This window comes from Gymnodraco acuticeps, unplaced genomic scaffold (assembly GCF_902827175.1).
Source record: "Gymnodraco acuticeps unplaced genomic scaffold, fGymAcu1.1, whole genome shotgun sequence".
NCBI lineage: Eukaryota > Metazoa > Chordata > Actinopteri > Perciformes > Bathydraconidae > Gymnodraco > Gymnodraco acuticeps.
The window spans coordinates 153-71648 of record NW_022991009.1 but is presented as its reverse complement, the minus strand read 5'-3'; the positions used below and the strand labels follow the sequence as shown (position 1 = coordinate 71648).

The 71496-nt window shown below is 44.8% G+C and overlaps 2 protein-coding genes across 3 annotated transcripts; one reads left to right on the top strand and one right to left on the bottom strand.

Annotated features, from left to right (window-relative positions):
* Window positions 1-16996: 16996 nt before the first annotated feature.
* On the top strand, window positions 16997-33509 carry rad51c (RAD51 paralog C). Of its 2 annotated transcripts, XM_034236188.1 has the most exons (5): window positions 16997-17033; window positions 17364-17481; window positions 20323-20599; window positions 32473-32689; window positions 32762-33509. In XM_034236188.1, exons 1-5 carry the CDS (start codon window positions 17004-17006, stop codon window positions 33437-33439), a joined length of 1320 nt encoding a protein of 439 aa, XP_034092079.1. In that variant the 5' UTR covers window positions 16997-17003; the 3' UTR covers window positions 33440-33509. The 2 variants fall into 2 exon arrangements, with proteins under 2 accessions (XP_034092079.1, XP_034092078.1); XM_034236187.1 differs by having other exon boundaries at window positions 32473-33509.
* A 14964-nt stretch (window positions 33510-48473) lies between these two features.
* srpk3 (SRSF protein kinase 3) lies at window positions 48474-68931 on the bottom strand. The gene is made up of 15 exons (XM_034236193.1): window positions 68166-68931; window positions 65254-65362; window positions 65070-65157; window positions 64718-64805; window positions 64505-64611; window positions 64180-64345; window positions 59221-59246; window positions 58234-58326; window positions 57279-57330; window positions 56978-57196; window positions 56531-56628; window positions 56268-56375; window positions 56045-56114; window positions 50165-50257; window positions 48474-49900 (listed from the first exon to the last, which is right to left on the bottom strand). The coding sequence occupies exons 1-15, from the start codon at window positions 68365-68367 to the stop codon at window positions 49713-49715; spliced, it is 1707 nt and encodes a 568-aa protein (XP_034092084.1). The 5' UTR covers window positions 68368-68931; the 3' UTR covers window positions 48474-49712.
* Between the last annotated feature and the right edge of the window lie 2565 nt (window positions 68932-71496).

Sequence of the window (71496 nt, the reverse complement as noted above, 5' to 3'; positions counted from 1 at the left end):
AATCATCAAACCGTGGGGTCTTAATTCATTACGTGTTGATTTCCATCACAGGGGGGAATACTTCAGGAAAGTCGACGGAGGGGGGGGGGCTAGTGGAATACTTCAGGAAAGTCGACGGGGGGGGGGGGGGCTAGTGGAATACTTCAGGAAAGTCGACGGGGGGGGGGGGGGGGCTAGTGGAATACTTCAGGAAAGTCGACGGGGGGGGGGGGCTAGTGGAGTACTTCAGGAAAGTCGACGGGGGGGGCTAGTGGAGTACTTCAGGAAAGTCGACGGGGGGGGGGGGCTAGTGGAGTACTTCAGGAAAGTCGACGGGGGGGGGGGCTAGTGGAGTACTTCAGGAAAGTCGACGGGGGGGGGGCTAGTGGAGCACTTCAGGAAAGTCGACGGGGGGGGGGGGGGGGGGGGCTAGTGGAGTACTTCAGGAAAGTCGACGGGGGGCTAGTGGAGTACTTCAGGAAAGTCGACGGGGGGGGCTAGTGGAGTACTTCAGGAAAGTCGATGGGGGGGGGGGGGGCTAGTGGAGTACTTCAGGAAAGTCGACGGGGGGGCTAGTGGAGTACTTCAGGAAAGTCGACGGGGGGGGGCTAGTGGAGTACTTCAGGAAAGTCGACGGGGGGGGGGCTAGTGGAGTACTTCAGGAAAGTCGACGGGGGGGGGGGCTAGTGGAGTACTTCAGGAAAGTCGACGGGGGGGGGGGGCTAGTGGAGCACTTCAGGAAAGTCGACGGGGGGGGGGCTAGTGGAGTACTTCAGGAAAGTCGACGGGGGGGGGGGGGGGGGCTAGTGGAGTACCTCGGGAAAGTCAACGGGGGCGGGGGGCTAGTGGAGTACTTCGGGAAAGTCGACGGGGGGGGGGGGGGGGGGGGGGGGGCTAGTGGAGTACTTCAGGAAAGTCAACGGGGGCGGGGGGCTAGTGGAGTACTTCGGGAAAGTCGACGGGGGGGGGGGGGGGCTAGTGGAGTACTTCGGGAAAGTCAACGGGGGGGGGAATAGTGCAGTACTTCGTGACCACAGAGTGTGAACGTTGTGATCAGCTCTTTTAGCGCAGTTCTCCAGTGAAGGGGGGGGAGTCTCCCTCCGCAGCCGGTTGGCGTACTTTTGGTACAGTTCCGTTGTACAGACCGACGTTAACAGCAGCCCTGTCTGTGCACACGGAGACCGACTCTGTCGTCCGGTGATCTAACCGCCTTCTGGAAAAGCTTCACAAGTACCTCGGTATGCAAATGCACTTTGTGACACAAGTGACGGTACGCATTTCAGATTACGCACATAACCTGCGTACCAGTTATGTGTTACTTGTACTACAACAAAAGTACTCTCCGTCAGGACTTCCTGCAACAACACCACGCCCCGTTAACTTGATTATGATTGGCCAGAAGACATTATGAAAGATGTTCTATTGAGAAGACGATCACTACGTGACAAAAGTTTTCAAAACCGTTTCTGGTCTTAGGTATTTCCAGACAAGTGGCTACTGAAATCAATCTTACTAACTGCTGTCTGTGCAATTTACTCCGCACGAGTTGGCGGACTTTACTTAACTTTCTTTAACATCATTTTTCATGGTGGGGCTAAGCCATTTCTTGGTATGGGTGTAGCCTACCCCAGCCATACACTGGCGTTGCCACTGGTGGGATGTATGGGGCGGGCCATTCTGCACATGCGTTACATGCGTTAAATATTTGAACGCAATTAATTCAAAAAATTAATTACCGATCAGCCTGGAGTGTAAACACCAAGCTGACTAATCTACCGGCACAATGTTTCTCTGGTGTCGGAATGTCTCGCGATGTTGGTCAATTCTTAAAAAACAAAACACCATTTCATTTCGGGTTAAAATGAGTTGTTATCTACCTGGAGCTATCTGCAGCAGCTAGCATCTACCTGGAGCTAACTGCAGCAGCTATCATCTACCTGGAGCTATATGCAGCAGCTAGCATCTACCTGGAGCTATCAGCAGCAGCTCGCATCTACCTGGAGCTATCTGCAGCAGCTAGCATCTACCTGGAGCTATATGCAGCAGCTAGCATCTACCTGGAGCTAACTGCAGCAGCTAGCATCTACCTGGAGCTCTCAGCAGCAGCTAGCATCTACCTGGAGCTATCAGCAGCAGCTAGCATCTACCTGGAGCTAACTGCAGCAGCTAGCATCTACCTGGAGCTATCAGCAGCAGCTAGCATCTACCTGGAGCTATCAGCAGCAGCTAGCATCTACCTGGAGCTAACTGCGGCAGCTAGCATCTACCTGGAGCTAACTGCGACAGCTAGCATCAACCTGGAGCTATCTGCAGCAGCTAGCATCTACCTGGAGCTATCTGCAGCAGCTAGCATCTACCTGGAGCTATCTGCAGCAGCTAGCATCTACCTGGAGCTAACTGCAGCAGCTATCATCTACCTGGAGCTATATGCAGCAGCTAGCATCTACATGCAGCAGCTAGCATCTACCTGGAGCTATCAGCAGCAGCTCGCATCTACCTGGAGCTATCTGCAGCAGCTAGCATCTACCTGGAGCTATATGCAGCAGCTAGCATCTACCTGGAGCTAACTGCAGCAGCTAGCATCTACCTGGAGCTCTCAGCAGCAGCTAGCATCTACCTGGAGCTATCAGCAGCAGCTAGCATCTACCTGGAGCTAACTGCAGCAGCTAGCATCTACCTGGAGCTATCAGCAGCAGCTAGCATCTACCTGGAGCTATCAGCAGCAGCTAGCATCTACCTGGAGCTAACTGCGGCAGCTAGCATCTACCTGGAGCTATCAGCAGCAGCTAGCATCTACCTGGAGCTAACTGCGGCAGCTAGCATCTACCTGGAGCTAACTGCAGCAGCTAGCATCTACCTGGAGCTATCATCACCAGCTAGCATCTACCTGGAGCTATCAGCAGCAGCTAGCATCTACCTGGAGCTAACTGCAGCAGCTAGCATCTACCTGGAGCTATCAGCAGCAGCTAGCATCTACCTGGAGCTATCAGCAGCAGCTAGCATCTACCTGGAGCTAACTGCGGCAGCTAGCATCAACCTGGAGCTATCTGCAGCAGCTAGCATCTACCTGGAGCTATCTGCAGCAGCTAGCATCTACCTGGAGCTATCTGCAGCAGCTAGCATCTACCTGGAGCTATATGCAGCAGCTAGCATCTACCTGGAGCTATATGCAGCAGCTAGCATCTACCTGGAGCTATCTGCAGCAGCTAGCATCTACCTGGAGCTATCTGCAGCAGCTAGCATCTACCTGGAGCTAACTGCAGCAGCTATCATCTACCTGGAGCTATATGCAGCAGCTAGCATCTACCTGGAGCTATCAGCAGCAGCTCGCATCTACCTGGAGCTATCTGCAGCAGCTAGCATCTACCTGGAGCTATATGCAGCAGCGAGCATCTACCTGGAGCTAACTGCAGCAGCTAGCATCTACCTGGAGCTCTCAGCAGCAGCTAGCATCTACCTGGAGCTATCAGCAGCAGCTAGCATCTACCTGGAGCTAACTGCAGCAGCTAGCATCTACCTGGAGCTATCAGCAGCAGCTAGCATCTACCTGGAGCTATCAGCAGCAGCTAGCATCTACCTGGAGCTAACTGCGGCAGCTAGCATCTACCTGGAGCTAACTGCGGCAGCTAGCATCAACCTGGAGCTATCTGCAGCAGCTAGCATCTACCTGGAGCTATCTGCAGCAGCTAGCATCTACCTGGAGCTATCATCACCAGCAAGCATCTACCTGGAGCTATCAGCAGCAGCTAGCATCTACCTGGAGCTATCTGCAGCAGCTAGCATCTACCTAGAGCTAACTGCAGCAGCTAGCATCTACCTGGAGCTATCTGCAGCAGCTAGCATCTACCTGGAGCTATCTGCAGCAGCTAGCATCTACCTGGAGCTATCTGCAGCAGCTAGCATCTACCTGGAGCTATCTGCAGCAGCTAGCATCTACCTGGAGATATCAGCAGCAGCTAGCATCTACCTGGAGCTATATGCAGCAGCTAGCATCTACCTGGAGCTATCTGCAGCAGCTAGCATCTACCTGGAGCTAACTGCAGCAGCTAGCATCTACCTGGAGCTATATACAGCAGCTAGCATCTACCTGGAGCTATATGCAGCAGCTAGCATCTACCTGGAGCTATATGCAGCAGCTAGCATCTACCTGGAGCTATATGCATCAGCTAGCATCTACCTGGAGCTAACTGCAGCAGCTAGCATCTACCTGGAGCTATCATCACCAGCTAGCATCTACCTGGAGCTATCTGCAGCAGCTAGCATCTACCTGGAGCTATATGCAGCAGCTAGCATCTACCTGGAGCTATATGCAGCAGCTAGCATCTACCTGGAGCTATATGCAGCAGCTAGCATCTACCTGGAGCTATCATCACCAGCTAGCATCTACCTGGAGCTATCTGCAGCAGCTAGCATCTACCTGGAGCTATCTGCAGCAGCTAGCATCTACCTGGAGCTAACTGCAGCAGCTAGCATCTACCTGGAGCTATCTGCAGCAGCTAGCATCTACCTGGAGCTATCATCACCAGCTAGCATCTACCTGGAGCTATCTGCAGCAGCTAGCATCTACCTGGAGCTATCATCACCAGCTAGCATCTACCTGGAGCTATCAGCAGCAGCTAGCATCTACCTGGAGCTAACTGCAGCAGCTAGCATCTACCTGGAGCTATCTGCAGCAGCTAGCATCTACCTGGAGCTCTCACCAAGCAAAGAAGGAAAACCAGAGGAGGATCTGGTCTCTCTTGCTCAGGTCACAGAGTTACTAAATCAGCAGAAAGACATGTTTACTGCACTCTTACAGCAGCAACAGGAGAAGTGCAGAGGCTTTGTTCAAATGGTTAAGGATTCCACTAACACGAGGCTGGGTGCCATTACAAGGGAGGTTCAGGAAATCAGGTCTAGCATTCAATTGACTCAAAAGGATGCAGATGACATGAAAACTCTAAATGTGAAACAGTCACTGTAAGTCTATGCAAGGTGACATCTTGAGAAATAGTGACGGCCTATCAGCTGTCACTGACAACATGGAATATGCAGAAGGACAATCGAGAAGGAGCAACGTGGTTCTTGACGACATCGGTGAGGAGCCTGGGGAGACCTGAGGAGACCTGGGGAGACCTGAGGAGACCTGGGGAGACCTGAGGAGCCTGGGGAGACCTGAGGAGACCTGGGTAGACCTGAGGAGACCTGGGGAGACCTGAGGAGACCTGGGGACCTGGGGAGACCTGAGGGGACCTGGGGAGACCTTTTCACCAGGAGACTATGCTCCAGTTAAAACATTGAGTAAGTGCATTGAACAAATCAATGACTGGATGTGTCAGAACTTTCTCCAATTAAACAAAGATAAAACTGAGGTAATGGTTTTTGGAGCCAAGCAAGAACGTATAAAAGTTAGCGCTGAGCTTCAGTCTGCAATGTTCAAAACAACAGATAGAGCCAGAAATCTAGGAGTAGTCATGGACTCTGACCTGAGTTTCAACAGTCACATTAAAACAGTTACTAAATCAGCCTACTATCACCTAAAGAACATATCTAGGATTAAAAGACTAATGTCACAGCAGGATCTGGAAAAACTTGTCCATGCTTTTATCTTCAGTAGACTGGACTACTGCAATGGTGTCTTCACAGGTCTCACTAACACATCTATTAGGAAGCTGCAGCTGATTCAGAACGCCGCTGCTCGAGTCCTCACTGACACTAAGAAAGTGGATCACTCCTGTTCTGAAGTCTTTACACTGGCTTCCTGTGTGTCAAAGAATAGATTTCAAAATACTGCTGCTGGTTTATAAAGCACTGAATGGTTTAGGCCCAAAATACATTTCTGACCTCCTGCTAAATGATGAACCATCCAGATCTCTCAGGTCTTCAGGGACTGGTCAGCTTTCTGTCCCCAGAGTCAGAACTAAACATGGAGAAGCAGCGTTCAGTTATTATGCTCCAAATATCTGGAACAAACTCCCAGAAACCTGCAGGTCTGCTGCAACTCTGACTACTTTCAAATCCAGCAAGAAGACTTTTCTTTTTGTCGCTGCTTTTAATTTTAATTTAAACTGAGCCGTTGTGTTCATCAGTAAAGTGGAACTTCTGTGTGAACTATTCATATCTTAAACTGCACTGTAACTTTTTATTCATGTACTTTTATTCATGTAATTTTTCTTTTAAATGTTTCTTTTATTATCTTTTACTGTTTTTAAATGCCTTTGTCTGAATGTCTTTCATTTTTGTAAAGCACCTTGAATTGCCTTGTGTTGAAAGGTGCTATATAAATAAACTTGCCTTGCCTTGAGGAGACCTGAGGAAAAGGTGAAGGACATTCTTGTGGACAAGCTCCAGCTTCAACGAGGCATTGAGATTGAGCGAGCTCACCGCACTGGGAAGCCAGCCGCTAACAAGACCAGACCCAGACCCATAGTAGGGAAGTTCCTGAGGTTCAAGGACAGATCAGCGGTTTTGGAGAGACAAAAATCTAAGAGGGACGAACATCTAATGAAGATTACACTGATGCAGTCAGAATGAAAAGGAAAGAGCTACTCCCTAAATTGTGGGAAGTGCGGGAGAGGGGAGAGATTGAGGCATGGCAAGCTGATAACCCGCCTCCCACAGCCTAACGGCATCACTGGACTTTTAAGGTATATCTGATATGAACTCATTAGCCGCGTTCACACCGAGTACTTTTCACTCTTACTTTTCGCGTTTAGTTCCGTTAGTACCCCCAGATGTCGCATCCACACCAAAAAAAGAACTAAGTGCCGGGAACTTTTACCCCCATTTTTAGCGCCTGCTGAGAGCAGGTACTTTCCTGGGGGAAAAAAAGTGCCCCAGTTCTGATTGGCTGGGCGATTGCAAACCACGCCCCGTAAAACTCTGAAATGTTTTGTAGAGCCGCTATTTTATTATCCTCGCATTAGCATTATTATCATTAGCATTAGCCCAGCGCACCAATGGAGAGAGACTAACTTATGGCAACACAAAAGAAAACATGGGAGCGGTGGAGATGAGGAGGTGTCGGCGTTCTGGCGAGTTACTCTGAAGGCTTCAGTAGAAGCTGCTGGGAGTCCCAGCAGCTTCTACTGAAGCCTTCCCCAACTCCGGGGACTTCCGGCCGGGGACTCCGGGTGGCAGTATACGGTTTGCAGCCTGCCAGTAAACCCAAAGCAGAAGAAGAAGAAGAAGTGACGTCAGCGGCTTCATTTGCCTAATCCTCCCTCAGGGAAAAGTACTCTGGTGTGAACGCGATCTGCTCTTTAGTTCCATAGGGCAACGAAGTGCTGGGAACTAAGTACGGCAAAGTACTTGGTGTGAACGCGGCTATTATGACCACATGACAATAATGTCACATTCTGTTAATCTGCCAAAGAAGGGAATGTTACTTGCTCACTTGAATGTGTGTAGTTTGAGGAATAAGGTGCATGAACTCTTCCATTTGGTAGAATCAAATAATATGTGACCCGCTCTATCGAAATCAGTCGGAAGTCGCAACGGCTCATTTCAAAATAAACGTGGATTTGCGTAAAAAACAATTTTTTCGGGGTTCGGGTGTTTTGTTTGATTTTAAACAAACAAAGTCTTGGCTTTCAGAATATGAACCTTTTATTTCCAAAATCACACGATAAATACATGTTTGAAGCTTGTAAAGCAGGGGTCTGCAACAGGCGGACCGCGGTCCGGATCCGGACGCCGCCCTATACGGACCAGGACCTATAATTAATCAATGCATTAATAGGGGATTTCAATGAATGTTGACGGGCTGATTCTATTTTAAACGCCGCCGACAGGGGGCGAAAGAGACGAGTGAGCGATACAGGGAGAGAAACACAGAAGAGGAGATGAAAGCGCGGCAGAGAGAAGCGGAGAGGAAAGTGAGTGAAGAGAATAATTAGCGATACAGGGAGAAAAGCGGAGAGGAGTGTGAACAGGCGTGTTAGCGGCAGACAGGAAGAGACACATAATGACACATGGCGCTCTCCAAGAAGAGGAAAGTGGACAGTGAGAACAGAGCTTTTAACCCTGAGTGGACTCGTTCATGTTCATCCTGCCACTGGGAGCACAGAACCAGTGTGTCTCATTTGTTCAGAGACCGTGGCGCTCATTAAAAGTGCCACAACGCCACTATGAGACAAAACACAAAGTGTTTGACCAAACATTCCCTCTCAAGTCAGAACTGAGGTCACAAAAAATAAGCAGTCTCAGAGCCTGATATGATCAGACAGTCCACCAGGATCAAAATGAAAACTAAATATGGTTCCAGGGCAGGCTAACCGAGGCTAACCAATGAGCACCTGCATGTGTGTATGAGAATGGCCCTGACACCATTTCAGCCCAGATTTACAAACTCCTGGCAGGACAAGCTCCAGCTCAATTCTCGCACTGAATTAAAAAAAAAGCGAGTGATGGACTGCAATATAAGAGGGACAGAAAGAGAAACTTTAAAACTGTTCAATTGTTATGATGTATAAAGACTTGTTCTAGAATCGTCTGAAACTGTTAAGTCATGATGTGAAACGGTTAACAAAGAAAAAGGGAAACTCAAGCTGCTGCTACACTTTATTTTATTTATCTAAAATTAAGCAGTTTTAAGATGCACATATTTTCAAAAGCTATTTTATTTATTAAATGCAGCCCGAGAGGAACATTACACATATCCACAGTATTTACTGTATATCTGTAGAGTTCAATGTTAATTGACAATAAATAGTTGTTTTTGAATTGTGCTTTCTTTATTTGATTCGCAGTCAGTTGTTGATTACATGCAGATGTTGATAAAGCTACAGGCTACTTCAATATCACACTAATTCATAAAGCAAGTTAGACATTTTGATGTTCCGGACCTTTGCATGGGGAGATTTTCTCTAACTGGACCTCGTTGAATTTTAGTTGAATACCCCTGGTGTAAAGGGACGAAGACAGGCACCTCTCACTCGCAATCTGCTCTTCCGCAGCGCCGCCCCCCCTCCGGCTGACATTATGAATGAGTATAGTAATCATAGATAACACGGCAGGGTCCGTTACAGTTTGTTTTCATCTGGTTTCAAATCAACAAAGTCTTGGCTTTCAGAATATTAAACTTGTTTCGGCAAATTCAGATGATAAATACAACTTTGAAGCTTCGGCATAATGACAAGCAGAGAACGGAGTAACTTAACGTCACAGCAGGCATAACAACAGCCGGTGTTTCTCGTGAGGGTATTCCCCGGGAAACAAACACAATACACACAAACGCAAAATTACACAAACACACACACACGTATACACACACACTCGTGAGCTTCCCCTCCAACGAAAATATCTTCCCTCCGTAGTATTTTGATCATTTGCTAATAACCAATCAGATCGATGGATTCCAGAGAAGAGAAAACTTTGAAGGCCTTTTTCTCAAAATGATGACTCGGTGACAGTCATTATATAATGTGACATATTTTGCTTAATATTTGGAGAACAAAAACAATCCTTATATCATTAGAAAGCTAGGAATATCCTCCTTCCAACAGTGTATACAACTCAAAATGTGTCTTCGGGTCAATGCGACTGATTTCGATAGAGCAGATCACATATACACATACTGGCTATCTCAGAATCTCTGGACTCATCTGTTGATGATTCAGAGGTTGCAATGCAAGAATGGTGGCAGAGTTTTGATCTTTGTACAAAATAATTTTCCAGCTAAAGCACGATACGACCTAATGAAAAATGAAATAGAAGCTTTATGGTTACAAATACAATTGCCACATTTAAAACCAATATTAATTGGATGCTGTTATAGGCCACCGAGTGCCAATTCAAACTATCTGGTATTTGTGAAATGGTAGATAATACAGCTGAGTGTAATAGCGAAATATATTTCATGGGAGACCTGAATGCCTTCAATGAGAAATGCCCCATGTGGAACCAGATTGCATTAGCTGCCAAAATGTGTGATATGACTCAGGTAATAACATCACCAACCAGAAGGGCTACAAATAAACATGGGGCTATTACAACGACCTGCATGGACCACATCTATACTAACAGGCCAGAGCACTGCACTGAAGTGTTGTCACTCACAGTTGGCTTTAGTGATCATAACCTAGTTGCTAGAGTACGCTGTATAGGTAGGCCTGTCGCGATAATCGATAAATTGACTTATCGTACGATAAATAAAAATGGACTTGATAACTTTTCTGAGCTCGATAAATTGCCGTTTACATAAGGATGTGACCAGCATTTTAGCCAGGCGCGCTGTGGCTGCCGGCCACGTGCGCTGTGAGGGGCGGGGCTGACACACAGCCAGGTCAGGACACTCCGCATGCAGCAGCGTAGCAGCCAAATTAATAACATAGCGACAAGCGGGAGACAACGTGTGACTTACTCACGGGAATTTAAAGTATAACTACACATCTCGATTCTCCGGTGTGGCAGTATTTTGGATTCAGGCCAAATCAACGAGGCGAACCTACGGACTTGAATGAGCCGGGCGGTGTGACGCATTTGTTTAAATAAGGTAGCGACAAAAGCAGGCAATACCACGCATTTTAAACTGCACCTAAAACACAACCCCCCCCATTCCGTGTCCCAGCTGGTAGCAAACACGGCAGCTGGAGATGGAGAGCCCCCACCTTCCAGACAGTTTGCAATCAAAGATGCATTTGCCCGACAATGCAAACATGATGGTGTTCCTTGCTCGAAATCTTTGAAAAACAGATTTGGATATGGCCTGTTGAGGCATCTGGGTCTTTGTATGGACAGTGGCCTGTTGAGGCATCTGGGTCTTTGTGTGGACAGTGGCCTGTTGAGGCATCTGGGTCTTTGTGTGGACAGTGGCCTGTTGAGGCATCTGGGTCTTTGTATGGACAGTGGCTTGTTGAGGCATCTGGGTCTTTGTATGGACAGTGGCCTGTTGTTTTAAGGAGGTTTTTTTTTGCTTGTGAGACAATGTGTGCTCATATTGATTTATTTATATAAAATATATAGATATTTATATATATTGCCCGGTCAAAGTGTGCCCGGTCAAAGTGTGCCCGGTCAAAGTGTGCCCGGTCAAAGTGTGCACGGTCAAAGTGTGCCCGGTCAAAGTGTGCCCGGTCAAAGTGTGCACGGTCAAAGTGTGCCCGGTCAAAGTGTGCACCTTGGTTGAATGGCGAGATGAGGAGTGTAATGGTCCAACGAGATGATGCTAAACAAAGCGCAGACAGAACAGGTTCTCTCTGTGACGAACAACATTACTGTAAACTAAGAAATGCGGTTAGGGTTAGGCTAACCCTTAGTGCTGTAGCGACGCGTCGACAACGTCGACTTCAAAATATCGTCGACGACATATTTCCGCGTCGACGCGTCGCCACCATAGACTGTATATATGGTCGCCACACACACGTGGGTCACCCAAAGCAACAAGCAGTTCGCAATCGCACTTCTAACACAATGTAGACTGAAACGGCTACCACCTCCTCCTCACAGGATTGCGCACGAAGCCCTCAAACGAAAACATCTCGCCCTAGGTCTTCAAAAGCATGGGAATATTTTAAAGTTAGTCCAAAACGCAAAGATATTTATATATTTATATCTCACTGAGACTACTGCTTGACCGGAAGCAGCAGCTAGCTGTGGTGGCAACCATTAGCAGCTAGCATTTGCTCTCCGACTTTTACATAAAAATGGAATTATGGATTATAAATTCAATAATTTTTTTATACATAGACGTTAAAAACCTATGGATTAACCGATTCAGCCGCGTTTTTTCTCATTTTAATGCCATTGAACACGTATTTTGATCAGATTGACAGCTACGGCGGTGAGACGATCTCCCTAGAAGCTCTGTGAAGGTACGTGTTGTGATGACTCTATTTGCTTCCCCTGTCGCGAGTCCGGATCACTCAGTGATGATACTATGTACCTACATAATCTGTGGAGTCTCAGCTTTAATCGGATATCTTGTATGTGCAGCTACGATAAGTAATAAGGGTACTTTTGTCTTGAGTTCTGTGCCAATGCCCGTTAGCATTTTTCGCTCAGGGGTCATTTAGATAGCATTTTAGTTTGCTTCTTATGAGACTTGTGTTTTGTTTTGTGTTGATAAACATGGTTTGTATCGTGAGTTAGCTGAGATTATTTCCGTTAATCTGGTATAACACATTAATAGGTTCTTAAATATTAAGATCCCCTGAGACACAGTATCGTGAAAAAAAATGTGTTTACATTACGTTTTTTTTACATTACGTTTTTTATGAATTGAACAACAGAAAAATAATCGTTCGATTAGTCGACTAATCGATCAAATAATCGCCCGATTAATCGTTTTCAAAATAATCGTTTCCCCCCAGCACTACTAACCCTAACCCTAACCCTAACCAAATTGAATAAATGTAGAAAGAGGGAATACTACAGGAAATCAGTGATTCTACGAATGATGGAAAGTATTGAATAACATAATGGGGAGGAGCTCAAACGTGCATCCTTCCTTTATAGAAACCGAGGGTACATTCATTACCAAGCCAGCAGATATCCTTTTAATGATTATTTGACAAATAAAGTAGACAAGCTGAGGAATGCCATGGGTGCAGTCGAGGACACAGTGTCACGTCATTAAAGATCGTATCATGAGGGGAAAGCAGTGCACGTTTGAATTCCACAATGTTACAGAACAATGTGTTGAAAATATGCTTTTACATCAGCCCGATGATACATCTCCTGGGATCGACAGCTTGGATGGGAAACTGCTCAAAATGACGGCCAAATACATATCCAAGCCATTGAGTCATATTTTTAATAAAAGCTTAGAGCAAGGCGTGTGCCCCGAGATCTGGAAGGAAGCCAAGGTCATCCCGGATCAAAGAAAGACCTTTGCTGGTTCCAACAGTCGACCTATACGTCTCCTCCCAGAGTCAATTCATAGAACAAATAGAACACCCAAATTCAATACTACTTTTCAAGTAACAATCTGACAACGAAGTACCAACATGCCTATGGAGACGGTCACTCTACAGAACAGCACTTGCACAAATGACCGACGACTGGCTTAAGAATATGGATGATAGGAGGCTTGTAGGAGCTGTGATGTTAGACTTTAGCGCAGCTTTCGATGTGATCGATGACAGTCTGCTGCTGAACAAACTCAAATGCTATGGCTTTGGTTCTGTTGCTATGGCTTTGGTTCTGTTGCTATGGCTCTGTTGCTATGGCTCTGTTGCTCTGGCTCTGTTGCTATGGCTCTGTTGCTCTGGCTTTGGTTCTGTTGCTCTGGCTCTGTTGCTATGGCTCTGTTGCTCTGGCTTTGGTTCTGTTGCTATGGCTTTGGTTCTGTTGCTCTGGCTTTGGTTATGTTGCTATGGCTTTGGTTCTGTTGCTATGGCTTTGGTTCTGTTGCTATGGCTCTGTTGCTCTGGCTTTGGTTATGTTGCTATGGCTTTGGTTATGTTGCTCTGGCTTTGGTTCTGTTGCTATGGCTTTGGTTCTGTTGCTATGGCTTTGGTTCTGTTGCTCTGGCTCTGTTGCTCTGGCTTTGGTTATGTTGCTATGGCTTTGGTTCTGTTGCTCTGGCTTTGGTTCTGTTGCTCTGGCTTTGGTTCTGTTGCTATGGCTCTGTTGCTCTGGCTTGGGTTATGTTGCTATGGCTTTGGTTCTGTTGCTCTGGCTTTGGTTCTGTTGCTATGGCTCTGTTGCTCTGGCTTGGGTTATGTTGCTATGGCTTGGGTTCTGTTGCTATGGCTTTGGTTCTGTTGCTATGGCTTTGGTTCTGTAGCTATGGCTCTGTTGCTCTGGCTTTGGTTCTGTTGCTCTGGCTTTGGTTCTGTTGCTATGGCTTTGGTTATGTTGCTCTGGCTTTGGTTCTGTTGCTCTGGCTTTGGTTATGTTGCTATGGCTTTGGTTCTGTTGCTATGGCTTTGGTTATGTTGCTATGGCTTTGGTTCTGTTGCTATGGCTTTGGTTCTGTTGCTATGGCTTTGGTTCTGCTGCTATGGCTCTGTTGCTCTGGCTTTGGTTCTGTTGCTATGGCTTTGGTTCTGTTGCTATGGCTTTGGTTATGTTGCTCTGGCTTTGGTTCTGTTGCTATGGCTTTGGTTATGTTGCTATGGTTATGTTGCTATGGCTTTGGTTTTGTTGCTATGACTTTGGTTCTGTTGCTATGGCTTTGGTTCTGTTGCTATGGCTTTGGTTCTGTTGCTATGGCTTTGGTTCTATTGCTATGGCTTTGGTTCTGTTGCTCTGGCTTTGGTTCTGTTGCTACGGCTTTGGTTCTGTTGCTCTGGCTTTGGTTATGTTGCTATGGCTTTGGTTCTGTTGCTCTGGCTTTGGTTCTGTTGCTATAGCTTTGGTTCTGTTGCTCTGGCTTTGGTTCTGTTGCTATGGCTCTGTTGTTCTGGCTTTGGTTATGTTGCTATGGCTTTGGTTCTGTTGCTCTGGCTTTGGTTCTGTTGCTCTGGCTTTGGTTCTGTTGCTATGGCTCTGTTGCTCTGGCTTTGGTTATGTTGCTATGGCTTTGGTTCTGTTGCTATGGCTCTGTTTCTCTGGCTTGGGTTCTGTTGCTATGGCTTTGGTTCTGTTGCTATGGCTCTGTTGCTCTGGCTTTGGTTATGTTGCTCTGGCTTTGGTTCTGTTGCTATGGCTTTGGTTCTGTTGCTATGGCTTTGGTTCTGTTGCTCTGGTTTTGGTTATGTTGCTATGGCTTTGGTTCTGTTGCTATGGCTCTGTTGCTCTGGCTTTGGTTCTGTTGCTCTGGCTTTGGTTCTGTTGCTGTGGCTTTGGTTATGTTGCTATGGCTCTGTTGCTCTGGCTTTGGTTATGTTGCTATGGCTTTGGTTCTGTTGCTATGGCTCTGTTGCTCTGGCTTTGGTTCTGTTGCTATGGCTTTGGTTGTGTTGCTCTGGCTTTGGTTATGTTGCTCTGGCTTTGGTTCTGTTGCTATGGCTTTGGTTCTGTTGCTCTGGCTCTGTTGCTCTGGCTTTGGTTCTGTTGCTATGGCTTTGGTTCTGTTGCTATGGCTTTGGTTATGTTGCTCTGGCTTTGGTTCTGTTGCTCTGGCTTTGGTTCTGTTGCTATGGCTTTGGTTCTGTTGCTCTGGCTCTGTTGCTCTGGCTTTGGTTATGTTGCTCTGGCTTTGGTTCTATTGCTATGGCTTTGGTTCTGTTGCTATGGCTTTGGTTCTGTTGCTCTGGCTTTGGTTATATTGCTATGGCTTTGGTTCTGTTGCTATGGCTTTGGTTCTGTTGCTCTGGCTTTGGTTCTATTGCTATGGCTTTGGTTCTGTTGCTATGGCTTTGGTTCTGTTGCTATGTGTTGGATGGAGAGCTACCTGACTAGCAGAAGGCAGCAAGTCTTTTTCAATGGGAGCGTTTCTGAAAGTAAGGTGTTGCAGTGTGGGGTCCCACAGGGGAGTTCGCTTGGGCCTTTGTTGTATTCTATATTCACAAATGACCTTCCTTACGTATTAAATAAGTCCAGTGTAATAATGTATGCTGATGATTCCACAATGTACAGTATCAACATGCAGTGAGTTAAACTGTCTACTTAAAATAGAGATTAAAGCCATAGCAGACTGGGTCAACAATAACAAACTGGTACTCAACGTTGCAAAAACAAAAGCAATGGTGTTCGGATCCAGACAGATGTTAAGCAGCAATCCTCATTAGGGATGGGTACCGAGCCCCGGTATTAAACGGGCCCCGGGGCTGAATTATTAAAGACCGTGGTACCGTTAAACTCCGACGTTAGCGGTCTTTTTATCGGTACTGGAGACATCTAAAATATATGTATTATGTATTATTGCTACACAAACATTGTATTGCAGTTGTAGTGTCGCCAACTTCGTTTCTAATACGCAAAAAGACTTAAAAATGCTTCTATGATTATTTTTACTATTTTTGAGGGGGCGGGCAGTTTACACACACACGGCTGCTACATGCAATACATGCAACACACACACACACACACACACACACACACACACACACACACACACACACACACACACACACACACACACACACACACACACACACACACACACACACACACACACACACACCACACACACACACACACACACACACACACACACACACACACACACACACACACACACACACACACACACACACACACACACACACACACACACACACCACACACACACACACACACACACACACACACACACACACACACAAACCTGAAAAGCTCTAGCACGGAGCTTGAACCGGAGCTGCGTTGGTGTGAATGAGCTATAAAGGAACTCATTGCCTAACTACTACCTCGCTGACAGAGAGTCCAGAGCCTCTCTCAACAACAGATTGAAGGGCCATCTACTAATGACCATGTGCCCTGTGAACTGTGAACCCTCATTTAATGTGACCTCATGCTTCGTGCAGGTGGGGGTCTGCACTCATCCTTGGCTGAGATTGATATTGAAAGTGGATGAGATTGTTGATGATATTGGAAATGGTTGATGATGTTGTTAATGATGCAGGACTTATGTCTTGAATTTTGTTGTATTATTGTTGTATTGTTGTTGTCAGTGTCGGACCCCAGGAAGAGTAGCTTTTGTCAAGAGCAAAAGCTACTTGGGATCCTTAATAAACATAAACATTACTTCGTGACAGCAAGAAGTAACCCATTAGTGTAACTCCGTTACTTAATAAGCAGTGTTACAGTTGTAACGCGTAACACTGCTTATTAACTCTAAACTCACCTATATATTATATAAGCGTTATAATATAAACTCTAAACTCACCTTCGGAATAAGAAAATAACAAACGGCTCTTCTCACGTGCTCCTTGTGTCGCGTCTTGATGACGACACGCAGGGCGACGATCAGCTGCTCTGAACGGCCGGAAATGCCTTCAGAATAAAAGCATGTCAACTCTCCGCTGTTGTTGGAGTGACGTCACTACGTTTTTATTATTGTTTACTATCAGCTGTTGTTAGAGATACACTAAGTGTTTATTATTGTTTACTTACAGGTCACATAAACGCAAACAAATTCACAATAAGAGAAATCGATCAACTGAATACAACCTTTACTGTGAAACCGGAAGTAAGGCTCCTCAGAGGCGAAAGGCATGCTGGGAAACGCGAGTGGTGAAGAGCAGGTAGTACACAGTTTAAAGAGTATTTAATACTTTATACACAGTTTAAAGAGTATTTAATACTTTATACACAGTTTAAAGAGTATTTCATACTTTTTATTACATGGCTTAGTTAAATACTCGATTCGGATTGGTCAATTCAGAACACGTGACACGTTGTTAATCCAGAACAGACAGACCGTTGTTAAGGACGCTCACATCTGCAGAAAGAAGTTCGGTCGATTTTCATGCAGATCTAGATCCCTCGGCTTCGCGTCGGGCTCCTGATCGGCCTGTCTGATGTTCGTTCCCCCATAATGGCCTCTCTCTCTAACGTACACTCTGTATACTCAGATGAAAATGCAGATCTCCAGCTGTTCTCTCAGTCCAGCTGTGAAGAGCCGACTGACAGCAGCTGGGTTCCACTTCCTGTCTGAGCTGCGGGGGCTAAGCCCCTCCCACATCTGTGCAGGTACATATACAATCTATATATACTAATATACACTGATATATACTCTATATATACACTGTATATATCTATGTATTATACCATCCAGGAACAGGAGGGAGAAGAAGTACTCAGGTCTTGTGTGGGTATTGTCCACAGTGGTGACCATTGCATGTATGATATGTGTAATGTGTATTTGTAAAGCGCTTTGAGCATCGGGAAAAAGCGCTATAATAAATGTAAGGAATTATTAATGATTGTACTTGAGTAAAAGTAGAAGCACTCAGGTCTTGTACTTGAGTAAAAGTAGAAGCACACAGGTCTTGTACTTGAGTAAAAGTAGAAGCACTCAGATCTTGTACTTGAGTAAAAGTAGAAGCACTCAGATCTTGTACTTCAGTAAAAGTAGAAGTACTCAGGTCTTGTACTTGAGTAAAAGTAGAAGCACTCAGGTCTTGTACTTTAGTAAAAGTAGAAGCACTCAGGTCTTGTACTTTAGTAAAAGTAGAAGCACTCAGATATTGTACTTCAGTAAAAGTAGAAGTACTCAGGTCTTGTACTTGAGTAAAAGTAGAAGCACTCAGATCTTGTACTTGAGTAAAAGTAGAAGCACTCAGATCTTGTACTTCAGTAAAAGTAGAAGTACTCAGATCTTGTACTTGAGTAAAAGTAGAAGCACTCAGGTCTTGTACTTGAGTAAAAGTAGAAGCACTCAGATCTTGTACTTGAGTAAAAGTAGAAGTACTCAGATCTTGTACTTGAGTAAAAGTAGAAGTACTCAGATCTTGTACTTCAGTAAAAGTAGAAGTACTCAGATCTTGTACTTTAGTAAAAATAGAAGCAGTCAGGTCTTGTACTTGAGTAAAAGTAGAAGTACTCAGATCTTGTACTTGAGTAAAAGTAGAAGCACTCAGGTCTTGTACTTGAGTAAAAGTAGAAGTACTCAGGTCTTGTACTTGAGTAAAAGTAGAAGCACTCAGGTCTTGTACTTGAGTAAAAGTAGAAGCACTCAGATCTTGTACTTGAGTAAAAGTAGAAGTACTCAGATCTTGTACTTCAGTAAAAGTAGAAGTACTCAGATATTGTACTTCAGTAAAAGTAGAAGTACTCAGATCTTGTACTTGAGTAAAAGTAGAAGTACTCAGATCTTGTACTTGAGTAAAAGTAGAAGCACTCAGGTCTTGTACTTGAGTAAAAGTAGAAGTACTCAGATCTTGTACTTGAGTAAAAGTAGAAGTACTCAGATCTTGTACTTCAGTAAAAGTAGAAGTACTCAGATATTGTACTTCAGTAAAAGTAGAAGTACTCAGATCTTGTACTTGAGTAAAAGTAGAAGTACTCAGATCTTGTACTTGAGTAAAAGTAGAAGCACTCAGGTCTTGTACTTGAGTAAAAGTAGAAGTACTCAGATCTTGTACTTGAGTAAAAGTAGAAGTACTCAGATCTTGTACTTCAGTAAAAGTAGAAGTACTCAGATATTGTACTTCAGTAAAAGTAGAAGTACTCAGATCTTGTACTTGAGTAAAAGTAGAAGTACTCAGATCTTGTACTTTAGTAAAAGTAGAAGTAGTCAGGTCTTGTACTTGAGTAAAAGTAGAAGTACTCAGATCTTGTACTTGAGTAAAAGTAGAAGCACTCAGGTCTTGTACTTGAGTAAAAGTAGAAGTACTCAGGTCTTGTACTTGAGTAAAAGTAGAAGCACTCAGATCTTGTTCTTGAGTAAAAGTAGAAGCACTCAGGTCTTGTACTTGAGTAAAAGTAGAAGTACTCAGATCTTGTACTTCAGTAAAAGTAGAAGTACTCAGATCTTGTACTTGAGTAAAAGTAGAAGCACTCAGATCTTGTTCTTGAGTAAAAGTAGAAGCACTCAGGTCTTGTACTTGAGTAAAAGTAGAAGTACTCAGATCTTGTACTTCAGTAAAAGTAGAAGTACTCAGATATTGTACTTCAGTAGAAGTACTCAGATCTTGTACTTGAGTAAAAGTAGAAGTACTCAGATCTTGTTGTACTTGAGTAAAAGTAGAAGAGGGGGAGAGGGGGTGTGGAGCGGTGTGGAGGGGGTGTGGAGCGGTGTGGAGGGGGAGAGGAGGGGGTGTGGAGCAGTGTGGAGGGGGAGTGGGCTATCAAGCCCTCAAACAGCGAGTCTGCAGCGGTGCTGACTGAGACCGGTCTCTACCTGACCGGAGTCACGCTGTGTGTCCGTCAGGAAACACGCTGTTAACAAGTAGTTCCAGCAAACAGCCACTGATAAACTGCGATGTTAACAACCTCATGATAACCTCATATGTTTTTAACTGAGGATCAAACCTGTGTTTAGTCGAGAAAAAGGTAAATGTGTGCATTTTATTATAAAGTTGTGTATATTTACAGACCGTTGCAAAAACTAAGAAGCTTATAAACATGAGGTTTAAAACTAAAAGAGCTTTGAAATACAATGAAAGATGTTTGGAGTTTTATTTGAGTTATTCATTTAAACTTTTTGTCTAAGAGATGCTGATTTGAAACCGTTTATGAAACATAAGATGGTGGAATGAGCTCCCCATTGACATCAGGACAGCAGATAGCTTACACACCTTCCAGACTGAAAACTCATCTCTTTCGACTCCACTTCCAGCGATAGAATTACTAACAAAGCACTGATATACTAACAAAGCACTGATATACTAACAAAGGACTGGCTTATCTAAAGCCAGTTGAGTAGCACTTGAAATGTTTGGCTCTATGAAACCTGATGTATATGATTCTGTTTTCTTCAAGGTTGTATCTTGTTGGTCGAACGCACTTACTGTAAGTCTCTCTGGATAAAAGCCTCAGCTAAATGCAATGCAATGGAATGGAATGTCTAACTCAGTGTTTGTGGTGCAGAGGCCGGAGTCTCCCAGCAGGAGGCGCTGCAGGTGCTGCAGGCAGTGAGGGGAGGAGCTTCAAGGAGGGGAGGTGCTTCAGGGGGAGGGGGAGTGGGAGGAGCTTCAGTAGGACCTTTCCCCTCCCTCACTGCGCTGCAGCTGCTTCAGGAAGAACAGTCGCAGCGCAGCATCTTCAGCTTCTGCTCACAGCTGGACGCCACGCTGGGGGGGGGACTTCCTGTCGGGAAGACCACCGAGATCTGTGGAGCGCCGGGAACCGGGAAGACACAACTGTGGTGAGACACACACACACTCACACACTCACTGTAGTTAATGTAGTTCTGTAGTCTGCAGCTGGGTAATGTAGTTATGTAGGTAATGTAGTTCTGTAGGTAATGTAGTTCTGTAGGTAATGTAGATCTTCAGTCTGCAGCTGGGTAATGTAGTTCTATAGGTAATGTAGTTCTATAGGTAATGTAATTCTGTAGTCTGCAGCTGGGTAATGTAGTTCTGTAGGTAATGTAGTTCTTCAGTCTGCAGCTGGGTAATGTAGTTCTATAGGTATTGTAATTCTGTAGATAATGTAGTTCTATAGGTAATGTAGTTCTGTAGGTAATGTAGTTCTGTAGGTAATGTAGTTCTATAGGTAATGTAGTTCTTCAGTCTGCAGCTGGGTAATGTAGTTCTATAGGTAATGTAATTCTGTAGATAATGTAGTTCTATAATGTAGTTCTATAGGTAATGTAGTTCTGTAGGTAATGTAGTTCTTCAGTCTGCAGCTGGGTAATGTAGTTCTATAGGTAATGTAATTCTGTAGATAATGTAGTTCTATATATAATGTAGTTCTATAGGTAATGTAGTTATGTAGGTAATGTAGTTCTTCAGTCTGCAGCTGGGTAATGTAGTTATTTAGGTAATGTAGTTCTATAGGTAATGTAGTTCTATAGGTAATGTAGTTCTGTAGGTAATGTAGTTCTTTAGGTAATGTAGTTCTGTAGGTAATAGGCTTGTTTGAGACAAGCGAGACTTGCGCAATTTCGATCAACGTCTTGCTCGTGCGTTGCATGATGGTTAGTCATTTTGTCCGACTTGCTCTGGAGGCTCGCCTACATGAGACGTTGAAATCTCGCGGGACAAAGACGCCCGCAGCCTTGAGAGCGAGGCGCGGCGAGGCGGCGCAGTTCCTCTCCACGGGCTGCGGAAGCGAAATGCTTGATGGGAAACGACTCGCTGGTATCTCGAGCTGAGCGCTCATTGGTGGTTTTTACCACGTGCTGGTGATGAAACTCTCCAATTGGCTCGGCAAAAGTTTGTTGTTGTTTTGTGTCAGTTTTACGTCGCCACATCCATTCCCATTTTTCATCATTGTTCCACAATATTTATCATTAAATTAATATCCATATATTTTATACTATACTTGCACTGCTTACCGTTTTCATACTTTATATATCTTAGCATATTCATACACACTGTTCATACTGCTCTCAGGCTGCTGTGTATATCTAGTGTATTCATACCCCTCACTGTTTATTCATCATTCAACTCATTCTATATTTTATTCTGTAGATTGTGTACATTACTTTTCACTTTACTGCTTGTTGCTCCTGGTTAGAAGCTAAACTGCATTTCGTTGTCTCAGTAGCTGTAATATGTGCAGTAACAATAAAGTTGAATCTAATCTTGAGCAGGAACAAATGTATTTACTTAGTACATATCTGACATTAACGATTAAACACGTGTGCATTCTTTATAAATGCAAACCGAGTCAAGCCGACTCCGGAGGTGGCGGTATGCACCTTAAAGTTGTTTGCAATCCGCCAAAAAACCGAGAGAAGAAGAAAAAGACGAAGACGACTCCGAGCTGTCCAACTTCAGGCGAGCTTTTTGAGACCTCCCCCGGCTGCGATCGGCTACTCTCGTCTACTTTCAAGGCGAGCCGCAACGCGTCTCAAACAAGCCTAGCGTAGGTAATGTAGTTCTGTAGGTAATGTAGTTCTTCAGTCTGCAGCTGCGTAATGTAGTTCTGTAGGTAATGTAGTTCTTCAGTCTGCAGCTGCGTAATGTAGTTCTGTAGGTAATGTAGTTCTTCAGTCTGCAGCTGGGTAATGTAGTTCTGTAGGTAATGTAGTTCTGTAGGTAATGTAGTTCTGTAGGTAATGTAGTTCTGTAGGTAATGTAGTTCTGTAGGTAATGTAGTTCTTCAGTCTGCAGCTGCGTAATGTAGTTCTGTAGGTAATGTAGTTCTTCAGTCTGCAGCTGGGTAATGTAGTTCTGTAGGTAATGTAGTTCTGTAGGTAATGTAGTTCTTCAGTCTGCAGCTGCGTAATGTAGTTCTGTAGGTAATGTAGTTCTTCAGTCTGCAGCTGGGTAATGTAGTTCTGTAGGTAATGTAGTTCTGTAGGTAATGTATTTCTTCAGTCTGCAGCTGGGTAATGTAGTTCTGTAGGTAATGTAGTTCTGTAGGTAATGTAGTTCTTCAGTCTGCAGCTGGGTAATGTAGTTCGTTAGGTAATGTAGTTCTGTAGGTAATGTAGTTCTTTAGGTGATGTAGTTATGTAGGTAATGTAGTTATGTAGGTAATGTAGTTATTCAGTCTGCAGCTGGGTAATGTAGTTCTGTAGGTAATGTAGTTCTGTAGGTAATGTAGTTATGTAGGTAATGTAGTTATATAGGTAATGTAGTTCTGTAGGTAATGTAGTTCTGTAGGTAATATAGTTCTTTAGGTAATGTAGTTCTATAGGTAATGTAGTTCTGTAGGTAATGTAGTTCTGTAGGTAATGTAGTTCTTTAGGTAATGTAGTTCTATAGGTAATGTAGTTATATAGGTAATGTAGTTCTGTAGGTAATGTAGTTCTGTAGGTAATGTAGTTATGTAGGTAATGTAGTTATATAGGTAATGTAGTTCTGTAGGTAATGTAGTTCTTCAGTCTGCAGCTGGGTAATGTTATTCTGTAGGTACTGTAGTTCTTTAGGTAATGTAGATCTGTGGGTAATGTAGTTCTTCAGTCTGCAGCTGGGTAATGTAGTTCTGTAGGTAATGTAGTTCTTCAGTCTGCAGCTGGGTAATGTAGTTCTGTAGGTAATGTAGTTCTATAGGTAATGTAGTTCTGTAGGTAATGTAGTTCTTCAGTCTGCAGCTGGGTAATGTTACTAGGCTTGTTTGAGACGCGTTGCGGCTCGCCTCGAAAGTAGACGAGAATAGCCGATCGCAGCCGGGGGAGGTCTCAAAAAGCTCGCCTGAAGTCGGACAGCTCGGAGTCCATGCTCGGAGTCGGCTTCGTCTTCTTCTTCTTCTCTCGGTTTTTTGGCGGATTGCAAACAACTTTAAGGTGCATACTGCCACCTCCGGAGTCGGCTTGACTCGGTTTGCATTTATAACTGTGGGTTTTCTTCGGAAGTTTTTCCTTGTACGATGTGAGGGTCTAAGGACAGAGGGTGTCGTATTGTCATACTGATATTTTGTACAAACTGTAAAGTCCACTGAGACAAATGTAACATTTGTGATATTGGGCTATATAAATAAACATTGATTGATTGATTGATAAAGAATGCACACATGTGTTTAATCGTTAATGTCAGATATGTACTAAGTAAATACATTTGTTCCTGCTCCAGATTAGATTCAACTTTATTGTTATTGCACATATTACAGGTACTGAGACAACGAAATGCATGTTAGCTTCTAACCAGGTGCAACAAGCAGTAACGTGAAAAGTAATGTACACAATCTACAGAATAAAATATAGAATGAATTGAATGATGAATAAACAGTGAGGGGTATGAATACACTATATATACACAGCAGCCTGAGAGCAGTATGAACAGTGTGTATGAATATACTAAGATATATAAAGTATGAAAACGGTAAGCAGTGCAAGTATAGTATAAAATATATAGATATTAATTTCATGATGATAAACATTGTGGAACAATGATGAAAAATGGGAATGGATGTGGCGACGTAAAACAGACACAAAACAACAACAAACTTTTGCCAGCCAATTGGAGAGTTTCATCAGCAGCACGTGGTAAAAACCACCAATGAGCGCTCAGCTCGAGATACCAGCGAGCCGTTTCCCATCAAGCATTTCGCTTCCGCAGCCCGTGGAGAGCAACTGCGCCAACTCGCCTCGCCTCGCTCTCAAGGCTGCGGGCGTCTTTGTCCCGCGAAATTTCAAAGTCTCATGTGGGCGGGCCTCCAGAGCAAGTCGGACAAAATGACTAACCATCATGCAACGCACTAGCAAGACGTTGATCGCAACTGCGCAGGTCTGCGCAGGTCTTGCTTGTCTCAAACAAGCCTACTCTGTAGGTACTGTAGTTATTTAGGTAATGTAGATCTGTGGGTAATGTAGTTCTTCAGTCTGCAGCTGGGTAATGTAGTTCTGTAGGTAATGTAGTTATTCAGTGTGCAGCTGGGTAATGTAGGTAATGTAGTTCTGTAGGTAATGTAGTTCTGTAGGTAATGTAGTTCTTCAGTCTGCAGCTGGGTAATGTAGTTCTTTAGGTAATGTAGTTCTATAGGTAATGTAGTTCTATAGGTAATGTAGTTCTGTAGGTAATGTAGTTCTTCAGTCTGCAGCTGGGTAATGTAGTTATGTAGGTAATGTAGTTATTTAGGTAATGTAGTTCTTCAGTCTTCAGCTGGGTAATGTAGTTCTGTAGGTAATGTAGTTCTGTAGGTAATGTAGTTCTTCAGTCTGCAACTGGGTAATGTAGTTCTGTAGGTAATGTAGTTCTGTAGGTAATGTAGTTCTGTAGGTAATGTAGTTCTGTATGTAATGTAGTTCTATAGGTAATGTAGTTCTGTAGGTAATGTAGTTCTTCAGTCTGCAGCTGGGTAATGTAGTTCTTTAGGTAATGTAGTTCTATAGGTAATGTAGTTCTGTAGATAATGTAGTTCTTTAGCTAATGTAGTTCTTCAGTCTGCAATTCAATTCAATTCAAAACCTTTATTTAGAGGGCAGCGTGTGGTGCAGTGGGTTGTGAGTTGGTATTCGGATCAGGAGGTCACAGGTTCAAACCCCACTGCAGTCAGTATGTCGTTGTGTCCCTGGGCAAGACACTTCACCCCAAATTGCTCCTGTGGGGATTGTCCACAGTATTGAGTATGTAAGTCGCTTTGGATAAAAGCGTCTAACAAGTGACATGTAATGTAATGTAATGTAATTTATCCAGGTAAAATCCCATTGAGATCAATGATCTCTTTTTCAAGGGAGACCTGCAGCAGTAGGTTCCACAAGAAGACATAAAAACATAAAGAACAAAAGGACATCATACAGCAAAATGTACAGGGATTACAATTTACATATTTAACCACAAGTACAGGTACCAACAGCATCTGATTTTGTAGCATCCAACCGAGCTTTAAAAACATGTAGTGGTACTAGCTTGGTAATTTTCCATTATTTTTGCAGACTGTTCCATGTTAGTGGAGCTGCACATCTAAAAGCTTTCTTCCCTAAGACAGTCCTAGCACTTGGCACATTTAATAAAACCACAGCATGCGATCTCAGGCAATAAGTAATTTCAATTCGCAGAGAGATCAGGGAGCAGATATAAGATGGTAGTTTATCCAACATGGCTTTGTAAATGAAAAAGTACCAGTGACTGAGCCTCCGTACAGTAAGTGATGGCATAACCGCCTTGGTATACAGGGTACAGTGATGCGTAAGTGCTTTACAATTTGTCAAAAATCTCAGTGCACTGTGATACGCAGCATCTCACTTGCTCAGGTAATTGGCAGGTGCATTCATATACAACAAATCACCATAATCCAGCACAGGTCAAAAGGTCACAGAGCCTTTTCCTGGCCTCAAGCGAGAAACAGAACTTGTTCCTGTAGAAGAAACCTAGCCTAACCCTCAGCTTTTTAAGCAGCTTATTTACATGAAGTTTAAAAGTGAGACAGTCATCAAACCAGATACCCAAGTATTTGTAACAGGTAACCACTTCAAGTTGTATTCCTTGCGTAGTTACAATATCCAAAGCAGTCTCTGGTGTATTTTTAGCTTTAGCTTTCGAAAAGAGCATTACCTTGGTTTTATCCACATTTAAAAGAAGCTTTAGTTCAGAGAGCTGAGCCTGAATAATGTTAAAAACAGCCTGTAATTTAACACCAGCCTCCTGAATGGAGGGACCTGCACAGTACATAACGGTATCGTCCGCATAAAAATGTAAGGTTGCTCCTTCGACATTTTCACCTAAACTATTAATATAGATAGAGAATAATAGCGGACCTAAAACTGAACCTTGTGGTACACCATTAGTGATGTTTAACCACTCAGAAGACAGCCCATCAAAGTGAACACATAGGGACCTTTCAGAGAGGTAGTTCACAAACCACCCACTGCATGGCTGGATATGCCGATACTGAGCAGCCTCTGCTTTAAGATGCGATGATCGACGGTATCAAAAGCTTTGGATAGGTCAATAAATAGAGCTGCACAACTCTGCTTATTGTCTAAAATACTCGCCACATCATTCAGCACTTTCATTGTGGCAGTGATGGTGCTGTGTTGCTTTCTGAAGCCTGACTGATGTTTGGACAGGATGTCATTGTTACATAAAAACTCCTTTACTTGTTCACTCACTAGGCGTTCAAGAACCTTGGCCAGAACTGACAATTTAGAGATGGGTCTATAATTGTTTAATAAGGTGGCCTCCCCTCCTTTTAGTAGTAGCAGGACATAAGCTGACTTCCATACTTTTAGGATTTTGTTCGTGCTGAGGGAGAGGTTAAAAAGAGTAGTAAGAGGTGGAGCAATCAAATCTGCAGCTATCTTTAAAAAGAAAGGTTCTACGTTGTCCGGGCCGGCCGGCAGCTTTGTAATGTAGTTATGTAGGTAATGTAGTTATATAGGTAATGTAGTTCTATAGGTAATGTAGTTCTGTAGGTAATGTAGTTCTTCAGTCTGCAGCTGGGTAATGTAGTTCTTTAGGTAATGTAGTTCTGTAGGTAATGTAGTTCTTCAGTGTGCAGCTGGGTAATGTAGTTCTTTAGGTAATGTAGTTCTATAGGTAATGTAGTTCTGTAGGTAATGTAGTTCTGTATGTAATGTAGTTCTTCAGTCTGCAGCTGGGTAATGTAGTTATTTAGGTAATGTAGTTCTATAGGTAATGTAGTTCTGTAGGTAATGTAGGTAATGTAGTTCTGTAGGTAATGTAGTGCTTCAGTCTGCAGCTGGGTAATGTAGTTCTGTAGGTAATGTAGTTCTATAGGGAATGTAGTTCTTCAGTCTGCAGCTGGGTAATGTAGTTCTGTAGGTAATGTAGTTCTGTAGGTAATGTAATTATGTAGGTAATGTAGTTCTTCAGTCTGCAGCTGGGTAATGTAGTTCTGTAGGTAATGTAGTTCTTCAGTCTGCAGCTGGGTAATGTAGTTCGTTAGGTAATGTAGTTCGTTAGGTGACGTAGTTCTGTAGGTAATGTAGTTCTTTAGGTGATGTAGTTCTGTAGGTAATGTAGTTCTGTAGGGAATGTAGTGCTTCAGTCTGCAGCTGGGTAATGTAGTTCTGTAGGTAATGTAGTTCTATAGGTAATGTAGTTCTGTAGGTAATGTAGTTCTGTAGGTAATGTAGTTATGTAGGTAATGTAGTGCTTCAGGCTGCAGCTGGGTAATGTAGTTCTGTAGGTAATGTAGTTCTATAGGTAATGTAGTTCTTCAGTCTGCAGCTGGGTAATGTAGTTCTGTAGGTAATGTAGTTCTGTAGGTAATGTAATTATGTAGGTAATGTAGTTATTCAGTCTGCAGCTGGGTAATGTAGTTCTGTAGGTAATGTAGTTCTTCAGTCTGCAGCTGGGTAATGTAGTTCGTTAGGTAATGTAGTTCTGTAGGTAATGTAGTTCTTTAGGTGATGTAGTTCTGTAGGTAATGTAGTTATGTAGGTAATGTAGTTCTTCAGTCTGCAGCTGGGTAATGTAGTTATATAGGTAATGTAGTTCTGTAGGTAATGTAGTTCTATAGGTAATGTAGTTCTGTAGATAATGTAGTTCTATAGGTAATGTAGTTCTATAGGTAATGTAGTTCTGTAGGTAATGTAGTTCTTCAGTCTGCAGCTGGGTAATGTAGTTCTATAGGTAATGTAGTTCTATAGGTAATGTAGTTCTGTAGGTAATGTAGTTCTGTAGGTAATGTAGTTCTTTAGGTAATGTAGTTATATAGGTAATGTAGTTCTGTAGGTAATGTAGTTATTCAGTCTGCAGCTGGGTAATGTAGTGCTGTAGGTAATGTAGTTCTTTAGGTAATGTAGATCTGTAGGTAATGTAGTTCTGTAGGTAATGTAGTTCTGTAGGTAATGTAGTTCTGTAGGTAATGTAGTTCTTTAGGTAATGTAGTTCTATAGGTAATGTAGGTCTGTAGGTAATGTAGTTCTTCAGTCTGCAGCTGGGTAATGTAGTTCTGTAGGTAATGTAGTTCTGTAGGTAATGTAGTTCTGTAGGTAATGTAGTTATGTAGGTAATGTAGTTCTTCAGTCTGCAGCTGGGTAATGTAGTTCTGTAGGTAATGTAGTTCTATAGGTAATGTAGTTCTATAGGTAATGTAGTTCTGTAGATAATGTAGTTATATAGGTAATGTAGTTCTGTAGGTAATGTAGTTCTATAGGTAATGTAGTTCTGTAGGTAATGTAGTTCTTCAGTCTGCAGCTGGGTAATGTAGTTCTGTAGGTAATGTAGTTCTGTAGGTAATGTAGTTCTGTAGGTAATGTAGTTATGTAGGTAATGTAGTTCTTCAGTCTGCAGCTGGGTAATGTAGTTCTGTAGGTAATGTAGTTCTATAGGTAATGTAGTTCTATAGGTAATGTAGTTCTGTAGATAATGTAGTTATATAGGTAATGTAGTTCTGTAGGTAATGTAGTTCTATAGGTAATGTAGTTCTGTAGGTAATGTAGTTCTTCAGTCTGCAGCTGGGTAATGTAGTTCTGTAGGTAATGTAGTTCTGTAGGTAATGTAGTTATGTAGGTAATGTAGTTCTTCAGTCTGCAGCTGGGTAATGTAGTTCTGTAGGTAATGTAGTTCTATAGGTAATGTAGTTCTATAGGTAATGTAGTTCTGTAGATAATGTAGTTCTATAGGTAATGTAGTTCTGTAGGTAATGTAGTTCTATAGGTAATGTAGTTCTGTAGGTAATGTAGTTCTGTAGGTAATGTAGTTCTTTAGGTAATGTAGTTCTATAGGTAATGTAGTTCTATAGGTAATGTAGGTAATGTAGTTCTTTAGGTAATGTAGTTCTATAGGTAATGTAGTTCTGTAGGTAATGTAGTTCTTCAGTCTGCAGCTGGGTAATGTAGTTCCATAGGTAATGTAGTTCTGTAGGTAATGTAGTTCTATAGGTAATGTAGTTCTTCAGTCTGCAGCTGGGTAATGTAGTTCTGTAGGTAATGTAGTTCTTTAGGTAATGTAGATCAGTGGGTAATGTAGTTCTTCAGTCTGCAGCTGGGTAATGTAGTTCTTTAGGTAATGTAGTTATTCAGTCTGCAGCTGGGTAATGTAGTTCTGTAGGTAATGTAGTTCTATAGGTAATGTAGTTATTCAGTCTGCAGCTGGGTAATGTAGTTCTTTAGGTAATGTAGTTCTATAGGTAATGTAGTTCTATAGGTAATGTAGGTAATGTAGTTCTTTAGGTAATGTAGTTCTATAGGTAATGTAGTTCTGTAGGTAATGTAGTTCTTCAGTCTGCAGCTGGGTAATGTAGTTCCATAGGTAATGTAGTTCTGTAGGTAATGTAGTTCTATAGGTAATGTAGTTCTTCAGTCTGCAGCTGGGTAATGTAGTTCTGTAGGTAATGTGGTTCTTTAGGTAATGTAGTTCTGTAGGTAATGTAGTTCTTCAGTCTGCAGCTGGGTAATGTAGTTCCATAGGTAATGTAGTTCTGTAGGTAATGTAGTTCTATAGGTAATGTAGTTCTTCAGTCTGCAGCTGGGTAATGTAGTTATATAAGTAATGTAGTTCTATAGGTAATGTAGGTAATGTAGTTCTGTAGGTAATGTAGTTATTCAGTCTGCAGCTGGGTAATGTAGTTCTTTAGGTAATGTAGTTCTATAGGTAATGTAGTTCTATAGGTAATGTAGGTCATGTAGTTCTGTAGGTAATGTAGTTATTCAGTCTGCAGCTGGGTAATGTAGTTCTTTAGGTAATGTAGTTATATAGGTAATGTAGTTCTATAGGTAATGTAGGTAATGTAGTTCTGTAGGTAATGTAGTTATTCAGTCTGCAGCTGGGTAATGTAGTTCTGTAGGTAATGTGGTTCTTTAGGTAATGTAGTTATGTAGGTAATGTAGTTCTTCAGTCTGCAGCTGGGTAATGTAGTTCTGTAGGTAATGTAGTTCTTCAGTCTGCAGCTGGGTAATGTAGTTCTGTAGGTAATGTAGTTCTATAGGTAATGTAGTTCTGTAGGTAATGTAGTTCTGTAGGTAATGTAGTTCTTTAGGTAATGTAGTTCTATAGGTAATGTAGTTCTGTAGGTAATGTAGTTCTTCAGTCTGCAGCTGGGTAATGTAGTTCTGTAGGTAATGTAGTTCTTTAGGTAATGTAGATCTGTAGGTAATGTAGTTCTGTAGGTAATGTAGTTCTGTAGGTAATGTAGTTCTTTAGGTAATGTAGTTCTATAGGTAATGTAGGTCTGTAGGTAATGTAGTTCTTCAGTCTGCAGCTGGGTAATGTAGTTCTGTAGGTAATGTAGTTATGTAGGTAATGTAGTTCTTCAGTCTGCAGCTGGGTAATGTAGTTCTGTAGGTAATGTAGTTCTATAGGTAATGTAGTTCTATAGGTAATGTAGTTCTGTAGATAATGTAGTTCTATAGGTAATGTAGTTCTGTAGGTAATGTAGTTCTATAGGTAATGTAGTTCTTCAGTCTGCAGCTGGGTAATGTAGTTCTGTAGGTAATGTAGTTATGTAGGTAATGTAGTTATGTAGGTAATGTAGTTCTTCAGTCTGCAGCTGGGTAATGTAGTTCTGTAGGTAATGTAGTTCTATAGGTAATGTAGTTCTGTAGATAATGTAGTTCTATAGGTAATGTAGTTCTGTAGGTAATGTAGTTCTATAGGTAATGTAGTTCTGTAGGTAATGTAGTTCTGTAGGTAATGTAGTTCTTTAGGTAATGTAGTTCTATAGGTAATTCAGTTCTGTAGGTAATGTAGTTCTTCAGTCTGCAGCTGGGTAATGTAGTTCCATAGGTAATGTAGTTCTGTAGGTAATGTAGTTCTATAGGTAATGTAGTTCTTCAGTCTGCAGCTGGGTAATGTAGTTCTGTAGGTAATGTAGTTATTTAGGTAATGTAGATCAGTGGGTAATGTAGTTCTTCAGTCTGCAGCTGGGTAATGTAGTTCTTTAGGTAATGTAGTTATTCAGTCTGCAGCTGGGTAATGTAGTTCTGTAGGTAATGTAGTTCTATAGGTAATGTAGTTCTTCAGTCTGCAGCTGGGTAATGTAGTTATTTAGGTAATGTAGTTCTATAGGTAATGTAGTTCTATAGGTAATGTAGGTAATGTAGTTCTTTAGGTAATGTAGTTCTATAGGTAATGTAGTTCTGTAGGTAATGTAGTTCTTCAGTCTGCAGCTGGGTAATGTAGTTCCATAGGTAATGTAGTTCTGTAGGTAATGTAGTTCTATAGGTAATGTAGTTCTTCAGTCTGCAGCTGGGTAATGTAGTTCTGTAGGTAATGTAGTTCTTTAGGTAATGTAGATCAGTGGGTAATGTAGTTCTTCAGTCTGCAGCTGGGTAATGTAGTTCTTTAGGTAATGTAGTTATTCAGTCTGCAGCTGGGTAATGTAGTTCTGTAGGTAATGTAGTTATATAGGTAATGTAGTTCTTCAGTCTGCAGCTGTGTAATGTAGTTCTTTAGGTAATGTAGTTCTATAGGTAATGTAGTTCTATAGGTAATGTAGGTAATGTAGTTCTGTAGGTAATGTAGTTATTCAGTCTGCAGCTGGGTAATGTAGTTCTTTAGGTAATGTAGTTCTGTAGGTAATGTAGTTCTTCAGTCTGCAGCTGGGTAATGTAGTTCTGTAGGTAATGTGGTTCTTTAGGTAATGTAGTTATGTAGGTAATGTAGTTCTTCAGTCTGCAGCTGGGTAATGTAGTTCTGTAGGTAATGTAGTTCTTCAGTCTGCAGCTGGGTAATGTAGTTCTGTAGGTAATGTAGTTCTGTAGGTAATGTAGTTCTTCAGTCTGCAGCTGGCGGTGGACGTGCAGGTTCCTGTGTGTTTTGGGGGTCTCGGAGGCCAGGTGGTTGTCGTGGATACGGAGGGCAGTTTCCTGTTGCAGCGGGTCCAGGACATCGCCGGCGCCGTGGTGAAACACTGCGCCTTATTAGTGGAAGACGACGAACAGCGGGTTGCTATGACGACCTTCAGCGTGGAAACCATCCTTTCTAACATCTTCCTGGTAATGATCGGCACGGAGGCAATGATGTCACTCGGCTTCTCACGTGACTCTGATCTGTCTATCTCTCCTCAGGTGCGTTGCCATGACTACGTGGAGCTGCTGGCCGAGCTGCACCTGCTGCCGGACTTCCTGTCGGAGCACCCGAGGGCCCGCCTCCTGGTGATTGACAGCGTGGCGTTCCCGTTCCGGCTGCACTTTGACGAGCTGTCGCAGAGGACCCGCCTCCTCAACGGCCTTGCCCAGCAGCTCATCGCCATGGCAACCAGCCACAACGTCGCTATGGTGATTACCAATCAGATGACAACCAGGCTGCGGGGCGGCCAATCACAGCTCGTCCCCGCCCTCGGGGAGAGCTGGGGCCACGCCCCCACCATCAGACTCCTCCTACAATGGGCGGGGACTCAACGACTAGCCACCATCTTTAAATCCCCTGGTCACCCCGGAGCCACCGTCCAATACCAGATCACCTCCGACGGGTTCAGAGATGCCGACCAATCAGAGCAGCCGCCCAGCAAACGACCCCGAACACACACTGTCCAATCAGCTGCCGGACAGAGAGACAGTAACCAATCAGCTGTCGGACAGAGAGACAGTAACCAATCAGCTGCCGGACAGAGAGACAGTAACCAATCAGCTGCCGGACAGAGAGACAGTAACCAATCAGCTGCCGGACAGAGAGACAGTAACCAATCAGCTGCCGGACAGAGACACAGTAACCAATCAGCTGCCGGACAGAGAGAGTGCAGCTGATTCATTGAAACTTGAAACTAACTTCAACATGTTCAATTCAGATTAAATAAAGGTGTTCAGATTAAATAAAGGTGTTCAGATTAAATCATTTCATTTCAAACCTTTAATTATACAGATAAATCCCATTGAGATCATTGATCTCTTTTCCAAGGGAGACCTGCTCAAGTAGTTCCACATGAAACATAAACACATAAATAGAACAACAGAAGGACATCATACAGCATCATTTACATAATTATCCACATAAACAGGTACCAACAGCTTCCGATTGAGTCGCATCCAACCGAGCTTTAAAAACATTTAGTGGCACCAGATTGCTCAGTTTCCATTTAATTTGCAGACTGTTCCAAGACAGAGGAGCTGCGCATCTAAAAGCTGTCTTCCCTAAGACAGTCCTAGCAGTTGGCACATTTAATAAAACTACAGCATGCGATCTCAGGCAGTAGCCACTTACAATTCTCCGTGAGATCAGGGAGCAGATATAAGATGGAAGTTTCTCTAACATGGCTTTGTATATAAAAATGTACCAGTGACTGAGCCTCCGTACAGTTAGTGAAAGCAGACCAGCCCTTGCATACAGGGTACAGTGATGAGTAAGTGCTTTACAGTTAGTAACAAATCTCAGTGCGCTGTGATATGCAGCATCTAACTTGTTCAGGCAATGGGCAGGTGCATTCATATAGATCAGATCACCAGAGTCCAGCACAGGTCAAAGGTCACAGAGCCTGTTCCTGGCCTCAAGAGAGAAACAGGACTTGTTCCTGTAGAAGAAACCTAGCCTAACCCTCAGCTTTTTAAGCAGGTTATTGACATGAAGTTTAAAAGTGAGACAATCATCAAGCCAGATACCAAGGTATTTATAACAGGTAACCACTTCAAGTTTTATTCCTTGCGTAGTTACAATATCTAAAACAGGCTCTGGTGTCTTTTTAGCTTTAGAAAAGAGCATTGCCTTGGTTTTCTCAATATTTAAAAGAAGCTTAAAGGTCACTTGTCATGGCCATTTCCACTGATCATAATTCCATTGTTGAGGTCTACTAGAATAGATGTATACAGTGCAATTTTCCAAACTCACATTGGTTTCGCATACAGCATCTCTGTAAACTACGTGTATTCACTCTCTCCACTAAACGGCTCGTTGCAGCTCTTGCCCCCCCCCCCCCCTCCCTGTGAGCCCAGTGTGCTCTGATTGGTCGGGACCAGTCGGGACGTTGTGAATCGCGCTAAGCTCCGTGGAGGTGTGATTTCCTTGTTTAGCGATACACAGCGAAACACATCCAAACTCATCCTGAGCACACACAAAGTCACAGCCGAAGTAAAAACAATAAGTGTGGGCTTGATATTGAGTAAGACAAAAGGTATATAACGCTGTGAGAATGGGTCTGCAGAGAGAATTGGGTCTGGTGCAGAGAGAAGGGGTCTGCGGACGGGGAGAATCTGGAGTAACGGGTAGCACGAGAGAATGGGGTCCTACAGGAGGATGAATGGGTCTGCAAGAGAGATGGGTACTGCAAGAGAGAAGAAGGTTGGGTCTGACCAGTCGAGAAGGGGTCTGCAGAGAGAAGGGTCTGCAGTGAGAAGGGGTCTGCAGATGAGAATGTGGTCTGCAGAGAGGAGAACTGGTCTGCAGAGAATACGGGTCTGTAGAGAGAATGCGGGTCTGTCAGAGAGAATGGGTCTGCAGAGAGAATGGGTCTGCAGAGAGAATGGGTCTGCAGAGAGAATGGGTCTGCAGAGAGAATGGGTCTGCAGAGAGAACGGGTCTGCAGAGAGAATGGGTCTGCAGAGAGAACGGGTCTGCAGAGAGAATGGGTCTGCAGAGAGAATGGGTCTGCAGAGAGAATGGGTCTGCAGAAGAATGGGTCTGCAGAGAGAATGGGTCTGCAGAGAGAATGGGTCTGCAGAGAGAATGGGTCTGCAGAGAGAATGGGTCTGCAGAGAGAATGGGTCTGCAGAGAGAAGGGTCTGCAGAGAGAATGGGTCTGCAGAGAGAATGGGTCTGCAGAGAGAATGGGTCTGCAGAGAGAATGGGTCTGCAGAGAGAATGGGTCTGCAGAGAGAATGGGTCTGCAGAGAGAATGGGTCTGCAGAGAGAATGGGTCTGCAGAGAGAATGGGTCTGCAGAGAGAATGGGTCTGCAGAGAGAATGGGTCTGCAGAGAGAATGGGTCTGCAGCGAGAATGGGTCTGCCAGAAGGAGGAACGGTGTCTGCAGAGAGAACGGGTCTGCAGTGAGAACGGGTCTACAGAGAGAACGGGTCTGCAGAGAGAATGGGTCTGCAGTGAGAATGGGTCTGCAGAGAGAATGGGTCTGCAGAGAGAATGGGTCTGCAGTGAGAAAGGGTCTGCAGAGAGAACGGGTCTGCAGAGAGAACGGGTCTGCAGAGAGAATGGGTCTACAGAGAGAATGGGTCTGCAGAGAGAATGGGTCTACAGAGAGAATGGGTCTACAGAGAGAATAGGTCTGCAGTGAGAATGGGTCTGCAGAGAGAATGGGTCTGCAGAGAGAACGGGTCGCAGAGAGAATGGGTCTGCAGAGAGAAGGGTCTACAGAGACGAATGGGTCTACAGAGAGAATAGGTCTGCAGTGAGAATGGGTCTGCAGAGAGAATGGGGTCTGCAGAGAGAATGGGTCTGCAGAGAGAATGGGTCTACAGAGAGAATGGGTCTACAGAGAGAATAGGTCTGCAGTGAGAATTTCGCCGCGATCCCAACTGTCTATTATCAGCCTGCAGCCAGGGAGGAGAGATCAGCAGAGCTGCCTGCACTGAGTGTGTGAGGAAGTCCGTGGATTGGTCAATTTGGACCAATCAGCGGGGGCTTAACGTAACGGCTCCGCGGACGTAACGTAACGGCTCCACTGATTGGTCCATTTCGTTCCGGGGATGACATGACATCATGATGTCCTCGGAAGAATCAAATGGACAGTGACGTATCTCCAACGAGGCGTTTTGGGGAGGTATTTTCTGTTTTAGAGTTTTACTCCCTACATGGTGTACTTTGAGGGTTTTGACTCTGCACACCGTTTACATGCATAAAAACCTTCATAACACACAAGGGGACGGGTACTAACCAGAAAAGCATGACATGTCACCTTTAAGTTCAGAGAGCTGAGTCTGAATAATGTTAAAAACAGCCTGTAATTTAACACCAGCCTCCTGAATGGAGGGACCTGCACAGTACATCACGGTATCATCCGCATACAAATGTAAAGTAGCTTCATCCACATTTTCACCTAAACTGTTGATATGGAGAATAAAAGTGGACCTAAAACAGAACCTTGAGGAACACCATTAGCAATGTTTAACCACTCAGAAGACAGCCCATCAAAGTGAACACATAGGGACCTTGCAGAGAGGTAGTTCACAAACCACCCACTGCATGGCTGGATATGCCGATACTGAGTAGCCTCTACTTTAAGATGTGATGATCGACGGTATCAAACGCTTTGGACAGGTCAATAAATAGAGCTGCACAACTCTGCTTATTATCTAAAATACTAGTAATGTCATTCACCACTTTCATTGTGGCAGTGATGGTGCTGTGTCTCTTTCTGAAGCCTGACTGATGTTTAGACAGGATGTCATTTGTACATAAAAACACCTTTACCTGTTCTCTCACTAAGCGTTCAAGAACCTTCGCCAGAACTGACAACTTAGAGATTGGCCTATAGTTGTTTAATAAGGTGGCCTCCCCTCCTTTTAGCAAAGGCAGGACATACGCTGACTTCCATACTTTTGGAATTGTGTTCGTGCTGAGGGAGAGGTTAAAAAGAGTAGTGAGAGGTGGAGCAATACAATCTGCAGCTATCTTTAAAAAGAAAGGTTCTAAATTGTCCGGGCCGGCCGGTTTCTTAGGATCTGACTTGGTTAAAGCTTCACGAACAACATCAACAGTAAAAGGGGTAAAACTAAAAGGGTTTTCCAACACACGTTTTTCAGAGTCACATACTGTAGTGTTCACAGCAGCAGAGTTAGTGACAGAATCAAATAGAGAACCACAGGACACAAAATGCTCATTAAAGCAATTTAGCATAGTAGCCCTGTCCGATATAGAGCCAGATGCTGTGGTAAGGCACGGAGGTAGCTCATTACGGATCTCACCGGTGGATATCGATTTTATGGCTTTCCAAAATGTCCTAGGATTATTTAGGTTTTCTGTGGAAACTGACAGATAGTACTTTGATTTAGCACTTTTGAACATGTGAAGTGAAGCTATTCCTTAGCTGCCTAAAACGCAGCCACTCTACCTCTGAGCCTGATTGCCTAGCCTTTGCCCAGGCCTTGTTTCTCTCATGCAGGAGACTGGACAGATTAGCAGAAAACTAAAGATTGTCTCGTCCCTTTACTCTAAATGTACGCAGGGGTGCATGTCTATCAATGATCTCCATAAAACCAAGATAAAAATAAGCCCATGCGGTTTCCACATCAGCACACAGATCGATTTTACCCCAATCAAACCCAAACAGATCATGCACAAAACCCTGCTCAACAAAATGTTTTATGTCTCTCTTGATGATAATACGAGGATTAACCTTTTGGACCTTAGTGTCCCTAATTGTGGCTACAACACAGTGATCACTCAGATCATTTGCAAATACTCCCACAGATGAGTATTTATAGGGAACATTAGTTAGAATGAGATCAATTAAGGAGGATTTATTAGGGGACTTAATATTAGGGCGAGTAGGACTGTCCACAATCTGAGTAACATTCAAAGAGATACAAAGGTTTTTAAAATCCTCTGACACTGCAGTTAACCAGTCCCAGTTAAAATCTCCAAGTAGCACTATTTCCTTGTAGTCTAGTTGAGATAAAAGATTTGCTAGTGAAGACAAGGAGTCTTTGACAGCTGAGGGGGGTCTGTAACAGCCCACCACCATGACTTGTTGACCCTTTGCCACTTCTATATTTAAGGCTAAAAATTCGAATTGCTTACTGATCGATTTGGAAACTAATGTGGTTACACTGAACTTATTCTGGACGGACCACTATTGCGGTAAGCATGTTGTAACTTCCGGTTGTTGTCATCTCCGGGTATCCCGTGTGCCTGTTCTGTTGCTGATAGCTTATTATCTTAACTTAATCGATCGTTTTAAAACTCTTGATCACACGACGTTGTAATCACACGTTACTACAGCTTAAGCACTCACAACTCTCCTTCTCTTAGCGACTGTAACTCCACAGTTGCCTACACTCCTTTCGGGTTTGCTAACGGTAGCTACTTTAGCTTGATAGCTAGCCATGGCTCTTTCCCCACCCTCGGGTGCTATTTCCTGCTCTAACTGTCTCATGTTTGGTTACTTCCCTACCTCCTTTACTGGTACCGATACATGTGTTAAATGTAGTATAGTTGTTAGGTTGGAGGCGGGAATCATAGCCATAGAAGCCCGGCTCCGCATCTTAGAAAGTAACTCAGCTACAGTAAAGCCCATGTTAGCCGGTGCGGACCGGCAAAAGGTAGCTCCTCTTAGCCGTCCCCCGGCAACTCCCGAGCAGCAGGGAGACTGGGTGACTGTTCAGAAGGGGCATAACGCGAAATCCGCAGGTCCCCACCAACCCGTTCACGTATCTAACAGATATTCCCCACTCAGCGAGACACCCGCTGAGAAGCCAACTCTGGTTATTGGTAGCTCTATTATGAGACACGTGAAATTAGAGACCGAAGCCTCCACAGTCACATGCATTCCGGGGGCCAGAGCGGGCGACGTTGAGGCGCATCTTAAACTGCTGGCTAAAAATAAACGTAAATACAGTAGGATTGTTATTCACGTCGGTGGTAATGATGTTCGTATACGCCGATCAGAATGCACCGAAGTTAATGTGGAGTCGGTGTGTAGTTATGCTAAAACAATGTCAGACACCGTAATCTTCTCAGGTCCCCTCCCCAATCTGATCAATGATGACATGTATAGCCGCATGTCATCATTTCAGCGCTGGTTGTCTTGGTGGTGCCCAGCAAACAATGTGGGCTTGGTAAATAATTGGACAGCCTTCTGGGGAAAACCTGGTCTGATTAAGAGAGACAGCATTCATCCTACTTTGGAAGGTGCAGATCTCATTTCAGGGCTTTGTGGACTTAATCCATGACAAACTGGAGTTGAGACCAGGAGGCGGAGTCGCAGTCTTACACGCTTCTCTGCGCTCTCTCCTAGGCAGTCATCCATAGGAATCCCGAACCCAATAAAATACCCAATATTAACGGTGTGTGTGTCTGCCCAAGGACAAGTTAAGGTAAAACCTAATAGAGGTGTCATACATAATAACCTAATCAAAGTAAATGTAACAACTACTACAGTGCAACAAAACAGGAATATTAAATGTGGTCTCTTAAACATAAGATCTCTAGCATCTAAAGCAATATTGGTAAATGATTTAATATCAGATTATAATATTGATATATGCTGTCTCACTGAAACTTGGTTGAGACATGAAGAATATGTCAGCATAAATGAGGCCACTCCACCCAGCCATATCAATACTCATATTGCCCGAGGCACGGGCCGAGGAGGTGGAGTTGCAGCCATCTTTGACTCAAGTTTACTTATCAATACTAAACCAAAATTAAATGATACCTCCTTTGAAAGTCTCGTTTTTAGTCTTACGCATCCGACCTGGAAAACTTTGCAGCCAATCTTATTTGTTACAGTGTACCGTGCACCAGGTCCTTATTCAGAATTCTTATCTGAATTCTCTAAGTTTTTATCAACTTTGGTTCTTAAAACAGATAAAGTAATTATCGTAGGTGACTTTAATATTCATGTTGACGATGATAAAAATAGCCTTACTGTTGCATTTAACTCTATATTAGATTCTGTTGGTTTCTGTCAGAGTGTAAATAAACCAACCCACTGCTATAATCACACTCTCGACCTTGTTCTGACTTATGGTATTGAAATTGAGCAACTATTAGTCGAACCGCATAATCCTGCTTTATCCGACCATTTCTTAGTAACTTTAGAAGTACTGTTACGAGACTACAAAGCATTAGTCAAAAGCTCCTGCAGCAGAAACCTATCTGTTAGTGCTATAGCCAAATTTAAGGAAGAGATTCCACCAATACTTAACTCGATAGCATGTCTGCATGTAAGGGAGGAAACTTATACAAAATGTACACCACCCCAAATTGATCATGTTGTTGATAGTGCTACAGATGCGCTGCGAATAAAATTAGACTCTGTTGCTCCTTTGAAAAAGAAGAAAATAAAACAACATAGATTAGCTCCATGGCATAATGCCCAAACCCACAAAATAAAGCAAAAGTCGAGACAACTTGAAAGGATATGGCGTTCCACTAAACTTGAAGAATCTCGTTTAATTTGGCATATTACTCTCAATGAATATAAGAAAGCACTGCGTAAAGCGAGAGCAGCCTACTACTCTTCATTAATAGATGAGAATAAGAATAATGCAAGATTTCTTTTCAGCACTGTAGCCAGGCTGACAGAGAGCCACAGCTCCATTGAGCCTTCTATTCCCATAGCACTCAGTAGTAATGATTTTATGTGCTTTTTTAACAATAACATTGTTACTCTTAGAAACAAAATTAATGACCTCTTGCCTTTGACCAGTATAGTGTTATCAACAGCTCCCGGAAACCTAAGTTCTAATATTACACTAGATAGTAAACTAGAATGCTTTTTAGCCATAAACCTTGAACAATTAAATTCAATGATTCTCTCTTCTAAACCATCAACGTGCATGTTAGACCCAATTCCAACTAAGCTGTTGAAGGAAGTTTTTCCATTAATTAGCACTTATTTATTAAATATTATGAATATGTCTTTATTATCAGGCTATGTTCCACAATCATTCAAAGTAGCAGTGATAAAACCGCTTCTTAAAAAGCACAACCTCGATCCAGAGGTTTTAGCCAATTATAGACCTATTTCTAATCTTCCGTTCCTCTCAAAAATTCTTGAGAAAGCGGTCGCTAAACAGCTGTGTGATTACTTAAAAAACAATGATTTATTTGAAGATTTTCAGTCTGGCTTTAGAACACATCATAGCACAGAGACAGCTCTGGTTAAAGTCACAAATGACATTCTAATAGCCTCTGACAAGGGACGTGTCTCTATTCTTGTTTTGCTCGATCTCAGTGCTGCATTTGATACTATCGACCATGATATCTTATTGCAAAGACTAGAGCACTTAGTTGGCATACAGGGAACTGCTTTAGACTGGTTTAGGTCCTATCTATCTGAACGCTCTCAGTTTGTACGTGTCAATGATGAATCTTCCACGCAAACCAAAGTTAGCCATGGAGTGCCACAGGGCTCAGTGCTCGGACCTATTTTGTTCACATTATATATGCTTCCGTTAGGCAATATTATAAGGAATCATTCTGTACATTTTCATTGTTATGCGGATGATACTCAACTATATTTATCAATCAAGCCTGATGAAATTAATCATCTAAATAAAATTCAAGACTGCCTTAAGGACTTAAAAACGTGGATGACCTTAAACTTTTTGATGTTAAACACGACCAAAACTGAAGTTATTGTACTTGGCCCAAAGAATCTACGAAACAAATTATCTAAGGATATACTAACTATGGATGGCATTAATTTGGCCTCCAGTGAGACTGTAAGGAATCTTGGTGTTATATTTGATCAGGATTTATCCTTTAACGCCCACATAAAATCAATTTCAAGGACCGCCTACTTCCATCTACGTAACATTGCAAAAATCAGGCATATCTTGCCTCAAAACGATGCAGAGAAACTAGTCCATGCATTTGTTACTTCAAGGCTGGATTATTGTAACTCTTTATTATCAGGGTGTACCAAGAAGTCAGTCAAGTCGCGTCAGCTGATTCAAAATGCTGCGGCTCGTGTACTAACCAGAGTTAGGAAAAGGGACCACATTACTCCTGTTCTGGCTGCCTTACACTGGCTCCCTATAGAACACAGGATAGAATTTAAAATTCTTCTTCTCGCCTACAAAGCCCTTAATGGGCAGGCGCCATCTTACCTTAAATAACTCATTATACCCTACTGTCCTACTAGGGCATTGCGTTCCAAGAATGCAGGGTTGTTGGTTGTTCCTAGAGTCTCTAAAAGTACAATGGGAGCCAGAGCCTTTTCTTATCAAGCTCCACATTTGTGGAATCAGCTTCCAGTTTGTGTTCGGGCGGCAGACACCCTATCCGTTTTTAAGAGTGCACTTAAGACCTTCCTTTTTGATAAAGCTTATAGTTAGGGCTGATTAGATTCAGCCCCTAGTTTTGCTGATATAGGCTTAGTTTGTCGGGGGACATCTTACTTCTTCCTTCTCTCTGTCTATACCTGTGTACTCTCATGTTCCCATTAACCCAGCTTCCCCAAATGTCTTTCTTTTTGGTGTCTATATACGCCGGGATCCGGAGTCATGGATGATCCTGCGCTCCTGTGTCCTGGATCTTGAGTCGTGGCTGTGGTCCTGGATCATAGGTCCTGGATGGATATCCTCGTGGATTCATCTTCCTATTATACACACATGCATTTCCAAACATTTGGACTACCTATGTTGCAAATGTATTATCTTTTCAATTTACACACGGCATCTATTGCACGTCTGTCCGTCCTGGGAGAGGGATCCCTCCTCTGTTGCTCTCCCTGAGGTTTCTCCCATGTTCCCTTTAAACTGTGGGTTTTCTTCGGAAGTTTTTCCTTGTACGATGTGAGGGTCTAAGGACAGAGGGTCTAGGGACAGAGGGTGTCGTATTGTCATACTGATATTTTGTACAAACTGTAAAGTCCACTGAGACAAATGTAACATTTGTGATATTGGGCTATAAATAAACATTGATTGATTGATTGATTGATTCTTAACATAAATGGCAACGCCACCACCTTTATTAGGCCGGTCGGTACGATACACATTAAAACCATTTAAGGCAATGTCAGAGGCCAAAATAGATTTGTTTAGCCATGTTTCTGATAAGACAATGACGTCAGCGTCAGTCGAGCCCAGATACGGACAAAATCTAGTTTACCTAACAGACTGCGCACATTCAAGTTGTAGAGGAAACTTCTGTGTAGCTATGCAGTGGGAGTCACCGACTCAGGAAGGAGACACGGGAAGAGCAGTAGCTTTGATGTCAAACACATGATGGTTTATTTGGAGTTAACGGCCGGAGGATTCACATCACAAGTCCAAGAGTCAGAGGTTCTGACTTCACGGTAGAGTTGCCACGTCAATTCTGAAGAACTCTACCCCAGACCCATGTATTTAGCTAGTTCAGAGAGCATCATCAACATGCTGCATAACAAGATAGAATGATAACACCTCTATCAGCTGACGCCAACAGGCAGGAACAGGGAGACAAAACACTGAGAGCACAGCAGCCAAGGTTACAGGTGCCTGTGCTCAGTCAGGACAGTTTGAACTGATACACTGGGTCAAAGTTATGGGCCTTGGAAAATATTTCCACAACACAAGTGGATGAAACCCAACCCAGACCTAGCTTTAAAATCAGCAGGAGTAGCGATCTGACTACTACTACTGGGCGGACCAGGGTTAGGTTGTACATTTCCTGACAGTAATAACAACAACAACACCAGGCATCTTTTCCTCTTAAGCGACACACATACATTGTCATCTAATTTAGAAACACCGGAAAAGTCTGCGAGAGTGTGATTAGAGCTTAAGAAGCAGTCCTGAAGAACCATCATCGCAGGAAAACAAAAAAGACAAACGTATTTTGTCGAGCAGATTGTCTGTGACAAGGCAATCGGCAATTGTTTGTGCAGCACATCTGAACCTCCGCAGGGGATGCCCACTGTGGGTAGCAGAACATACCTGAGTCCAGTAGACCTCTCAGGATTACAAGAGATCTTCCCACAGTCCAAAACAGCAAACAGGCACAGCAGAAACATGACATGTGCCATTCTCCGATGTTCTCCGGGCAAGAACCCTCCTCCTCAGCCACACCGCAGCCAGGAAAGGTGGAAAGCAAGCCCCAGCTGTGGCGAATCCTCCTCCGCACAGCAGCACACGCCCGACGGGAGCAGGCCCCAGCCCGAAGCGTGGAGCCACTCCGTCTCTCCGCGACGTCCTCGGGGCAAAAATCCTTCTCCGCACAGCCGCACTCCACAGGTGGGAGCAGGCCTCTGCAGACCACAGACACCAGACAGGTGGAAGCAGGCATATAAATAAACATTGATTGATTGATTGATTGATTGACGTGAGCCCACAGGTTCTTGTTGCTACTGTTATTCTACGCAGAGACGGTAGAGGCGAACAACAAACTAGACTTTTGAAACTAGAGGAAGATAAGGAGGACTTTTACAAAAAAGTAATAGAGATTGTTGTCCAGAAGGATAGCATGGACTTCATCTTCAAGTCAAGGTAAGACCACCATTGTAATGAACATGGGATCTTACTAAGAAAGAACAATCCAATATTTAGATGTTGGGTATCCTTTTGTTGAACGGTCTGTTTAAAATGAATCGAAGCATCAGACTAAAAAAGCTTTTGAAAATAACAGAATATTTCGATTAAGGTCAAAATATAATATTTGTAAATCTGATTCTGAAAGAGTCAGTGCCTCACCAGCCATGAACCTCACCGCACGTCACTGATATCCACAGTATTTACTGTATATCTGTTAATATTGTTGTTTTTGAATTGTACTTTCTTTATTTGATTGGCAGTCAGTTGTTGATTACATGCAGACGTTGATAAAGCTACTTCAATATATATCACACTAATTCATAAAGCAAGTTAGACATTTTGATGTGCCGGACCTTTGCATGGGGACATTTTCTTTAACTGGATCTCGTTGAATTTGAGTTGAATACCCCTGGTCTAGGAACACCGAAATATACCGGTTCATATCTCGACGATGCCTCAGGGAGCTGATACTCAGACTGTGCTATGTAGGCCACCCTATCAGTTATTGGTGTGAAAATGGAGACACTTGGACTATGTCAAATATTTAGCGGTCTTGCAGGGCCTCCATACTTGGTACAGGGACACGTGGGGCCTTTGGACCACACCCACAGAGTGTGGGGGCCATACGCACCTGTTGACCCTATTAACACACTTAGGAGATATACATGTCCACTTCAAATACATAACTGCAGTGCCTTGTGTATTTGAGGTGTACTGTACTCCTCAAATACATTTATGCACAAAATGAGGTCTGTGAAGTGTACAAGTCATACCCTCACAATGACGCTGGGGTATGACTTGCGCTTGGCTAAATAAAAAATCCACTCAATGTCCAACTTCAGAAGCCTATCGGGGACGTCAAGTCTCAGGACCCTGAGTTTTTTAGGGCATCCCTGGGAAACTTTTGTTCCGGAGGGTCTGCAGCACTGAATAAATAATATGAATATATTTGTCGACATTCGACTGGTTTGGGGTCTCCGCGTGCTTCGGAAGCTCTGCAGGAACACGTACACTTGCAGTTAAAAATGAATGGTGGCGAAAAGGAAGGGTAATCCCATTGTAAAGTATTTGAAATGGACAACCTCCCATGTTAGCCAAATAGCTTGAAATTATGTGGATTTTGCTGCATTGACAAAAATTGAACCTATTTTCCACAGTGCCAGAGTTTCAGGCTCCCAGCTCCACCCCAAAGCCAACTTCTTCCAGGAGCGTCGTAGCGACTCGGAAACACCTGCAAACCGGAGGTTACTTGTTGTGATTTTGGAACAACTATTTATTGAGAAAAATATATAGTGGCCTTAATTGGTTGGCACTAGGAGGGGCCGTGGTGTGCTTTTGACCACAGAGGTGCGAAGCCCCTCCAATGTTAGGCCTATCCAGCCGCTTTGGGGGTCTTTAGGGCGAAACAGGCCTTTAATTGGGCGGGTCCATGTCGTTCCGGGTGAAATGCCCTTTGGACGAATTGCAAGTGGACAAAGTCACTCGACGTGCACACCAGCGGTGTGGACGTAGCACCTCCAACAGTTCTTGGCACCGAGGACGTTTATATCGGAGTGTACGTTGCATGTGCACCGTCGCGCAGTTTGTCCACTGCCAAGAAGTTTGTCCACTGTCAAGGAGTTTGTCCACTGCCAAGGAGTTTGTCCACTGCCAAGGAGTTTGTCCACTGCCAAGAAGTTTGTCCACTGCCAAGGAGTTTGTCCACTGCCAAGAAGTTTGTCCACTGCCAAGGAGTTTGTCCACTGCCAAGGAGTTTGTCCACTGCCAAGGAGTTTGTCCACTGCCAAGAAGTTTGTCCACTGCCAAGGAGTTTGTCCACTGCCAAGAAGTTTGTCCACTGCCAAGGAGTTTGTCCACTGCCAAGGAGTTTGTCCACTGCCAAGGAGTTTGTCCACTGTCAAGGAGTTTGTCCACTGTCAAGGAGTTTGTCCACTGCCAAGGAGTTTCCCATTCTGCCGGTGTCCATAAGGTTGAAGTTTCCCTTCCTGAAGTTTCTTGAAAGCCAAAGCTGCTTGGCGGGGGCTTTTCATGAAATGTTCACAAAACTGTGTCTCAGGGCTTCTTAACATTTAACAACCTCTTAATGTGTCATACCCACTTACCGGGAAGAAACTCAGCTAACTGACGATATACCGAAACAAAACACAAACAAAACACAACTCTAACGCCAATCATCTGAATTAGCACTAAGAGAAAGAGTGCTAACACTTAGCACATAACTCGGTAGCGATCTTTTATACTTCATCTGATTTGCACAAACAGATATCATAGGAAAGCTGAGATTCCACAGATTCCAATGGTATAAGTGTCATCACTGCGACCAAAACTCACGGCAGCGAAGGCAAGCAAAGACGACACACAACTTCATGGGGCCAAAACGGCAAATATGTCATACCTTTGCTGTTTTCCGATCAAAAATTGTGTTCAATGGCATTACAACGCACAGGGGCGCGGGAAGGGGGGTGCTGGGGGGGCTCCGCACCCCCTAGCGGCAGGCAGGCGGTGCGGAGCTCCCCTGTCTGCACATTTATTTTATTTTTATTTTAGATATATTTCATTGTGCCTGAGATTATATTTTATATTATATGTTATTATTCAAATGATAATTTAAAACTATATGAAAAAAAGTGTTTTGTTCGTTTTTAGTGGGCTACCTTTAACGTGACGTACAACAACACAACTGACATGGCGCAAAAACGCTAAATCTGCTAAATCATGTGCATAATCTATATACTGGTCAATATCATGTTTGTGGTATTTGAATTATTATTTTATGGTTATCGCTGCTGCAGCCGTGCACAATCCGTGTAATGTTTTGTAAAATGCTAGTGCTTTTGTGCGTGCTCTAGTGTGTTCACTGGAGTCCATTGTTATGCTGTGTGTGTGTGTGTGTGTGTGTGTGTGTGTGTGTGTGTGTGTGTTTTTGACCAATGGATTCCAGAGAAACGACAAATACACCCATTTCCACCCAAATGACACCAGAGGTGGGTTTTTTTTTCTAAATCTCTCTAAAAAGATCAAATGTCACTTGTTTTGCATCAATCTTGATACAGGGTACTTAGTATATGTTGTAGTTTGGATTCCTAAAGCTTTTAGTCTCCCATCCCATCATTCAAGGTGGTTTTCACTATAAGGAATGGGTTATTTTTGGACAGATACTACACTATAATTTTAATTATCTTACTATGTTCAATCTGAATTTACTTTAAAATAAAGACATCTATATTGATTCTGACTCTTGTACATCCAACTCACAGGTTTATCATTACTTTGAGAAAAAAGATTATTAATTTAACCCTTTTAGAAGATATGGTCATTTGTTCTGGAAATGTAATTTTCGAACCTGAGACCTGGAAAACAGGTTCGGGGCTTAACAGATTAAATGTATTTGATAATTATAAATATTTATTTACTTGTCAGTTATTTAATTGAATTTGTTCTGGTCTTGTCACCTGGTGTGTATTTGTTTTTGCTATTTGGTTGGTTACGTATTAGTGAATAAAATGTTGTATATTATGCATGGATGGCCAACTCATTTGTACATGTGTTATTCACTCATTGTTAATATCTGTATTTGTGGATGCCATTTTTTGTGCCTGTAAAAAAGTAAAAACTCAATAAAGATATTGTTTTTAAAAAAAGAGAGATGTTCAGATATAAACAGAGTCGAGCTGTCAGTCATCTTTATTTCCACAGAAGAAGAAACTCAGCACACACACAAACGTAGAAAACTGTCGTCACAGTAGTGTCACGGTGATGTCACAGTGATGTCACAGTAATGTCAGGGTGATGTCACGGTGATGTCACGGTAATGTCACGGTAATGTCACGGTGATGTCACGGTAATGTCAGGGTGATGACAGGGTGATGTCACAGTAATGTCACGGTGATGTCACGGTAATGTCACGGTAATGTCAGGGTGATGTCACGGTAATGTCAGGGTGATGTCACGGTGATGTCACGGTGATGTCACGGTAATGTCAGGGTGATGTCACGGTAATGTCAGGGTGATGTCACGGTGATGTCAGGGTGATGTCACGGTGACGTCACGGTAACGTCAGGGTGACGTCACGGTGATGTCACGGTGATGTCACGGTGATGTCAGGGTGATGTCACGGTGACGTCACGGTAACGTCAGGGTGACGTCACGGTGATGTCACGGTGACGTCACGGTGACGTCACGGTAATGTCAGGGTGATGTCACGGTAATGTCACGGTAATGTCACGGTAATGTCACGGTAATGTCACGGTAATGTCACGGTGATGTCACGGTGATGTCACGGTGATGTCAGGGTGATGTCAGGGTGATGTCACGGTAATGTCACGGTGTTGTGACGGTGATGTCACGGTGATGTCACGGTAATGTCAGGGTGATGTGACGGTGATGTCAGGGTGATGTGACGGTAATGTCACGGTGATGTCACGGTAATGTCAGGGTGATGTCACGGTAATGTCACGGTGACATCACCGTCACATCACCGTGACATCAGGGTGATGTCACGGTAATGTCAGGGTGATGTGACGGTGATGTCAGGGTGATGTGACGGTGATGTCACGGTGATGTCAGGGTGATGTCACAGTAGTGTCACGGTGATGTCACGGTGATGTCACAGTGATGTCACGGTGATGTCACTGTGATGTCAGTGGACGTGGGCGGTATTTCAAGGCACTATTTATGTGAGGGTACAAACAGGTGAGAGGTCAAAGGTGATCTGAGGCTACAGTGTGTTCATCACTGAGGTTAAAAAGAGCGGGAAACAAAATGGGCAAACACACACTCAGGAAACACCAAAGAGAAGAAAGTGTGTGTGTCAGTGTGTGTGTTTGTCAGTGTGTGTGTGTGTGTGTGTGTGTGTGTGTGTGTGTGTGTGTGTGTGTGTGTGTGTGTGTGTGTGTGTCAGTGTGTGTGTAGCCAGTCGTGCTGCAGACACTGCTCTGCTGTGGCTCGTTTCTCCGGCTGAAGAACCAACATGGAGTTCAGAAAGTCACTGAAGTGCGCCGCCTGCTCCAGAGGCCACTCGTACTTCTCCAGAAGAACCTCGAACAAACCCCAGGGCTTCAGAGAGGAGATGTGCCTCAGACAGCCTGAAAGATAACATCTGTGATCAATACAACATCTGTGATCAATACAACATCTGCAGGGCTCAACTTTTAAAAGTGGTTGCCAGGCAACCAGACATCAGCTTTAGGTTGCCAAAACTGAAAATACGGTTGCCATTTTTAGTCACCTTATATTTTAAATAGTAAAGATACTATGCAGTTACACATCAGCTGATAATGAACATGTGACACAAAGGAATGTTCAAATGCTTTATTACAATACGTATTATAAATGTGTATATGTCTCACCTCTCCTATCAAAGTACTCTCTGGAGTACCTGCCAGACAGAGCGAAGGGAAGAGGGATCGCTCCGAGCAGCTCTATGATGTGAGCGATGTGATCTGAGTACAAGTACACACACTGTGAGTACACACAATACACACTGTGAGTACACACAATACACACTGTGAGTACACACAGATACACTCTGAATACGCTTCTGGGAAAGCTTAGATGCATTGGTGTCACTAACCAATCGATAGCCTGGTTTGAAAACTACCTGTCCATGCGCACCCAGTGTGTAAAATCTGAAAATCTGATGACACAGCCCCTATCCATCTCTAAGGGAGTACCACAAGGCTCTATCCTAGCACCCATCTTATTCTCAATATATATAAATGACATGGAGAAATCAGTGGGCAACTCCTCTATCCACCTATATGCTGATGACACAATTCTGTACACTGCTGGCCCTTCCCCGGATGCTGTCCTGAAAACTCTTCAGGATAGTTTTCAGAGAGTCCCATCTCTCTGCCCTCGGCCTGGTCCTGAACACCACTAAAACCAAGATCATGTGGTTTGGCCGCAGTGGTGCCTCCCAAACTGGCACTCTTGTGACCGCCGATGGCCGGGACCTCGAAATAGTTCAATCTTATAAATACCTTGGATTTTGGATTGACAGTAATCTGTCATTCTCAGAACATCTCTCCAAAATTCAGACCAAGGTTAAAGTTAGACTCAGCTTTCTGTAAAGGAATCGCTCCTCATTCACTTCATCTGCTAAACTTTCTCTGGTCCAGATGACTGTCCTTCCTCTGTTCCAGATGACTGTCCTTCCTCTGGTCCAGATGACTGTCCTTCCTCTGGTCCAGATGACTGTCCTTCCTCTGGTCCAGATGACTGTCCTTCCTCCGGTCCAGATGACTGTCCTTCCTCCGGTCCAGATGACTGTCCTTCCTTCGGTCAAGATGACTGTCCTTCCTCCGGTCAAGATGACTGTCCTTCCTCCGGTCCAGATGACTGTCCTTCCTCCGGTCCAGATGACTGTCCTTCCTCTGTTCGACTACGGCGATACCATCTACCGCTCGGCGTGTAAAGGAGCTCTCGATCATTTAGACTTTCTGTATCACTCCGCCATCCGCTTCGCCACCAACGCCCCCTACAGGACACTCCACTGTGACCTGTACTCTCTGGCTAACTGGCCCTCTCTTGAGACCAGACGCAACATCCACTGGCTGATGTTTGTTTACAAAACACTCCTAGGCCTCACCCCCTTCTACCTCACACAATTACTGCAACTCCGCACACCCCCGACGCACAACACCCGGTCAGCTACAAGCATCCTGCTAAAGATCCCCAAAGCCCATACATCCTTTGGCCGCTCCGCCTTTCAGGTTGCAGCAGCTGATAGCTGGAATGTCATTCAAAAACGTTGAAAATGAAAACCTTTGTCTCCCCCCGCACCTTCAATGTCACTATTATAGACACCCTGGTAGCTGTAGGGACATGCAGCTGCTTTGCCTGATGCTGATTTGAATGACTGATTGAACCACAGCAGTATTGTTTTAGAGTTGTTATATGTTTAACTGCTATGCCTGTCTTCTTTGCTCTATGTGTTTGTGTTGTCTCCTGGGTTCTGCAGTGCCCGGAGTCTGTCTTTGTATTTGTTTTCCTCCCAAACCCCATCTCCTCAGGAAGCCTGTGCCTCCTGCCAGGTCATCATTGTAAATAAGAATTTGTTCTTAATTGATTTTCCTGGATAAATAAAGGTTCTACTACTACTACTACTACTGCTACTACTACTGCTACTGCTACTGCTACTACTGCTACTACCACTACTGCTACTACTACTACTACTGCTACTGTAAAGGAATATTTTAGTCTGATGTCTTTGTGTTCTTAGCTGTCCTGAGAAACTTTACATGAGTGACTACTCTTTTCCTGTGTGGGGGAAGGGTTTACTGCCCGATGCCTTTACGAGACAGAGCATCTTTGTTTGTTCATCTGGAATCAATTGGGGTAAAGGCCCGCGTTTCTAGGCTCCGCCCCTTCTCAGAGACCAGGTTCGAGCGGTTCCGTCTTTGTGTGGGCAGAGTTAATTTGGCAGCTTGCATTAAACAGTGCGAGTTGCTTTGTTGATCCTCCGGCCGTTTTGTCTCTCAATAAATATCAGTGTATTGTCTAAGGCGAATCCAGTTTCCCTCATTTCAAGAACATTGGCTCAACATTGCTGCAAAGAAGTTTTCCATATCAACTACTACTACTGCTACTACTGCTACTACTCACTGAGCAGCTTTATGATGTGAGGGATGTGATATGCACACGCCTCCAGGTGCCACGCCTCCAGCTCCCGGTGCACACGCCTCCAGCTCCAGGTACCACGCCTCCAGCTCCAGGTGCACACGCCACCAGGTGCACACGCCACCAGGTGCACACGCCACCAGGTGCACACGCCACCAGGTGCACACGCCACCAGGTGCACACGCCACCAGGTGCACACGCCACCAGGTGCACACGCCACCAGGTGCACACGCCACCAGGTGCACACGCCACCAGGTGCACACGCCACCAGGTGCACACGCCACCAGCTCCAGGTGCCACGCCTCCGCCTCCAGGTGCCACGCCTCCAGCTCCAGGTGCCACGCCTCCAGGTGCCACGCCTCCAGCTCCAGGTGCCACGCCTCCAGCTCCAGGTGCATACGCCACCAGGTGCACACGCCACCAGGTGCACACGCCTCCAGGTGCCACGCCTCCAGCTCCAGGTGCCACGCCTCCAGGTGCCACGCCTCCAGCTCCAGGTGCCACGCATACACCACCAGGTGCACACGCCTCCAGCTCCAGGTGCATACGCCTCCAGGTGCACACGCCACCAGGTGCACACGCCACCAGGTGCACACGCCACCAGGTGCACACGCCACCAGGTGCACACGCCACCAGGTGCACACGCCACCAGCTCCAGGTGCACACGCCACCAGGTGCACACGCCTCCAGCTTCAGGTGCACACGTCTCCACATCCTCTAGCTGCACACGCCACCAGGTGCACACGCCTCCAGCTTCAGGTGCACACGTCTCCACATCCTCCAGCTGCACACGCCACCAGGTGCACACGCCACCAGGTGCACACACCTCCAGCTCCAGGTGCACACGCCACCAGGTGCACACGCCACCAGGTGCACACGCCACCAGGTGCACACGCCACCAGGTGCACACGCCACCAGGTGCACACGCCACCAGGTGCACACGCCACCAGGTGCACACGCCACCAGGTGCACACGCCACCAGGTGCACACGCCACCAGGTGCACACGCCACCAGCTCCAGGTGCACACGCCACCAGCTCCAGGTGCACACGCCTCCAGCTTCAGGTGCACACGTCTCCACATCCTCCAGCTGCACACGCCACCAGGTGCACACGTCTCCAGCTTCAGGTGCACACGCCTCCACATCCTCCAGCTGCACACGCCACCAGGTGCACACACCACCACGCCTCCAGCTCCAGCTGCACACGTCACTAAGTGCACACGCCTCAGCTCCTGTGCATTCTGGGAGAGGATGTGGCTGTTGTGGAGTACTACAAGTGCTTGGGAGTGCACTTAGATAATGAACTGAACTGGAGGATCAACACTGACGCTGTGTACACGAAGGGGATGAGCAGACTATTTCCTGACCAGAACCTCTCTCCATCAGAACCAGAACCTCTCTCCATCAGGACCAGAACCTCTCTTCATCAAGACCAACACCTCTCTCCATCAGGACCAGAACCTCTCTCCATCAGGACCAGAACCTCTATCCATCAGAACCAGAACCTCTATCCATCAGGACCTCTCTCCATCAGGACCAGAACCTCTCTCCATCAGGACCAGAACCTCTCTCCATCAGGACCTCTCTCCATCAGGACCAGAATCTCTCTCCATCAGAACCAGAACCTCTCTCCATCAGGACCTCTCTCCATCAGAACCAGAACATCTCTCCATCAGATCCAGAACATCTCTCCATCAGGACCTCTCTCCATCAGAACCAGAACCTCTCTCCATCAGGACCTCCCTCCATCAGAACCAGAACCTCTCTCCATCAGGACCTCCCTCCATCAGGACCAGAACCTCTCTCCATCAGAACCAGAATCTCTCTCCATCAGAACCTTTCTCCATCAGGACCTCTCTCCATCAGAACCTCTCTCCATCAGGACCAGAACCTCTCTCCATCAGGACCTCTCTCCATCAGAACCAGAACCTCTCTCCATCAGAACCAGAACCTCTCTCCATCAGAACCAGAACCTCTCTCCATCAGGACCTCTCTCCATCAGGACCAGAACCTCTCTCCATCAGAACCAGAACCTCGCTCCATCAGGACCAAAACCTCTCTCCATCAGGACCTCTCTCCATCAGAACCAGAACCTCTCTCCATCAGAACCAGAACCTCTCTCCATCAGGACCAAAACCTCTCTCCATCAGGACCTCTCTCCATCAGAACCAGAACCTCTCTCCGTCAGAACCAGAACCTCTCTCCATCAGAACCAGAACCTCTCTCCATCAGAACCAGAACCTCTCTCCATCAGGACCAGAACCTCTCTCCATCAGGACCAGAACCTCTCTCCATCAGAACCAGAACCTCCCTCAATCAGAACCAGAACCTCTCTCCATCAGGACCTCTCTCCATCAGGACCAGAACCTCTCTCCATCAGGACCAGAACCTCTCTCCATCAGGACCTCCCTCCATCAGAACCAGAACCTCTCTCCATCAGGACCTCCCTCCATCAGGATCAGGACCTCTCTCCATCAAAATCGGAGTCCGACTCCATCTCTGAATACACACTCTGAATAAAGTAATGTAAATACACAGAAAGTAGAAACAGTGCATAATATAATGAATACTGTGTACATGAATGTAGCTCAACCTTTCCGGGAAAAGATTGTCCCACTCTTGACCTAACAATCAACATCGGCACCTCTGTTGTTTCCCCGACTCAGACTGCAAGGAATCTGGGTGTGACCCTAGATAACAACCTGTCCTTCACTGCAAACATAGCTGCTACAACCCGTTGCTGCAGATACACGCTTTACAACATCAGGAAGATACGTCCCCAGCTGACCCAGAAAGCGACGCAGGTTCTGGTCCAGGCTCTCGTCATCTCACGCCTAGACTACTGCAACTCCCTCCTGGCTGGTCTACCTGCATGTGCCATCCGACCTCTGCAGCTCATCCAGAATGCAGTGGCTCGTCTGGTCTTCAACCTTCCTAAATGTTCCCACACCACTCCGCTCCTCCGCTCCCTTCACTGGCTTCCAGTAACTGCTAGAATCCACTTCAAGACACTGGTACTTGCTTACCATGCTGCGAATGGATCTGGCCCTTCCTACATCCAGGACATGGTTAAACCGTACACCCCAGCACGTGCACTCCGCTCTGCATCAGCCAAACAGCTCGCTGCACCCTCGCTGCGAGGGGGACCCAAGTTCCCATCAGCAGAAACACGTGGGTTTGCTGTCCTGGCTCCAAGATGGTGGAATGAGCTCCCATTGACATCAGGACAGCAGAAAGCTTACACACCTTCCATACTGAAAACTCATCTCTTTCGACTCCACTTCCAGCGATAGAACTATTAACAAAGCACTTATATACTAATAAAGGACTGGCTTACCTAAAGCCAGTTGAGTAGCACTTGAAATGTTTGGCTCTATGAAACCTGAGGCACTTTATGATTCTGTTTTCTTCAAGGTTGTGTCTTCCTGGTCGAACGCACTTATTGTGAGTCGCTTTGGATAAAAGCCTCAGCTAAATGCAATGTAATGGAATATTGTGTGTACTTTAAAGCAGTATAGTGTGTACTTTAAAGAAGTATAGTGTGTACTTTATACAGTATAGTGTGTATTTAAAGAAATATAGTGTGTACTTTATGCAGTATTGTGTACCTTCGTCTCGGGTGTAATCCTCTCCTGAATGTGGCTCAAACATGTAATCTCCGGTCGCCAGCTCGAACGCCTGAACACAACAAATACATTTATACAGAAAAACATACATACATTAAGAGAGAGTGTGTGTGTGTGTGTGTGTGTGTGTGTGTGTGTGTGTGTGTGTGTGTGTGTGTGTGTGTGTGTGTGTGTGTGTGTGTGTGTGTGTGTGTGTGTGTGTTACCATGCAGGCGATGCTCCAGATGTCAGCTGGAGGTCCGTATTCTGCTCCAATCAGAACCTCCAGAGCTCGGTACTGACGGGTCTGAATATCCTCTGTGAAGTGTTTGTGCTGGAAACACAGAGATACCTGTGATTGGCTGTTACTGACAGAGAGGCCTGTGATTGGCTGATACTGACAGAGAGGCCTGTGATTGGCTGATACTGACAGAGAGGCCGGTGATCGGCTGATACTGACAGAGAGGCCTGTGATTGGCTGATACTCACTACCCAGCATGCATTTCCCAGATCAGCGATCTTCACTCTCAGGCTGTGAGCATTGAGAGGATCCAGAGGACTGAGCAGGAAGTCTGAGGCGCTGGAGACTGAGAGAAATACATATTAGACAGATATATATATATATATAAAGTATGACAGGTATATATATATAAATATATATATAAAGTATGAGAGCTATGTATATTTGTACTGCAGTGATATAAATAGTGTGTGTGTTATATGTGTTTTTGTACTGCAGTAATATAAATAGTGTGTGTGTTGTTATATGTATTTTTGTACTGCAGTAATATAAATAGTGTGCGTGTTGTTATATGTGTTTTTGTACTGCAGTAATATAAATAGTGTGTGTGTTGTTATATGTGTTTTTGTACTGCAGTAATATAAATAGTGGTGTATGAATATTTGTGTATTTGTACTTCCTAGTAGTATAAGTACCGTCTCTCCCACTGGAGTACCCCGACTGGGAGGAGATTGCTGACCCGGACGTCGCTGACATCACAGAGCTGGAGAAGCCTGATTGGCCGGAGGCGGGGCTAGAGAACCGGCAGGGGGCGTGGTCATTCATCCTGTCGTCCAACCAGGAGCAGCTGCTTTCCGGGCTCGCCTTGTTATTGGCTATGGAGCAGGAAGTGTTGCCGTTGACGACAGGTAAGCCTGAGAGCAAAGCAGACGTTTTCAGAGAGTGTATACGTTGTGTGTGTGTGTGTATTACATGTGTGTATCAGTGCGTACTCACAGTTAGTGTGTGCGTGGTCAGGTTGTAACACACTGTCCTCTTCCTCCATCCTCTGGACACACACAAACACACACACACAAACATACTCCATGTTTAGGTCTGTTCGGGGACTTGAACCGGCGACCCTACGGCTCACAGTCCCTACTGACTGAGACACTGCCGGACCAGTAGTATTACAGTAGTATAGTAGTATTACAGTACTAGTAGTATTACAGTAGTATAACAGTAGTAGTAGTAGTATTACAGTAGTAGTAGTAGTATTACAGTAGTAGTAGTAGTATTACAGTAGTATAACAGTAGTAGTAGTAGTATTACAGTAGTATTACAGTAGAATAGTAGTATTACAGTAGTATAACAGTAGAATAGTAGTAGAATAGTAGTATTACAGTAGTATAACAGTAGAATAGTAGTATTACAGTAGTATAACAGTAGAATAGTAGTAGAATAGTAGTATTACAGTAGTATAACAGTAGAATAGTAGTATTACAGTAGAATAGTAGTATTACAGTAGAATAGTAGAATAGTAGTATTACAGTAGTATAACAGTAGAATAGTAGTATTACAGTAGAATAGTAGTATTACAGTAGAATAGTAGAATAGTAGTATTACAGTAGTATAACAGTAGAATAGTAGTATTACAGTAGTATAACAGTAGAATAGTAGTATTACAGTAGTATAACAGTAGAATAGTAGTATTACAGTAGAATAGTAGTATTACAGTAGTATAACAGTAGAATAGTAGTATTACAGTAGTATAACAGTAGAATTACAGTAGTATTACAGTAGAATAGTAGTATTACAGTAGTATAACAGTAGAATAGTAGTATTACAGTAGAATAGTAGTATTACAGTAGAATAGTAGTATTACAGTAGAATAGTAGTATTACAGTAGTATAACAGTAGAATAGTAGTATTACAGTAGAATAGTATTATTACAGTAGAATAGTAGTATTACCTGTATGTTGTGCAGTCTCTCCTCCAGCAGTCTGTGTTCACGCTTTGCTTTCCTCTTCAACTTCTTCTTCTTGTTCTTAGACAGCCTACCATCCCACACACACACACACACACACACACACACACACACACACACACACACACACACACACACACACACACACCACACACACCACACACACACACACACACACACACACACACACACACACACACACACACACACACACACACACACACACACACACATCACACACACACACACACACACAACACACACACACCACACACACACACACACCACACACACACACACACACACACACACACACACACACACACACACACACACACACACACACACACACACACACACACACACACACACACACACACACACACACACACACACACACACACACACACACACACACACACACACACACACACACACACACACAGCATGAGAGACAGGCATGCAGACAGACAGCTGTGTAGTTAGTGTCTCATTTACACTCAGTCTTTATCACATGGTGCACACACTCACACGCAGGGCCGCCCCTCCCTACAGGCAGATCCCGCAGACTGCGGGGGGGCCTCACCTCGCTGCGGGGGGGGGGGGCCTCACCTCGCAGGGGGGGGGGCCTCACCTCGCAGGGGGGGCCTCACCTCGCGGAGGGGGCCTCATCTCGCGGAGGGGGCCTCAACTGAGCCGCAAATGTGGCGTAACTATGCGGCGCAATTAGTGTAGGCGCAGCACAGTTTCGCCGCTTCGAGGCTCCACTTGCTCACCCCCCCCCGTCGACGCTCACGACACAGAGGGCCTCATCATATAACTTTGCGTGGGGCCACATGTTGGCCAGGGGCACACACACACACACACACACTCTCATATACACACACAGTCACACACTCTCATTCACACACACTCTCTCATTCACACACACACACACTCTCATTCACACAAACACACACACCTGACTCTTACCTGGTCGTCCCTAGGAGCCATGCTAACTAGAGATAGAGACAGGTGGAGGCAGATAGACAGGGAGAGAGAGACAGGAAGATCACATGAGAAACTGGAAAAAAAGGAGGAAGAGAGTGAAAGACAGGTGAAAGACAGGCAGACAGGTGAGCCCTGTGTAGAAGGAGCGTAGAGGAGAAGGAGACAGCTTAGGAACTGACAGACAGATAGACAGACAGGTAGATAGACAGACAGATAGACAGACAGGTAGATAGACAGACAGGTAGATAGACAGACAGATAGACAGGTGGATAGACAGACAGGTAGATAGACAGACAGATAGACAGGTAGATAGACAGACAGATAGACAAGTAGATAGACAGACAGATAGACAAGTAGATAGACAAACAGATAGACAGGTAGATAGACAGACAGGTAGATAGACAGACAGGTAGATAGACAGACAGATAGACAAGTAGATAGACAGACAGATAGACAGGTCGATAGACAGACAGGTAGATAGACAGACAGATAGACAGGTAGGTAGATAGACAGACAGATAGACAGGTAGATATACAGGTAGATAGACAGACAGATAGACAGGTAGATAGACAGACAGGTAGATAGACAGGCAGATATACAGGTAGATACACAGACAGGTAGATATACAGACAGGTAGATATACAGGTAGATACACAGACAGGTAGATATACAGGTAGATAGACAGGTAGATAGATAGAAAGACAGTCGGATAGACAGGTAGATAGACAGTCGGATAGACAGGCAGATAGACAGGTAGATAGACAGGTAGATAGACAGACAGGTAGATAGACAGACAGATAGAAAGGTAGATAGACAGGCAGATAGACCGGTAGATAGACAGGTAGATAGACAGGCAGATAGACAGGTAGATAGACAGGTAGATAGAAAGGCAGATAGACAGTGTGCATCTAGACCGGGTGACGACAATACCTATTGACGCAGCAACCACTTTAAGTTATATTCTTGTTTAATTAGACTTCTCTGTTTCCTTTATTCTACTCTGTATAATTGTTCTGTAGTTATTGTAGCTAAAACAGCGCTTTTGAGAGATTTTAAATCTCAGATCTGCTCAAGGGAACCTGTTACACAGGTCGCAGTGGGCACTCAAGCCTGCATTACAATATAGGCAGGGCCACTCTGCTGTCGCCCTTCAGCTGTAGAGAGTTAACTAATCAGAGGGGCGTGGCCCCACAGCTGTGAGAACTCAGCAATCAGGCGTCCATTTTAGGTAGCTCTTTCCTGGAGCGTCAGCTTCAGCGTCAGACAGACAAAGACATTAGAGTCCTGCGGGAGTAAGACTGACAAAGACATTGGAGTCCGGCGGGAGTCACGAGGGTGGCAAAGAGGAGGCAAATCCTACTCTGATTGAGCTAATTACCGCTGGTGTTTTATTTTATTTTATTTAGTTTTCTAGCCCCTCAGGCTATAATCATGTGTATTTTCTCCATTCCTGTTCATGTGTCTTCTCGCAATTATCACTGGCCCCGTGTATCTCCTAAACGCTATAACCGGCCTGCTCTCGTCTATCCCACATGCTCCACTGAGATCCTACATCTAGTTTCAGGTGGCCTGTGGAACTGCCAGTCAGCTGTTCCTAAGGCTGACTTCATCTCTGGCTACGCCTCCCTGCAGTCTCTGGATTTCCTTGCTCTCACTGAGACCTGGATTACTCCATCCAACACATCCACCCCAGCAGCTCTCTCCACATGCATATTCCTTCTCCCATACACCCAGACCCAACTGGCAGAGGAGGTGGCACTGGTCTCCTGCTCTCTCCCAAATGGAGCTTTTCCCTCTTCAAGCTACCTAACTTCACTCCTTCCACCTTTGAATTCCATGCCGTCACAGTAACCCATCCTATACAGTTAACCATTGTTGTTCTCTACCGTCCACCAGGCGCCTTGGGGGACTTCTTGGAGGAATTAGATCATCTCCTCTCACACATCCCTGAAACTGGTCCTCCCGCTGTACTTCTCGGAGACTTCAACCTCCAGACGGGGAAGATAGACGAACTAACATCTCTGTTAACCGCCTTTGCTTTCTCACTGTCTCCTTCCCCACCAACTCATAAAGCTGGCAATGTCCTTGATCTCATATTCTCAAGGAACTGCGCTACTTCTAACCTCTCTGTAAACCCGCTCCACACATCCGATCACTTCTTCATTTCATTCTCTCTACCCCTTTCCAAACAAAACAAACTAATCTCTTCCCATCCTGCACTTGTCCGCCGTAACCTTCGCTCCCTCTCCCCCTCTACCTTTGCCTCATCGGTGCTCTCAGCTCTCCCTTCCTCTGACTCGTTCCAACTCCTGCCTCCAAACTCTGCTGCAGAAACTCTCCTCTCTACTCTCTCATCCTCTCTGGACTCTCTCTGTCCTCTCACATCTCGGCAGGCTCGTCAGTCCCCTCCTGCTCCCTGGCTAAATGACGCACTGCGTGCTAATAGAACCGTCATTCGGGCAGCAGAGCGGAAACAGTGGAAATCCAAACACCGTGACGACCTCCTAACCTATCAGGCTCTCCTCTCCTCTTTCTCTGCTTCGATCTCTCAGGCAAAAAGCACTTTCTTTCAAGATAAGATCCAATCTTCCTATTCCAATCCCAAAAAACTATTTTCCATCTTCTCCACCCTCTTGGACCCTCCCAAAGCCCCTTCCCCCTCCTCCCTTCTGTCAAGCGACTTTGTTAACCACTTTGAAAAAAAGGTTGATGATATTCGCTCTTCTTTTTCTGACTCACCTCTACTCACTGCTGGGTCACCAGACCCTCCTTCACCCAACACACTAACCTCCTTTCCCCCTCTCTCTCCAATTGAGGTTATTCCCCTCATTACCTCTGCCCGCCCTACCACCTGTCCTCTGGACCCTATCCCTTCAAACCTCCTTCCGACTATCGCTCCTGATATTCTACCGTTTCTCACCCATTTCATCAACACTTCTCTAACTTCTGGTCACTTTCCAAACAGTCTCAAGGAGGCAAAAGTAAACCCTCTCCTAAAGAAACCCACTCTCAACCCGTCTGATGTTATAAACTACAGGCCTGTCTCTCTCCTCCCGTTCCTGTCTAAATCACTTGAACGCGCTGTCTTTAAACAACTCTCCTGTTATCTCAATCAGAACAACCTTCTGGATCCGCACCAGTCTGGTTTCAAGGCAGGTCACTCCACAGAAACTGCTCTCATTGCTGTCACGGAGGAACTGCACACTGCCAAAACTGCATCCCTCTCCTCTGTCATCATCCTGTTGGACCTGTCTGCTGCATTCGACACGGTGAATCATCAGATCCTCCTTCGCACTCTCCAAAAACTTGGAGTTTCAGGCTCTGCACTTTCCCTCCTCACCTCATACCTGAAAGACCGTACCTACAGGGTGACTTGGAGAGGGTCCGAGTCCGACCCTTGTCAATTAACTACAGGGGTCCCTCAGGGCTCTGTTCTTGGTCCCCTCCTCTTCTCCCTGTACACAAACTCGCTCGGATCAGTCATTAGCCCGCATGGTTTTTCATACCACTGCTACGCTGACGACACCCAATTAATTCTGTCCTTTCCCCGCTCAGAGACCCAGGTCGTTGCACGCATCTCTGCTTGTCTAGCTGACATCTCTCAGTGGATGTCTGCTCACCACCTCAAGCTCAACCTTGACAAGACTGAGCTGCTTTTCCTTCCGGGAAAAGATTGTCCCACTCTTGACCTAACAATCAACATCGGCACCTCAGTTGTTTCCCCGACTCAGACTGCAAGGAATCTGGGTGTGACCCTAGATAACAACCTGTCCTTCACTGCAAACATCGCTGCTACAACCCGCTGCTGCAGATACACGCTTTACAACATCAGGAGGATACGTCCCCAGCTGACTCAGAAAGCGACTCAGGTTCTGGTCCAGGCTCTCGTCATCTCACGCCTAGACTACTGCAACTCCCTGCTGGCTGGTCTACCTGCATGTGCCATCCGACCTCTGCAGCTCATCCAGAATGCAGCGGCTCGTCTGGTCTTCAACCTTCCTAAATGTTCCCACACCACTCCGCTCCTCCGCTCCCTTCACTGGCTTCCGGTAACTGCTAGAATCCACTTCAAGACACTGGTACTTGCGTACCATGCTGTGAATGGATCTGGCCCTTCCTACATCCAGGACATGGTTAAACCGTACACCCCAGCGTGCACTACGCTCTGCATCAGCCAAACGACTCGCTGCACCCTCGCTGCGAGGGGGACCCAAGTTCCCATCAGCAAAAACACGTGGGTTTGCTGTCCTGGCTCCAGGATGGTGGAATGAGCTCCCCATTGACATCAGGACGGCAGAAAGCTTACACACCTTCCAGCCTGAAAACTCATCTCTTTCGACTCCACTTCCAGCGATAGAACTATTAACGAAGCACTTTTATACTAATAAAGGACTGGATTACCTAAAGCCAGTTGAGTAGCACTTGAAATGTTTGGCTCTATGAAACCTGATGTACTTATATGATTCTGTTTTCTTCAAGGTTGTGTCTTCCTGGTCGAATGTACTTATTGTAAGTCGCTTTAGATAAAAGCGTCAGCTAAATGTAATGTAATAGACAGTCGGATAGACAGGCAGATAGACAGGTAGATAGACAGAGAAACAGGCAGATAGACAGGTAGAAATTAGCCCTGCATCTTATTTTCAAACAGAGAGACGGCTCATTAATATTCACAATACTCTGTTTTTGATTTTTGGTAGGAGCCAATCAGTGACAAGTGTCTGTCTCTCTCTCTCTCTCTCCTGACCAATCACCTGAGGACCCTGAAGGGGGCGGGGCTCCGGGTCTCTGCCAGTGTGTAGCTTCAGCAGCTAACATGTCTGTCTCTCTCTCTCTCCTGACCAATCACCTGAGGACCCTGAAGGGGGTGGGGCTCCAGCTCTCTGCCAGTGTGTAGCTTCAGCAGCTAACCTGTCTGTCTCTCTCTCTCTCCTGACCAATCACCTGAGGACCCTGAGGGGGGCGGGGCTCCGGCTCTCTGCCAGTGTGTAGCTTCAGCAGCTAGGCGTCTCACATACAGCTCGTCCACCTGCAGCAGGATGTTCTCCGGCTTGATGTCCGTGTGGATGATCTTACACTTCCTGTGCAGGTAGTCCAGCCCCTGCAGCACCTGGGGGAGAGTGTGAGTGTGTGAGTGCGGTGGTGAATGTGTGTGAGAGTGTGTGTGTGTGTGTGTGTGTGTGTGTGTGTGTGTGTGTGTGTGTGTGTGTGTGTGTGTGTGTGTGTGTGTGTGTGTGTGTGTGTGTGTGTGTGTGTGTGTGTGTGTTACCTGTCTGATGATGCTCTTCACACACACCAGAGGAATCCCCATGTAGTTTGACTTAATGATCCACTTCAACAGCTGATGACCCAACACCTCCAGAACCATACACACATCTGAGAGTCAGCTGAGGAAAACAGGTGACTGACATTCAGGTAGAGAGACAGACAACCAGACACTTAGGTAGAGAGACAGACAGGCAGACAGACAGGTGTAGGATACGGACTCCATTGACTCCGGAGATCTTGAAGTCGTCGATCAGCTGAACGATCGTCTCTCTGAAAGGGTCGGAGGGGTCGCTGTCCCTCACCTGTAACACAGACTCTTATTATGAAGGGCTGCCAGACTCTTATTGTGAAAGGGTGCGGCTGTAACACAGACTCTTATTGTGAAGAGGAAGTAAATTAAACGTTATCAAAGAGCTATGATGAGGAGCTCTGCCTGTTCAAACCGTACTGACCTAGTGTGTTTACAGTTGTGTGTGTGTGTGTGTGTGTGTGTGTGTGTGTGTGTGTGTGTGTGTGTGTGTGTGTGTGTGTGTGTGTGTGTGTGTGTGTGTGTGTGTGTCACTCACACATCTGAGGAGCTTGATCTCATCCACAGCTGTCTCTGTGTAATGTGGAGCGCTCTTCACCACCTTCAGCGCCACGAAGCGCTTCCTCCTGCACACAGACAAAGTCAGGGTGTGTGTGTGTGTGTGTGTGTGTGTGTGTGTGTGTGTGTGTGTGTGTGTGTGTGTGTGTGTGTGTGTGTCGTACTGCAGATCCCAGCACAGCCACACTGTAGAGAAGTGTCCCCAGCCCAGTTTCCGGACCACATGGTAGCGTCCATTGAACAGATCTCCGATCTGCACCGGGTAGTACCCTCCTAAACACGGGGGGGGTGGGGGGGGTTATTAATCTACACACACTCCTTATACCCTAACCCCCCTCAGGTATTTATTATGAGGGGAGGTTATTAACAGGGTTCTTACACCTTTTCCAAAGTCAAATTCAAGCACTTTTCAAGCATTTTCAAGGTGCATTTTCCAGCTTTTCAAGCATCTTACAGCTGTTGTAAATTACATATTTATATACACATAATCAAATGATTATTTCCCTACCTCACATAAATCAGTTCTTTATGCTATAAACAACCAAATGTGTGTTTCGTGATAGCATTCTACACGAGGATGACAAATTAAAGAAAATAAAACTAAGTTTAATATTTCAAAATGAGTGACCTGTACATAGACTGGGCCTCCCATATAACCTGGCTGAGCCGATATAAAACAATCAGCCAAATAACTTTTCCATACATTATTGATTACTATTTTTGAGGTAGTTTTAGGTTGGCAGTGAACATAAATCAGAGGTAAAAGGTGTACTTGTATTTAATCCCTTTAGTTACTTCACAGATGTGGATGAATAATGTGAAATCTAATCAAGTGTTAAATCAGACTTTAGTTCCACCTGGAGTAAATCCACAAGCTACCCTGCAGTATACAAAGTCATTCAAACTAGCTGCACCTTTACATTACATTGCATTTAGCTGACGCTTTTATCCAAAGCGACTTACAATAAGTACATTCGACCAGGAAGACACAACCTTGAAGAAAACAGAATCATATAAGTACATCAGGTTTCATAGAGCCAAACATTTCAAGTGCTACTCAACTGGCTTTAGGTAATCCAGTCCTTTATTAGTATATCAGTGCTTTGTTAATAGTTCTAACGCTCGAAGTGGAGTCGAAAGAGATGAGTTTTCAGTTTGCGCCGGAAGATGTGCAAGCTATCTGCTGTCCTGATGTCAATGGGGAGCTCATTCCACCATCTTGGAGCCAGGACAGCAAACCCACGTGTTTTCACCGATGGGAACTTGGGTCCCCCTCGCAGCGAGGGCGCAACGAGTCGTTTGGCTGATGCAGAGCGGAGTGCACGCGCTGGGGTGTACGGTTTAACCATGTCCTGGATGTAGGAAGGGCCAGATCCATTCGCAGCATGGTAAGCAAGTACCAGTGTCTTGAAGTGGATTCTAGCAGTTACCGGAAGCCAGCTCTGAGAACACTTTCATGATCAATCATTATAAAACATATCATATATATTATTCTGAAATGGACCAATCTGCACAACGAATACTTTTACTGTCGCTACTTTCACTATATTTTGATGAGAATACTTTTCTACTTTCACTTGAGGAACATTTTGAATGCAGGACTTTTACTGTGACAGAGTATTCCTACACACTGGTACTTCTACTTTTACTAAGTACAATATCTGAATACTTATAATTTCACTACAAGATCTGAGTACTTGTACTTTTACTCAAGTACAATATCTGAGTTCTTATTCCACCTCTAGTAGTGTATTAGTCTGAATTGTAGCCACAAAATCAAGCAGAGCTGCATAATAATAGCCTCACAATGGTAACAAGTGGAAAATAATATTTACAAATGTGTACAATGATTTGTAGGTAATTTTGACTACTCAAGACACCTGATTTATACAAAGGAAGACTGTGTTCATTCTACAATTACATGGGATTAAAGCAACATGTAGTTTTACTTGTATAATACTTCAATTTGATATAAAAGACAGTTTGTTTTCATCTGTTTTCAAATAAACAAAGTCTTGGCTTTCAGAATATTAAACTTGTTTCGGCAAATTCAGATGATAAATACAACTTTGAAGCTTCGGCATAATTACAAGCAGAGAACGGACTAATGTAACGTCACAGCAGGTATAACAACAGCTGGTGTTTCTTGTGAGTGTTTCCCCGGTACACAAACGCAAAAATACACAAACACACTCGCGAGCTTCCCCCAGACCAGTAATACAAACGAAGATGTGTCTTCGGGTCAATGTGACTGATTTCGATAGAGCAAGTCACATTTGGTTTAGGCACGAAACATACTACCAGTAGAAATACATTTCTTTCAAAATCGCTCGGTGTCGAATCAATAGATTATATTTCGTGACTACAACACGAAATGCCGTGAGAGCTTCATCCTCTGAACACCACACGATGGCGACTGTAACGCTCCTCTGAAATGATTGTCCCCTCCAATTATTATTATCTCTCATGGAGTTCGCTATTCAGCTCGCTAACGTTAGCTTAAACAAACGTAACATGCAACGTTAGCCTAATCTAAAATGCTCTTCTACGGCGTACCTTTCATGTGGCTCGTCAGCGCAGACTCTCGCATCGTTATTTTTGCAAACTTTGCAGGAGGCTACTCGTGGGCTTGACCCTCGTCTTAGCCATGGCTTGTATTTGTCTTCTGCTAGCCAACGCTCGTTGAAACTGCAACCTCCTGGCACACAGTCATCTATCACTCTCATCAGAATGCCCAGGTCACACGTAACACAAACACTTGCAGGTCGCGCGCATAGTGGGAAGGCCGCAGCGGAGCTGTTTTATGTAGAAGCGAAGCAATTCTTTTCTTTTAATCTAAAAAGCAAACTATTCAGTCAGACAGCAATTTATTGTAAAAGTAAAGCATTTACATTTTCAAGCACTTTATCTCAATTTCAAGCTCCATTCCCAAAATTCAAGCACTTTCCCAACCTTGAAAACACCACGTCAAATTTCAAGCATTTTCAAGGATTTCAAGCACCCGTACGGACCCTGTATTAATCTACACACACTCCTTATACCCTAACCCCCCTCAGGTATTTATTATGGGGCTCACCTTTGCAGTAGTCTGACGGATCCTCCTGCTCCTCATCATCAGAGCCCAGCAGCTGCACGGGAGGGAGCGTGGCTAACACTGGAGGGGGCGGAGTCAACACTGGAAGGGGCGGAGTCAACACGGGAGGGGGCGGAGTCAACACTGGAGGCATTGGGCTCATGGCCAAATGGGGCGTGGTCATCTGTGTGGGGGCTGATGACATCACAGGAGGCGGGCCGATTAAGAGGGGGGAGGGGCTTAGTGGAGGGGAGGGGGGGTCAGGGGGGGAGGGGCTTAGTGGAGGGGAGGGGGGGGCTGTAGCAGACGGCAGGTCAAAGGCATTGTGGGTAATAATATGCGGTAAGGCTGGACCTGTTCTGTGAGGGGACCGGAAGTAACTCTGGGTAATATTCTGGTTCACAGGCACTGATTTGCTGGGGCTGTGGGCGGGGCTTCGAGGTGCGGCCTGAAGGGATTGGCTGAGGGGCTGAGGTGTGCGGGGGGTGCCATTCTGTAGGGGTGGCTGGGGGGGGGGGGCAGGTGTGTCTCTTCAGGGTGGGGAGCCAGGTGTGTCTCTTCAGCGGGGGGAGGCAGACTCTGAAGGTCACAGAGGTCATCGGGCCTGAAACACAAACATCAGTTTTTACTTCTACGGCTAAAGGCCCCTACACACCAATCTGACACCAAAGAACATGTCCCGACGGACCAGGTGGAGGGATTATATCTCTACCTAGGACCAGGTGGAGCGATTATATCTCTACCCAGGACCAGGTGGAGGGATTATATCTCTACCTAGGACCAGGTGGAGCGATTATATCTCTACCCAGGACCAGGTGGAGGGATTATATCTCTACCTAGGACCAGGTGGAGCGATTATATCTCTACCCAGGACCAGGTGGAGGGATTATATCTCTACCTAGGACCAGGTGGAGCGATTATATCTCTACCCAGGACCAGGTGGAGGGATTATATCTCTACCCTGGACCAGGTGGAGGAATTATATCTCTACCCAGGACCAGGTGGGACCAGGTGGAGGGATTATATCTCTACCCGGGACCAGGTGGAGGGATTATATCTTTACCCGGGACCAGATGGAGGGATTATATCTCTACCCGGGACCAGGTGGAGGGATTATATCTCTACCTAGGACCAGGTGGGACCAGGTGGAGGGATTATATCTCTACCCGGGACCAGGTGGAGGGATTATATCTTTACCCGGGACCAGATGGAGGGATTATATCTCTACCCGGGACCAGGTGGAGGGATTATATCTCTACCTAGGACCAGGTGGGACCAGGTGGAGGGATTATATCTCTACCCGGGACCAGGTGGAGGGATTATATCTCTACCCGGGACCAGGTGGAGGGATTATATCTCTACCCGGGACCAAGTGGAGGGATTATATATCTACCCAGGACCAGGTGGGACCAGGTGGAGGGATTATATCTCTACATAGGACCAGGTGGAGGGATTATATCTCTACCCAGGACCAGGTGGAGGGATTATATCTCTACCCGGGACCAAGTGGAGGGATTATATATCTACCCAGGACCAGGTGGGACCAGGTGGAGGGATTAAATCTCTACCTAGGACAAGGTGGAAGGATTATATCTCTACCTAGGTCCAGGTGGAGGGATTATATCTCTACATAGGACCAGGTGGAGGGATTATATCTCTACATAGGACCAGGTGGAGGGATTATATCTCTACATAGGACCAGGTGGAGGGATTATATCTCTACATAGGACCAGGTGGAGGGATTATATCTCTACCCAGGACCACGTGGAGGGATTATATCTCTACATAGGACCAGGTGGAGGGATTATATCTCCACCCAGGACCAGGTGGAGGGATTATATCTCTACATAGGACCAGGTGGAGGGATTATATCTCTACCCAGGACCAGGTGGAGGGATTATATCTCTACATAGGACCAGGTGGAGGGATTATATCTCTACATAGGACCAGGTGGAGGGAATATATCTCTACATAGGACCAGGGGGAGGGATTATATCTCTACCCAGGACCAGGTGGAGGGATTATATCTCTACATAGGACCAGGTGGAGGGATTATATCTCTAAAGGAAAGGGACAATTGGGGTTCTCTGCTGGAATTGCTACCTCCACGACCCGACCACAGATAAAAGGGAGAAGATGGATGGATGGCTAACAGTGAGCACCGTGCTAACACTAGTGAAGGTTAACAGTGAGCACCTTGCTAACACTAGGGAAGGCTAACAGTGAGCACCTTGCTAACACTAGTGAAGGCTAACAGTGGGCACCGTGCGAACACTAGGGAAGGCTAACAGTGAGCACCGTGCTAACACTAGTGAAGGCTAACAGTGAGCACCTTGCTAACACTAGGGAAGGCTAACAGTGAGCACCGTGCTAACACTAGTGAAGGCTAACAGTGAGCACCGTGCTAACACTAGGGAAGGCTAACAGTGAGCACCGTGCTAACACTAGTGAAGGCTAACAGTGAGCACCATGCTAACACTAGGGAATGCTAACAGTGAGCACCGTGCTAACACTAGTGAAGGCTAACAGTGAGCACCTTGCTAACACTAGTGAAGGCTAACAGTGAGCACCTTGCTAACACTAGGGAAGGCTAACAGTGAGCACCGTGCGAAAACTAGTGAAGGCTAACAGTGGGCACCGTGCGAACACTAGGGAAGGCTAACAGTGATCACCGTGCTAACACTAGTGAAGGCTAACAGTGATCTGAAGAAAGTGTGTGTGGTCTGTTTCTGTTCACTGATCACATCCAACACAGTCGCACGGCATTTCGTGTTATAGTCACGAAATGAATCTATTGAATCGTGTTCACCAACACGATTTCGCCATTTTTTTTGTGTCACACAGAACGATTTTAAAAGCAGTGTAAATAATAACAAATTAGAAGGAAAAAAAGATTTTAAAAATACAGATGTCAGTATTCTGAGGCACTGAGCTCCATCTCTTTTCCTCACGGACGGCAAAAAAACTCTGATATTATACAATTTAAAATAAAAGGGATAGGGTTAGGTTTAGGGTAAGACATTGAGTCAGAAAATGTTTTTATGAACCACACAGCTTCCGGTCTTCCAAGACCCGACCGGACAAAAAGACGTGTTGCAGGCACGACACATACTATAAATACATTGCTTTTAAAATCGTTCTCTGTGACACGAAAAAAAATTGAAATCGTGTTGGTAAACACGAATCAATAGATTAAATTAATTTCGTGACTATAACACGAAATACTGTGAGACTGGGTTGTCTCATCACAGATTTTTACTCAATGATAAATCACAGAAACTGAAAACTTTCATCTGTTTTCTGTCTCTCCATGACATGAGTCATGACTGAGCCG

What these genes read in the sequence shown, in the direction of transcription:
- rad51c (XM_034236187.1), top strand. Translation starts at nt 17,004, where the DNA reads ATGCTGGGAAACGCGAGTGGTGAAGAGCAG. An exon ending in CCCCTCCCACATCTGTGCAG is followed by an intron (nt 17,482 to 20,322) that starts GTACATATACAA and finishes TTTGTGGTGCAG; the next exon opens with AGGCCGGAGTCTCCCAGCAG. An exon ending in ACCGGGAAGACACAACTGTG is followed by an intron (nt 20,600 to 32,472) that starts GTGAGACACACA and finishes GTAGTTCTTCAG; the next exon opens with TCTGCAGCTGGCGGTGGACG.
- srpk3 (XM_034236193.1), bottom strand. Translation starts at nt 68,367, where the DNA reads ATGTCATCAGCCCCCACACAGATGACCACGCCCCATTTGGCCATGAGC. An exon ending in TCCGTCAGACTACTGCAAAG is followed by an intron (nt 65,363 to 68,165) that starts GTGAGCCCCATA and finishes CCCCGTGTTTAG; the next exon opens with GAGGGTACTACCCGGTGCAG. An exon ending in TGGCTGTGCTGGGATCTGCA is followed by an intron (nt 65,158 to 65,253) that starts GTACGACACACA and finishes GTCTGTGTGCAG; the next exon opens with GAGGAAGCGCTTCGTGGCGC.